The following is a 72,089-nucleotide window of genomic DNA, read 5'->3' as shown; positions in this document are numbered from 1 at the left end:
CTGGTTCACTTTTATAATGATATTCCGAAAAGGCGTCCACCTATAGAACTAAGGCCCACTCCCTTTTAAAACACTCATTAACACCTTTCATTTGATACCCATATTGTACAAACGCATTCTAGAGTCACCCCTGGTCCACGTTTATGGCGATATCCCGAAAAGGCGTCCACCCATAGAACTAAGGCCCACTCCCTTTTAAAACACTCATTAACACCTTTCATTTGATACCCATATTGTACAAACGCATTCTAACCCTGGTCCACTTTTATAACGATATTCCGAAAAGGCGTCCACCTATAGAACTAAGGCCCACTACCTTTTAAAATACTCATTAACACCTTTCATTTGATACCCATATTGTACAAACGCATTCTAGAGTCACCCCTGGTCCACGTTTATGGCGATATCCCGAAAAGGCGTCCACCCATAGAACTAAGGCCCACTCCCTTTTAAAACACTCATTAACACCTTTCATTTGATACCCATATTGTACAAACGCATTCTAGAGTCACCCCTGGTCCACGTTTATGGCGATATCCCGAAAAGGCGTCCACCCATAGAACTAAGGCCTCCCTTTTAAAACACTCATTAACACCTTTCATTTGATACCCATATTGTACAAACGCATTCTAGAGTCAACCCTGGTCCACTTTTATAACGATATTCCGAAAAGGCGTCCACCTATAGAACTAAGGCCCACGCCCTTTTAAAATACTCATTAACACCTTTCATTTGATACCCATATAGTACAAACAAATTCTAGAGTCAGGCCTGGTCCAAATTTATGGCGATATCCCTAAATGGCGTCCATCTATAGAACTATGGCCCACTTCCTCTTAAAATACTCTTTAATACCTTCCATTTGATACACATGTCATACAAACACATTCCAGGGTTACCCTAGGTTCTTTTTACAACATGGTGATTTTCCCTTACTTTGTCTCCACAGCTCTCAACTGAGTATGTAATGTTCGGTTACACCCGAACTTAGCCTTCCTTACTTGTTTTTACTAATAATACACAAACTCGTTCTTAATGCGGTGCATGTTAGAGTAGGCGCTGCGGGGAAGGCGCTATCATACGATGTAGCCTGTCCAGAGAGCCTTTGTGTGCTATGCTTTGTAGTTGAGAAACCTATACCGTGATATCGTACTCGTTGGTTCCTAATAAAAATCGCTTGTCATTGGACTCGAGGCTCCAAACTTTGTTGTCGAAGTAGTTTTTGTGTTTGATATTATTGTAACGAATTTACTTGCAAATCCTCTTATTTGCAATCCTCTGCTAAGTTCGAATCACTAAACTGTTGAATAAATAACTCCAATTTGTAATAATGCAAAATGGCCTTTATTAAAGTACTTCACAATAACACTCAAACTGTGCAACGAATAGCTTGCTTAATAACCAAACTGATTGATAGCTCAAATGAAACTCTACTATTCAAAATAATACTGCTCTTGCTCGCTAGATAGCGTCTTAGTCGAAACTGCTTGACAACTCAATTCAAACTGAATTCCAGCGCCTCTACATCTGCTGCCTTTTATGCTCTATGATTTCAAAGTTCGCATCTTCTAGGCGCTTCCAGAATCTACTAGTCCATCAGCTCTCAAAGTTCTCAGCTGCAACTACAATTGCTCGATTTACAGTTTCTCTTATTGCATACTTTCAGGAGTATCTCAGATATATGCATGTGTTTGTGTATTGATTCTCCGCCGCTCGTATACGTACATGGTACATATATGTAGACGCAATTATTGTTTCGTTTATGTAGATACATAATGATTGATCTATGGATGTGAATTCACGTCACTGCTTAGCATCGGCTTAGAGACGATAGCATCGCTCAGTGCTGCTAACATTCGTTACATTATTATTGGTTATTATTATTGGTTTTAATGAACCTTGCCTATGTTGTGATGAAATGTGTTATAAGTTGTTAAAACTGTTTCCTAAAGAGGACACTTTCTCAATTTAATGCGTTTTGATCTTCCTTTGGGCTTGACTTTTGTTATACCAAATTTACACACTTTGTTATATAAACTTAGCAGTGGCATATCCAGGGGGGGGGTTGTTATTGTGGGAATAGATTCCCCCTTTCGTCGCTCAACTTCTTATTTTACTTCGTAATTTTATTAAAATTATCAATTTTGCTTCTGATTTAGCAAGAAAATACAAGAGAAAATCAAAATCTCTATATAAGTACGTATGCGGGAAGGTAATATTAATGTTTAATTTTGTCATGGAGTATACAGTATTCATGAAATTCCATATCGTCGGTCCCAACGAAGACTATCTCAGTTCGTTATTTGCGTCGAAGACTATCTCAGTTCGTTTTGATTTATGAAAAACTGACACCTTTCGCTTGTTTGCTAATTTTGTATTTTTTTGTTTAATTTTACTAATTTCTGTATTATTTTACTTTATTTTATTTTCGTTTGGTTTATCTTATTTTATTTATTTTTCTTAATAAAATTAATTTAAAAAAAAATACCTAAGTAAATAACACAAAAATAAACAAAATAAAATAATACAAAAATAACTAAAATTAAACTAAATAATACAAAATTAGCAAACAAGCGAGAGGTGTTATTTTTTAAAAAACAAAACGAACTGAGATAGTATTCGACGCAATTCGAACTGAAATAGTCTTCAATGGAATCAACGATATAATCACTTCAACAATTTTCAAATATTTTAAATCAAAAGTGTGTATTAAGAGATGGAGTGTTAAGGAGCGAAGACTAAATTTCATTTCATAACAAACAGAATTAAAGTTTTAAATAAAGCTTTTCAATTTAATTGAAATAAATGAATAATAACACAATTTAATTGAAATAATCCAAGTGTTTCCCTTGAGGTAAACGATATTGCATAAGTATATGGGGTATTCCATCCTATTTCGACCAATTTTGAACCCGACCCCTTTAGAATTGGCTGAAAGTTTTTCTTCTTTTTCTCGCTTACGAAAGACGTTTTTCAGAAGTTTTTCAAATTTTTTCATCCAACTCAAAAAAAGTTATGAATTTTTAAAAAAACACCGTTTTTGTTTTCAAAATGCTATAACTTTTTCAAAAATTGACCGTTTGGGATCTTTTTATACTCAGTTGAGCAGAGCTCACAGAGTATATGAAGTTTGATTGGATAACGGTTGGTTGTACATATATAAAGGAATCGAGATAGATATAGACTTCCATATATCAAAATAATCAGGATCGAAAAAAAATTTGATTGAGCCATGTCCGTCCGTCCGTCCGTCCGTTAACACGATAACTTGAGTAAATTTTGAGGTATCTTGATGAAATTTGGTATGTAGGTTCCTGAGCACTCATCTCAGATCGCTATTTAAAATGAACGATATCGGATTATAACCACGCCCACTTTTTCGATATCGAAAATTTCGAAAAACCGAAAAAGTGCGATAATTCATTACAAAAGACCGATAAAGCGACGAAACTTGGTAGATGAGTTGAACTTATGACGCAAAATAGAAAATTAGTAAAATTTTGGACAATGGGCGTGGCACCGCCCACTTTTAAAAGAAGGTAATTTAAAACTTTTGCAAGCTGTAATTTGGCAGTCGTTGAAGATATCATGATGAAATTTGGCAGGAACGTTACTCTTATTACTATATGTACGCTTAATAAAAATTAGCAAAATCGGAGAAGGACCACGCCCACTTTTAAAAAAATTTTTTTTAAAGTAAAATTTTAACAAAAAATTTAATATCTTTACAGTATATAAGTAAATTATGTCAAGATTCAACTCCAGTAATGATATGGTGCAACAAAATACAAAAATAAAAGAAAATTTAAAAATGGGCGTGGCTCCGCCCGTTTTCATTTAATTTGTCTAGGATACTTTTAACGCCATAAGTCGAACAAAAATTAACCAATCCTTTTGAAATTTGGTAGGGGCATAGATTTTATGGCGTTAACTGTTTTCTGTGAAAATGGGCGAAATCGGTTGATGCCACGCCCAGTTTTTATACACAGTCGTCCGTCTGTCCTTCCGCATGGCCGTTAACACGATAACTTGAGCAAAAATCGATATATCTTTACTAAACTCAGTTCACGTACTTATCTGAAGTCACTTTATCTTGGTATGAAAAATGAACGAAATCCGACTATGACCACGCCCACTTTTTCGATATTGAAAATTACGAAAAATGAAAAAATGCCATAATTCTATACCAAATACGAAAAAAGGGATGAAACATGTTAAGGTAATTGGATTGTTTTATTGACGCGAAATATAACTTTAGAAAAAACTTTATAAAATGGTTGTGACACCTACCATATTAAGTAGAAGAAAATGAAAAAGTTCTGCAGGGCGAAATAAAAAACCCTTAAAATCTTGGCAGGTATTACATATATAAATAAATTAGCGGTATCCAACAGATGACGTTCTGGGTCACCCTGGTCCACATTTTGGTCGATATCTGGAAAACGCCTTCACATATACAACTACCACCACTCCCTTTTAAAACTCTCATTAATACCTTTAATTTGATACCCATATCGTACAAACTCATTCTAGAGTCACCCCTGGTCCACCTTTATGGCGATATTTCGAAAAGGCGAACACCTATAGAACGAAGGCCCACTCCCTTTTAAAAATACTCATTAACACCTTTCATTTGATACCCATATCGTACAAACAAAGTCTAAAGTCACCCCTGGTCCAGAAAGGCCCACTCCCTCTTAAAATACTCATTAACACCTTTCATTTGATACCCATATCGTACAAACGCATTCTAGAGTCACACCTGGTCCATCTTTATGGCGATATCTCGAAAAGGCGTCCACCTATAGAACTAAGGCCCACTCCCTCTTAAAATACTCATTAACTCCTTTCGTTTGATACCCATATTGCACAAACGAATTCTAGAGTCACCCCTGCTCCGCCTTTATGGCGATATCTCGAAAAGGGGTCCACCTATAGAACTAAGCCCCACGCCCTTTTAAAATAATCATTAACACCTTTCATTTGATACCCATATCATACAAACAAATTCTAAAGTCACCCCTGGTCCACCTTTATGGCGATATCTCGAAAAGGCGAACACCTATAAAACGAAGGCCCACTCCCTTTTAAAAATACTCATTAACACCTTTCATTTGATACCCATATCGTACAAAAAAAGTCTAGAGTCACCCCTGGTCCACCTTTATTGCGATACCTCGAAAATGCGTCCACCTATAGAACTAAGGCCCACTCCCTCTTAAAATACTCATTAACTCCTTTCGTTTGATACCCATATTGCACAAACGAATTCTAGAGTCACCCCTGGCCCACCTTTATGGCGATATCTCGAAACGGCGTCCACCTATAGAACTAAGGCCCACTCCCTTTTAAAATACTCATTAACACCTTTCGTTTGATGCCCATATTGTGCAAACAAATTCTAGGGTCACCCCTGGTCCATCTTTACGGCGATATCTCGAAAAGGCATCCATCTATAGAACTTAGGTCCACGCCCTTTTAAAATACTCATTAATACCTTTCATTTGATACCCATATCGTACAAACGCATTCTAGAGTCAACCCTGATCCACCTTTATGGCTATATCCCTAAATGGCGTTCACCTATAGAACTATGGCCCACCCCCTCATAAAATACTCTTTAATGCCTTTCATTTGATACACATGTCATACAAACACATTCCAGGGTTTCCCTCGGTTCATTTTCCTACATGGTTATTTTCCCTTATGTTGTCACCATAGCTCTCAACTGAGTATGTAATGTTCGGTTACACCCGAACTTAACCTTCCTTAATTGTTTTTTTTTAATTTGTTTTTAAATGTACTTTTCGGAAAAAATTCAAAAAAATTGTTAAAGTTTTTTTTTTGTAATTTTTCAGTTTTTCGAAATTTTTCGAATTTCGCCCTTTTTTTTCTCATAAAAAAACTTCAATCAATTCTGCAATCATCCCCACTAAGCCCGGAGTGGGCCGAGAATTTTTTTTTTTTTATTTAATTGAAAAAAAAACTAAAATTTTTTTTGTTTTTTTTTTCCGAAAAGTAAATGTACTAAAACATATTTAAAAAAAAAAAATCCCAAACGGTCAATGTTTGAAAAAGTTATAGCATTTTGAACACAAAAACGGTGTTTTTTTTTTAAATTCATAACTTTTTTTGAGTTGGATGAAAAAATTTGAAAAACTTCTGAAAAACGTCTTTCGTAAGCTAGAAAAAGAAGAAAAACTTTCAGCCAATTCTAAAGGGGTCGGGTTCAAAATTGGTTGAAATGGGATGGATGTATATATGTATATATGTACATGTATATATGTATATGATGGTAAGTATTGCTTATTTATAAAGAAATACACACAGATGGTAAACCTAGTTACTGTGTGTCTTAATTTCTATTTAACTTAAATTGAATTATTGCCCCCCCCCCGGCAAAATCCTGGATGCGCCACTGAAATTAAGTAAGCATATATTTACATTTAACAGTCTGTAAGCAAGTTTTTGTTGATAACTAAATTATAAATGTTATAAATATTAAGGTTCATACACATTATACGACGCGGCATGTAGCGACAAAATATTCTTTGCATGTATTCTTATGGTACCATGCACATCTACCGACAGTCGTACCACACGACACGACCAAGTTCACCAACTAGGCAAAAATGTCGCGAATATTTTGTCGGAACGTGTCGCTACATGTCGCGTCGTATAATGTGCATGAACCTTTATTCTCAGTTTCACCGGAACTTAGATTCCAAGTATGTAATGCTTAACTTTAATTTCACTCGCCAGCGCATACACTACTTATTACATAACGAAGTAAATGTGCTCCACATATATTACGTTTTGCTTTGAAATAAGTACATTTCATCAATACTTTAAAAAACGTTTCAAAAACATTTTACAAATGCCTATGCGCCTTGTGTGACAGCTGTACGAATGTCTATATTTAGATAGCCATGTAATTAGAATACTTATAGATTGCAACATAACTGTATAACTGTAGCAACGGTACATCAAAATGGTTTCCTCTTGTTAGTCTTGACTCAGATGTACGCTTGTCGTATCAAACTTAAATGACAGATTAAGCTTGACAGCATTTGACGTAAAATTTTGATAAAATAAAATGTTGTTATTGTGTCATATATACACATACATACAAACATACCTACTTAGAATGTAGTCTCATACGAGCTAAAAGATTCTTGTTTCTGACTTCAACACTCATCAGGGTAACAATATACAGAATTTTTAATCGCAAATATAAACGAAGCTTTCATTTACTACGAATATCTACAATATAAAAAAAATAAACAAAAATTGTATATGTATGTATAAATGTAATATATACATATATACCTGGTGACAAATATGGTTGCATGCACATATATATTCATAAGAATATAGTTATATATAAATAACACAAAATAAAAAGCCGTATGTACATAGTACATATAAAATAAGCAAAATAGTAAGCTACATACATACATACATACAATTAATAATGGCGTCTCAGATAATGTCGATTCTCGTTGATTGCCCGATGTGGTTAGCGCTTCGATTTTGTGTGCTGACGTTTTTATCAGAACAAATCGAACTTCACTAATACACACTTCAAGGTTGAAAACCAGACTGCAGTTAAGACCAGGAATTTAGTTTCCTACTTGTTACGTATAGTTTCATTGCTATACTAGCGCTTACATGCGGCTTCGTTTGCACGTCGAAAATAAAACATAAAATTATTCCGATATAGCCCCGATATCATCCTTAAAACAATTTCGAAACAGTTCAGAGAATAATCTTGAAACAGTACCCAAACAATATTGAAATGATAGCGCAAGCAACGCGCAATAATCCGGAGAAAAACGCGAAATGATTCATAGATGGTCTCGAAATGATCTCAAAATAATCCATGAACACAAAACAGTTCTAAAGAGAAATGAAGATAGTTCTAAAATCATCCCGAAATCGTCCCGAACGACTCCACAAATAGTCGCGAAATAACGCAGAAAATTATCCAAAAAATATTTCGAAATGGTCCCGGAATAGCTGTGAAAGGGCACAAAATATTTACAAGAAAGTCCTTAAATGATCCAGAAATTATTTCGGAGCGTCCCGAAATAATACAAATATATATTTTGACTAGCAGACCTGGCAGACGTTGTTGTGTCCTAAAGTTGGCCTATCTGCATTTTTTAATAAGCTTTTTCCGTCTAACTCTGCCCTCCCCCACCCCTCTTCACTTTTTCCTGATCCTTTTATTCACTCCTCCTTCCGTCTTTTTCGCTTCATCTATCTCCATATTCGTCTCATTCTATTTCTTTCTCAGTATCCTTCTACTTCTCTCTTTTCTCTTCTCTCACCTTCTTCTCATTCTTCTTCATCCCTTATTGCCTGTCCCAGAGGGTGGTATGTATTTTGTTCCAGTCCCAGTCCCACTCCGAGTCTGAGTCCCGGCCCTAGTTCTAATCCCAGTCCCAGTCCGTCTCTGGTTAACTTCCCGGAAAAAAGTATCGTAAATACTAATATAGGCAAATTTATATACCAAATTTTCAAATTTTGAATTTTTTCTAAAAAAAAATCATAACTCAAGAATGGCTAAACCGATTTGGGATTTCAAAATCAACTAACCATCATCTCTCCTTCCTGTATCTTTCCTAAAAATTTCATGCCAATCTTTCTATCCGTTCTCGAGTTATGGAGTGACAATCAAAATGTACACAGAAGAAGATATGAGCATTTAACTGTCCCTGGTTTCAATCCTCGGACAAAGTAACATTAAAAATTTAGAAAAAAGTTGTCCCTCGGCAGTGATGTGGCAAACGCTCCGAATGTATTCCTGCCATGAAAAGCTTTTCAGTAAAAATTCATATGCCTCGCAGACGCTGTTCGGAGTCGGCATAAAGGACGTAGTACCCGTCCCTCCAATTTGTAGGAAACATCAAAAGGGAGTATACGATGCAAAGCTAGAAGCTCGGCCTAAAATCTCTTCGGAGGTTATCGCGACTTGCATTTATTTATTATTTCACTATCCCAAAAACTACCTTTTTTACAAAATTGTATAGATGAATATCTATATGAAGCATCGACTATACATTGTTAATTTTAAAGTTTGGATGCTTTGATGTCATCCTTCCTAGCTATTTGGCTTGTCGCGCGCCAAATTTCATTTAAATCGGGCTGTCTCCCCGTGGCGTGATTGAGTCATAAAAACAAATGTGGGGACATCCAAACATCAACATATTCACATTTATTATATTAATAAGATGTGCCGAATGAAGTTTTTCGTTCTATTTGGTCCTGTTAAGGACTTTTTCATAAATTTGAAGAGCCAAATTAGCACATTTTTAAAGCTACTAATGACGGCCAAGGAGCCATGAAGGTTTTAAAGAAATTACGGGTTCGACAAACAGTGCAATCGAACCGGGAACACCTGGTAGAGTGCAACCATCCTTTGCACGAGACACACTAGCTAACGCAGCAGTTCCAATCTTTAACTGTACTAAACTTCGTCTATCTAATATTAGCGAAATCAATGACTGCATAGATTTCTAGCGGTACTATGAACTGAGTAAGCACTGAGAAACATATTCTGTCCCGACGAACAAAAATCACGCTCTATAAGTCTCTCATAACACCTGTTCGTACAGCAAGGATCTGAGCAACCAATTGACGCCAGTTTTCGCAAAGCAAGGATGTTCTTACTTTGTGGAGGCGAAGTTTGTAGACTAGAGTACGAAAGACAGGTGTCCCTACCTATCCTGGCGTTAAGGTCGCCAAGATTGATTTTGCTATCATGGCAATAGAATAAATATAAAGTAAACTCAACATTATGGTTTTATAAGAAGCTGCAAATTATTGTTATACATCCAAATTTAAAACAAAATTAAAACAATTGCTGTACTGTTCTGTTTGTTATCATTTCAACTTTCTTATAGTAATAGATTAGGGACTATTTTGAGATCATTTCAAGGTTTTGAATTTTTTTGGGATTATTTTAGATTTTATTTCGAGATCATTTCAGGAAGGTGTTAGGGAACATTTCGGGATTAATTACACGACTATTTCGGGATTATTTTCGGAATTATGTGCCTAGATACTATTTGAGATCGTTATGGGACCATTTTGAAATAATTTCGGGGTCAACCCTTTGCCATTTCGAGATAATAGCCGTGTTTTTTTTTTCTACAAGCATATACGTTCACGTTTGCGCTTAAAAAAACGCTTATCCTCGCTTAGATAATGCTTAGGAGACCCATCTAGCGGCAGTGGTTAAATAACTAGCTACAGAACAGGGTGTACCTAAAATCGGAGACAAAAACCTCTGGTGGCCATAATGTATAACATATAGCTGAATCAGTTGCGATGAATAGTGGACACGCATAGAATACATAGAGTTAGTGTACAGGGTGAAACATAGACACATATTTCAGTTACATCTTAGTATAATGCGTATTGAAATTTAGTAGTAGAAATTTTATGCGCAGCAATTTCAGAGGTGTATTTAAAGTTTGACGCTTAGCAGTCCATATAAAGTTTAAGCGTAAACGTCTATAGATGTAAAAAAAACACAGCTAATGTTGGCAAATTTTTCGGTATCGGTGTGTTATTGGTTTATTAACTGTTCCCGAAGAGTTATCGGTATATTATTTGTGAGTTATTGGCGTATTATCGAATTGTTATCGATTTGTTATCTAAAAAATATCGACTTGAAATTTTTCCGTTTACCAATCGAAATTTTTTCTCTAAAAAATAGATATTTTTCTTTTCTATGTACGCCGTAACAGAATGTGATTAAATTTTTTTCGGTATTCGGTTGTTTTTTGTAAGCTGACTATTTTCTCTATTTTGCATGGAAACCGGTTGTTCTCTGTGAGAAACTGAAACGAGCAGTGTCGGCATTTGACAAATATTTAAAGAGTGGTCATTAAAAACTGTTTTAATTGAAAATATCGTTTCCAGGAACTGTTTCTTACGGTATCTGATAAAAAGGTCCAAGAACTTAAGAACGAAAAGAAACCTGTGGGCTAACCGTAAACAAAAACACCCATTTTTAATTTCAATATACCAGAGTGGCAACGCTGTACATCCAACCAAGCAACAAATTTTATGTTTGCAACAATTTACTACCTACCTTTACCTTTTTATTTGTGATGAGATCAACCAATGTCTGGTTGGCTGACTGTCAATTTAAGCCAATTGTCTGTTAGCCTGGTGATCGGTCGGTTATTCGGTTAGTCAACCCATCTATATGTATGTGTTGTTGGCAAGCTAACAATACTTTTAAATATTATTATGACTTGATATCGTTTCGGTAGTTTGTTGAAGCTAACTTGGTCAGTTGACTCGTTGCTTGCCGGCACGATCGTTGGCTAAGTAGCTGTCTCTGTGGTTATACTGCTGGCTGTCGGGCTGGCAGACTGCCTGTTTGTTAGTCGCTCATTTTGCACAAGTTGAGGCGTTAGGCACATGCCTATGCATACATACCATAAATATATCTTTTCTTCAATTGCCACATTTACTTGATTTGGCTGATCGCTCTTACGGTTTGTTACAATGTTTTTTGTTTTAGTTGATACTGATTTTGTTATGTTGTGTAGCTTTTCTTATCGTATACTTATTATTTTACTTATGCGCCTATGTAGATACATAACTTATTTTTGCTGCTTGTGCTTTATATTGGTATTGTTTTCTTTTTGTTTAATTTTTTGTTGATATTTTATCATTTTTCTGCTTCTTAATGTTAATTTTTCGTTTTATGTAGTGTTTTTTATTTTATTTTTTATTTTAAGTTTTATAGCCGTTAAATCGCAATGTTGGCTGCCGTTGTCAAAGTAGCGACACCGACAGCTCTGGCACATTTTGTGTGGAAGTTTGTGAATGCACTCGCTTTTGCTCGCTCGCCCGCTTGTTTTGTGCTGCTTGACTCTTTGGAGGAGACTGGCACTTACTAGGCGGCTGCGATTTGTGACTGACTGGAGCTGCGCCGTTTTCTTGTTGTGGTGTAGCCATGGCGAGTTTATTGAACTTTGCCGTGTAAGAAAATCATTTAACAACAACTACGAGAAAAACAATAAGAAAATGCGCAAAGCATAATGTAAGCCAAATCAGTTGCATACATACATATGTACATGCAGACGTACTTCTCGTCTTGTTTGTTTTTTGCTTTATCGTGCATACCAGTTTACTTAGCAAAACTTAAGCTTACTTTAAGTGTGGCAATGCGTTAAATTAGCTAAATTTTATTTTACATGATCAGCTTCCATGCGAAATGCGAAAAAAAAGAAATGCTAAAAAGTAATACAAAGAAAAAAATTTGTTTTTGCTATCGAAATAAAATTTAGTTAGCTTACCTGACCGCCTGTGTGCTTAGAAATCGCATTAATGATGAACACATTCAGGTCACTTTCCCCAGAAAAGAAAAGTCGGCGATTTTTCCACTTGAGTGAGAACAATTTTCAAATTTTATATTACAGTTAATTTGAATTTAAATCTGGAAAGTTAAGAATAGCGCTTACCTAATATTCTGAGACAGGAGCTCAATCAGCATTAAAATAGGTTCAATTACTGTATACATATATGTACATATGTATATGCAGGTGTCTATGCTCATCATGTTTTTTCTTAAAGAAAAATAGTGTGTGGAATTGCGATAATGGGTGGGTATCCAACCTCCATCTTTACCCCCACGTTCCTACTGAATGGTCTTGTTGTTTGGTTACTGTGACTCCAGCAAGTGCATCTCAGTAACAACAGAATTGCTTTATGTTAATGACTTAAAAAAATGTATGTACATATGTATATATATATTAGGGCGGGTCAAATTATATGTGGAAAAATGGGGATACAAAAACTTCAGGTGCGCATTCAGTTTCTGAATCTATGGGTCCTACTTAGTAATATTGTCCATGGGACCATAGGTCTGAAATGAATTTCGAGCCTCCCTAATTTTGTTAGAAAATTTTATATCTCAATCCGAATCCGAATTTGACATTTATTTTCATGTATTTTAGTTGTGAGAGCCGCTATTCGGTGCCTTTTGAACAATAAATTTGACCTACCCTACTATGTACGAGGATCGCTTTAGAAGTACCTGTTCATAAACTTCTTTCAATTCGTCTTAATATGAACCTTAATATAAATTGCACACTTATTTTCAACCTTTGCGGCAGTGTATCACTTAATAAAGCTAGAGGTGATCTGACATTTATAAAGCGATAATCTAAAGAATTTATCAAACATTATGTAACTTAAAGCAAGTGTGCTCATGAAATGTGGCTTATAAAGCCTTAAGCTTAGTATCCATATCAAAAGAAAAGAAAAAAAAAGCTCTGGAAAAATTTCGTTTTTCCAGTAGTATCCACCAGGGGAACCCTAGTTTCTACAAGTAAGTCTCATTTTTCCTTTAGCAACGACTTTGTAAAAACACAGTCCATTACTGTTCTTTTTCTCTTGTTGAATGTATTCTCTTTTATTTAAGCGGCTGTTCACTTCGTATATGTAAATTTTGACAAAGGGAAGGCCAAATTTTCTTGGCCACAACTATTTTACTCAAAAGAAAGAACACTCACTTTTTTCTTGAGCGTTTTCTTATAATGTGGATTCCGCGCTTTTCGACATGAAATAACATGAAACAACAACAGCCTTGTCTACATTACAAAAATTATATTTTTTCATCCAAAAGTATTTAGCTACAGGAAGATCAACAATCCACAGAAACAAATTATTCGTACGAAATATGTCCCTTTGGTCGAATGTAATCGATTGTAATACCGTTTGCTTTGAAAGTACGCCATGACGAAGTCAACGCAATTCAAACTTTGAATGCATGGTTTGAAAATATTGTTAGTTACTCAAACGCAGGTAAAGTGAAGTTGTTGTGATCCATACGAAGCCGTTGTATCGTACTTTCTACTAAGTTAGTTTGACCGGATACTTCGATGCGGTTCAATAACTTGGAGCTTCTAGGTTCAAGGCTCGGGTAAAGCATAATCAATCACCTGAGGTAAAGTTTTTCATTAATTTTTCCAAAAGGGGCTTTTCGGCCGATAAATAAAAAGACAAAAGTTTTTGTTTTTTCTTATTCTCCTACGCGTTTCGATGTTTTTTAAAACATCTTCATCAGGGAGTCTCATTTATTCTAGTAAAACATAAAACGTAAAAACAAACATTAAAAAGTTATTAATAATAATAATAATTAATTTTGATAAAATTTAATAGCCTTAAATGTTGCAATTAATTAGATTTGTTGAGCTGAAAGGCCGCGGTATTGAAAAAAAACTTCCTTTTGGTTTGTTTTATATTCATAAATTTAAATTTTAATCGACCACCGTGGTGTGATGGTAGCGTGCTCCGCCTACCACACCGTATGCCCTGGGTTCACACCCCGGGCAAAGCAACATCAAAATTTTAGAAATAAGGTTTTTCAATTAAAAGAAAATTTGTCTAAGCGGGGTCGCCCCTCGACAGCGCTCCGAGTGTATTTCTGCCATGAAAAGCTCTCACTGAAAACTCATCTGCCTTGCAGATGCCGTTTGGAGTCGGCATAAAAAATTTAGGTCCCGTCCGCTCGGAAGCTCGGCCTTAGATCTCTTCAGAGGTTATCGCGCCTTACATATATTTATTTATATATTTTAAATTAAAATTTATGAATATAAAACAAACCAAAAGGAAGTTTTATTTAATACCGCGGCGTTTCAGCTCATAAAATAATAATAATTAATAACTTTTTAATGTTTGTTTTTTCGTTTTATGTTTTATTAGAATAAATCAGACTCCCTGATGAAGATATTATAAAAAACATCAAAACGCGTAGGAGAATAAGAAAAAACAAAAGTTTTTGTCTTTTTATTTATCGGACGAGAGGCCCCTTTTGGAAAAATGAATAAAAATTATACTCTGGCCCAAAATCACTAATAGTAAAGTTTTTATTATTAGCGTCGACTCTCGGCAGTGGTATAGCAAATAGTCCGAGTGTATTTCTGACATGTAAAGCTTATCACCGAAAATGCATCTGCCGGTCGCTTTTAATCTGAATTCCTTTTGAACCGAAGCGTTTTTAGGCATTTGCTAAACATGTTCTAGACAATGTTGCTTCACCACCTTACAGAAGATTTAGACCAAGCTTCTTGTCAAATTTGCTTTATGATACCCTAATTTTACCTTCAAATTGGTAGGAAACATTGTCTCAATGGCAACTCCGGAATTTGCTTTTCATGCAAACATCATAGGGGTTGCCAAACCTCGTGCGCAATGATATCTTACTGGGACTTAAGAGACTGCCAAACATATGTAATTAGTATCTTCCCATTCTCTGATGTTACATCGTGCAGGCAACATATTTCAATTGTTAGATACACATACATTTCCAACACAGTACGATTTTGATATATCGTTTTTGAGGCACACATTGGGGACGAGCTTTTCAAAACCACCTACATATCACAAATATTAACCGATTTTAATCATTTTTGTACAGAAATTTTTGTAATTGAATTCTGAAGAGACACACATCGCCCGATTTTTTAAATTAATTAATTAAAAAAAAAAGAAAAAAAAAACAATTTTGAAAATGTTCTTTAAAAAAATGTTTAAACAAATTAGTTTTGCAAAACGAGTGTCAAATTTCAGATTAGCAATACCTACTATCTCTTAAAGTATATATTATTCTCTTAAGTATTGAGCAAAAATTGTATGTCACGAAAGTGATATATACATAAATACGTATTATAATATAAAGTTCTGCAAAGAATAGGCTATTTTGCAAAAAATTGTTTAATAAACAAATTAATTTGAAGAATCAAGCGATGTGAGTCTCTTCAGAATTCAATTACGAAAATTTCTGTGTAAACATTGTTGCAATCGGTTGATTTTTCGAACCTGTAAGTGGGTTTGAAATTAGTGCTTAATCCCCAATGCGAGGCAGCGTTCCAAAATGCTTTCTAAGATCTACACCTTTTCCAACAGAAAAACACAAATTTTAAATAAGATTGTGAAATTTGCAAAAAGGTTTATTCAGAAAATCGCAATTATCAAAATACATTTATGTTGTTCTGAATTACATTTGAATGAATTTAATTTGTATTTATACTTTTCTGAAATACATTTGTGCTCTTCTGAAATACTTTTGCGCTCTTTTTCTTCTTTTAAGTGCGGTCTTGGTATACAGAGTTTTTGAAATGTAAAGCAAAGCAAAAGTTGAGATGAATTTTCAATTAGAAACAAGTTTTCTTAGCAGTAGTTTGACAAAAACTTCGAGTGTATTTCTGCCATGAAAAGCTTCTCAGTGAAAATTCACCTGTGATGCGAAATTGAAAAGGAGCACGCGCGACGCAAATTGGAAATGCAGCTCGGCCTCGGAGGTAAATCGCGCCAAGTATTTTTAATTTATTTTGTATGATAAGGTCATACTCAAAGTCTGACTCGATTGGTTCTTTTTAAATGGACGCTAATGGGTTTCATGCATCGACACATACATATTATTATTACACTTTGCGACAAAATCAACTTTTTTTCTGGGTATTACACCAAACCCACTTTTTTGTAGAGATTGAGGCTTAAGTAGACAAAGTACTATCTCCGTTTTTCGAACTTAGCCTCCAAAAAATAGATATCGGCTGTCGAAATTTAATTTTTTTTGTTAACGCGTTCAGCAAACTAAAAAAGTAAAAATGTGGTCCGCTCGCTTCCCTTATTTGAAGGGCTGAATTCTTTTTTTGAGAAATTTAGTATAACAGCTGTTATACGAGGTGAGAAGTCAGATAGTCCCGTGATAGTGGCTACTACTTTCATGTCTGAACATACTCTCCACTGGAATTGCTCTCACTGTAGTTTTTCGAAAAAAGAATTCAGCCATTCAAATAAGAGAAAAAGGCGGACCACGGCCATATTTTTACTTTTTTAATTTGCTGAGATAGTATTTTGTCTTCTCAAGCCTCAATCTCTACAAAAAAGTGGGTTTGGTCCATACCCAGCCGGCTGTTGCACATTGTTATATGTATATGTTTTCCGTCGCATTTGCAAGGGCATAATAAAATAATGCAGGTTTAACAACAGGCTTTTTCAAATCCATATGACATCAATACTGTCCATCAATAAAATATATCGAAGATGTCGTTTAACAGTACCACAGGACTTTCATAGCAATCCTCGTATGTAAGTATGTGGAAGCGTATAGAATGTGTTATAAGCAGAATTATGTGCATAAGTACACACACAGCTACCTCTTTATGGATTTTCTTGCATGCCATGTTATGCGCAGTGCATCCACTAAAGTTTTTCAAAGGTTACTCATCTCAACCCATTTCGCCGCTCGTTTACTCTCCTATTACTTCATGGGCTCCAATAGCACGACAGCCAACCTAGAAATTGGTTTAACGGTTGTGCGCTTGTTGGCTGCTCGATTGGATGGCTGGCTGCTCTGTTTGTCCGCTTGTTTCGTTATAGACGCATCGCACCCAGGTCAGCCCAGCAGCCCGGTTACCAGAGTTGCCTTATGCTTTTTTGACGACTTTAGGGGGCTGATTGTAGCGTACAAAATCCACCTTCCATTGGGATTCTGCTAGTGTGTATTTGTAGTTGCATGCAAAGGAGCATAAGATGCCATACCTACATATTTATGCAACAGAATATTTGCAGCTTTATACTTCTAACAGCTAACAAGACTGGTTTTTTTGTTTCTATTTCCTTTTATTTCACAAACTTTTTTTGTTTGTTTAATTTTTCGCCTTTCGTTTACTTTTTTGGTGAATAAAAATTCGCACGAAGCTCGTAACGAGTGCATATTTCTATGTACATACATACATATATATATGTATAACTAAATGCCTACATACATACGCATGCATTTAAAAAATGCACAAGCTTCGGTATATTTGCACGATGACGACTTTGTCCTTTTTCTTCCCTGTTGCTTTATGCTGTTTCGTATTCAATTCAGTTTTTATTAAATTTTTCGTTCACTTATGTACATACATATTCATCACACACAAATCAGTATCTACCCATGTATGATAAATACATTTTTTCATTTCACTTTTGTATCTTTGCTTTAGTTTGCATTTAATTTCGTTCACTTAGCTCAACCTCACCCGCGCACTTCATTTCGCAACACACACGCACACACGCTGTTAACTGCAATTTGTATTGTCTCGAACCGTCATCGATAAGACTAAATAATTCGCTGCGTGTATGTCGGCTGTCAACAAACCAACCAGCCAACCATTCTGTTACTCGTTACTATAAAAGCTGTGCGCCTGGTATCAACCAAACAAGTCGTTGCCAGCAAGCTCAACAACCGACAACGAGTCCAACCAACGGACAAACAACGTTCGTCCCATCGTTTATTGGGTGTTTAAAGTCATATCAGGTGCTGCTGGTTGTGCACAATTGCCATCCTAAACTTCTTTCTCGGACCAAAATACATAAAAAAAAAGTACCAAAATTTAACAAATGATTCAGTACTTTTACTACCTTGTGCGCAATATTGTGATCGTTTTTCAAATAGCTTAGCGACGGTGAACGGGGGACTGGAAACTTCGAACATCTAGTGCACGCATCAAATATCCTCATATTCGCAACAAATTTTAGCCATAGATACGATAATAGAACTACTAAGTGGCGTTGAGATCCACATACATATTTGCATAATCATCATCATTGGCGCTCAACCATCAGTGATTTCGTAACAAGTCACGCCGGCTATCCCTGTTTTGCGAAAACTAACGCCAATTCGGAGCACCACTGGAGGTCAAGTGTTCCACCACCTGCCTCCGCCAACTGAGTGGAGGTCTCCTCTTCCACTGCTTCCGAACTGCATTGAAATTCTATCTTGGCGGGAGCGTCTTCGTCCATACATATAACATGACCTAGCCAGCGAAACCTTTGGACTTTTACTCGCTGTTTTATCTTCATATCTGTGTGAAGCTCATCATTATACCACCGTCGATACCCGCCCTCTGCATCAATTATAAATGTAAGGCGCGATAACCTCCGAAGAGATCTAAGGCCGAGCTTCTCTTCCAATTTGCGTCGTGCTCCTCTTGATTTTCCCTACAAATTGGCCGAACGGGACCTACATGTTTTATGCCGACTCCGAACGGCATCTGGAAGGCAGATGAGTTTTCACTGATAGCTTTTCAATGCAGAAATACACCCGGAGCGCTTGCCAAACACTGCCGAGGGGCGACCCCGCTTAGAAAAATTTTCTTCTGATTGAAAAACCTTATTTCTAAAATTTTGATGTTGCTTTGCCCGGGGTGCGAACCCAGGGCATACGGTGTGGTAGGCGGAGCACGTTACCATCACACCACAGTGGCCGCATCAATGAGAGGTCCATAAATATTCCGGAAAACTTTCTTTCGAACACTAAAAGAGCCATCTCATCTTCTCTCCACACCGTCCATACATAATATACAGGCCTATACAGGCCATACATCAGGACAAGTATGAGCGACTTATAAAGCGTGTTTTTTGTTCGTCGAAAGCGGACTTTACTTTTCAATTGCCTACTCCGGCCTAAGTAGCACTTATTGACCAAAATTATTCTCCGTTTGAGTTCTTAGCTGACATTGTTTTCGCAGTTAATGCTCGTTTCCAGATATACGAAGGTCTTCACAGTCGCGAATCCCTATTCCTTCTTGCATGTCAACAAGTACTCCGTCTTGTCCTCATTTACGGTAGGACCCACTTTTTTACCTCTTTATCTAATCCAGAGAAAGCAGGGCTCACGGTGCGTTTGATAAGGCTAATAATACAAATATTTTCAGCAGTCGCTCTTATAGTAGACTGTGCCGTCACGGTTTAGTTCTGCTGCTAGAATTATCTTCCTGAAGTCTCGTTTGGTTTCGTATGGCTCGGAGAGAGAGGTTCTTCAAGGGGATTCAAGTGGTTGATATGCGCAATACAAAGCTTTATACCTTCAAAGCTTCCGCAACCCAATTGTCAACCTCATCTACGCGAGGGGAATCCTGTTACAAATATGAATGTATCATACACATATTTAGCAGGTGAGGCTCTGGCGACCCCAAGTTCCTCATGGAGCTAGGGGTGGGGCGGGATGGCCTAGTAGGTTTAATGGTTTAATATTTGCTTTGTTTCCCGAACGTACCGGATCTATGTATATCCGGCAAAGGACCATCAACATCGATAGCACTCCCCAAAACCTTCGGGGAGTGCCTTTGTGGTTAATACAACAACAGAGAGGTTCTTAACAATCCTTACGGAGTTGGTGGTTTTGCTCAATACCATTTGGCAGAGCTAACTTTGTAAGGAACTTAAATTCAGACAGCAATCACTTCGTTGACTTTGGGCTTCAGTCTTTGACATAATACCCTAGATAGAACCTTAAATGCGCTACTAAACAGGCTGATTCCGTCGTAATTAGCACAGTTGGTGGGTAAGCGTGGTAGCGATTATCATTTGCTAAAGATATTAGGACAAAAATACTATTTTTAATTCAACCGGCAAATACTAAAAATAGATCTGCAATATTCATAAGTATACCCACGTTAGCACATTCATAGAAAGAACAAAACCAGAAGAAAAACTAAGATGGCAATCCTAATTGACAGGCAACTACATTTTGCTACTATATTCTTGCAATGGTTTGCATGCGAGAAGATAGAACGAATTTTTCGCCTGATGTTTCCATGTTCATGAGAACTGCAGTATACGGATGCACGGACTTGTAATAAATATACATATGGATGGTGGGAGAAGCAGTGCAAGGTGTGGCAAAGTTGGTTTTTTTTTGGTATAAGAAAGTGCACTATGTAGTTTTGTGGCTTAGCAGCGAGCTAATGTGTGCGGAAATTTACGTCATAAGGTGGGTGGTAGGAGCAAAGAAAGCGACAGAGTATTCGTACCCGTACCCTGGGTGTACGATTCGAGGCACTGATTCGAACTTCATGCGATGTGATTATTTAATTTTTTGTTTAAAAAGTTGTATGCCGTTTACATTGCGCATATAAATTTTACTCCTCATCTTAACTGGAATAATAATCCTATGATTTTATTATTTTGCTATGTAATCGCTTCTCCTAAAGGTTAAGATTTAGCAAACGCATATGATTTTAAATCAGAGCAGAAAGAAGGTGATGGCGAGTAAATACTACAAGAAAAGTGGTTATAAACTAATGTATATATGTATCTTCACATGTATATAGGTACATATGTACACGTGTAGATAAACATACAAACATAAATTAAGTTTGCCAAATGCACGTTAACCGGTTTTCAGTCGCCAAAGCTCTTATAATAATACACATTTATTAAAGGCAAAGACAAAAAACTAACGAGTGCCTACGGATGTATATATGTATATATATATATTAGAGCGGGTCAAATTTTTTTCAATACAATATTAAGTAAATTACGTGGTAGGTATCGTGTCCAAAGAATAAACTTTGATAAAAATACACTGCCGTATACAACAGAATTATAGTATTTTACATTGAAATACATTGGCACATAAATTCTAATAATATAAACTGCTAGAGTTAAAAAAAAAAAGATTTTAAAAAATAACATAACATTACTTTTATTTTGAAAAATACGTTAAAATGGTCAATTCTAAGTAACAAATTATTTTTTAAATAAATCACATTAAAATTATAAAAATTGTGTTTTTTTTTGCTTATTACTTCAAAATATAGGTTTTTTTTTTGAAAATTTTTTTTCTTCTAAAACGAATTCGAAAAAAGAAAAACTTTCTAAATGAAAGTTCTTGGAAATATTCTGAACTTATTTTAGCTGTAAAGAAAAAAACATTCTTTCATAAGAAATTTGTTCAAAATGATAATATAGTAGTTAAAAGTTCATTTTAGGCTAATTTCTCATAATATAAGCCTGATATCTCTACTAAAATTCAAAAACACTAGATATTAATACAGATTCTGAAATGTACGTAAAATACCTTTAAACTAAGCCCAATATGATATTTTTCCTATAATTCTATCAAAAGCTATGAAGATTTTTTGGCCAAACCATAAATTCATGTGGCAAAATATCTATTTTGCAAAAGTCGGGACCTTGAAATTGGACTTACAGCTATGGTGTCTTCAAAAATTTTTCTTAGAATCATCCTGATAGAAAAAATCCATCCATAGAATTTGACCCACTCTAATATACATATGTATGTAGATATGTGCCTCCATACTGATGTAGATATGTATAATGTTCGAATTTAGGTACATAATTATAAGCACACATGTATATATGTAATTAACAGCTTAACAATAAATGAGTGTACATATGTATGTACATTAAGGTAGTCTTCAAAAATTAAACGAACGATATTTCTAGTCGCACCGCTTCAAACACTTACCCATCTGCATCAAGACCAAAAGTTACATGTTTTACTTACCTTTGGTTATTGTATTCTCAATTTTATGTATTAGATAAAAAACAACTTTCTTTTGAGTCTAACTGAACCCTGTGTGACACCCCATAGCCGTCTCCAATCGTGCTAAAATTTATGCAATATATCTTTAATCAAACTAAACCACGATGGTACAATCTACTATAAGAGTGCACAATTGCTGGCGTATGCCCTAACATACGCGCCATAGATCTGGATTCGATAAAGAGGCAAACAGTTGGTCTTGAAGTAAATGAGAACAACTCGAAGTACTTGCTGTCATTCACATTACTGTTGACTCTGTGAACCACCTTTAAGAGCGAATTGAAAATAGCTCTTGCTAACAAGTGCTTCTTTATACAGAGTGGGCAATCGAAAAGTACTGTCGTCTCTCGACGAATAAAAATCACGCTCTAAAAATCGTTTATCATACCTGTCCTGATCAGTGTTGCCAGGTGATGAAAAAAAAGAAGCTAGATTGGCAAAAAAAAGGTTAGAAAAAGCTAAATTTAGAAAAAAAAGCAGCTAAAAAAGGCCAGAAATTTTTTTGGTTAATTCATAAAATTTTTTGTATATTTTAGTTTAAACATTTGAAAATAAAAACTTATAAACATAACTTCTTGTTTGAAAACATATCAGGCACATTTTCCTTGACTAGCACATGGAATTACTTTATATGATTGCATATGTGTATATAAAAAAAAATATTACAAACTAATTATTTATATAAAATATTCCCCGTCTGAAGAATCAGAAGAGCTTAGGTCTGCGTATAAAGTTTCGCTATTTACCACAGATATGAGATCATCGGTAATTTCAAAATCATTACAACATTTAGAAAGGCGTTTTAACGAGCATCTAATATTAAGCAGCGCATTAAACATTTTAATTTTTAGTTTGTTCCTTAATTTAGTTTTCAGAATTTTCATGCCACTAAAAATTCTTTCAACCTCCGCGTTACTGAGTGGTAATACTAAAAAACTAAATATGAATTAGACAAGTTCTAAAAAAGGAGGTTCGTTTAATGCATTTTTATGTTCTCGTACTTCCGACCAAAATTCCATGGTGGAGTGTACATTTTTCCATTGTATAGTTATAAGTTTTCGCCACTGCAGCTCTATTAATGCTATTTGACTTGAAGTATAACTACACTTCTCTTTTTCAAAGTAAGAAAATACATCTGGCTTTGAAACTTTCAACGAATTTTCAGCAGAAAAAGAATTAATCTTTTGTAGAGAACTCATATTATTAGGTATTAGGTGTTCACAGGAACTATTGAAATTATTTTATTTTAGAAATTATTAAATATACATTCGGAGTAAAAAAGGCTAGAAAAAAGTCACGAAGCTAAACCCAAAATTTCGAGGCTAAAGGTAAAAACAAAAGGCTAAATCTAGCCTCGAAAAGGCTAACCTGGCAACACTGGTCCTGATGGATGGCTCGGTATCATGGATGGTGGCGAAAGAATATGCGATGACTATTGAAGTGCTCGAAAAAAAAAAGTTCTCCTGAAGATGTATCTATGGTCCGGTCCGTGATGCCGACGCCGAGTATCTAAGGAGGTATAATGATGTGCTCTATGAGCTTAACGCAGATATGAAGATAGTGCAATGAATACAAATCTAAAACCTTCTCTGGCTATGTCATGCGGATGGAGGAAGGCGATAAGGTCGAGAAAGTATTTCAATTAACACCGCCATTTGGAAGCAGAGGAAGGAAGAGACCGTCACTGAGCTGGGAGAGGCAGGTGGGTGAAGACTTGACACCTATTGGTACTCCCAATTGACACCAGTTATCGCGAAACAGGGATGGCTAGTGTTACTTGTTACGAAATGGCCAACATCGCTTAAGTGATCCAGTTAAAAAAGTATTAGGGTGTATGTATTTCCACTGTGTGATTGAAGTAGGTTTCGGATGTATGTAAATTCGATTACAGATGTAGAATATTATTACAGCTAGAGCATCGGGAATCCGCAGCCGAGATTGAAGTGATTTTCCATTAAGCTGCCAATACGAATTGAACCCAACACCTTCGGTGTGGTAGGCGGAGTATTCTACCAACCCACCGCGGCGGCCGCACTTATACATATAAAAACAAATAAAGATGTCTAAGTTCGGGTGTACCGAACATTATATACTCAGCGTAAGCTTCAATTGTACATTTCATTTCAGATAAATAACTTTTCTACATAACACGTGGCACCGCCCGTTTAAAAAAATGTCTCCCATTTCCTCTTACAATGAAACTTGATAAATGAAATATCATTGATTCAAAACTATTTTTTGCTAGGTTGTAGCTTATTGTTCTAGTCTACGACCCTTTTAAACTTGTTTTATATTTAAGTTGCAGTGGTCTTTAACCGATCCCGTCCATTTTTACTAGACATACTTTCTGCTATAAGGAAAATCTGTGTACCCAATTTTATTACGATTCGTTAAATTTTCTTCGAGTTATGGCTCCCGAAACATAGAAAATTGGTTAGGCATAAAAGGGGCGGTGCCACGCCCATTTTTTAAATTTGAAGTTTTTCCTATTTATTGTTATAAATCCACTTGGGGAAATGAAATACCATTGATATAAAGCTCTTTTTTGCAAAGATATAGCTTATTTTATTCGTCCACGACCCTTTAAAAATCTTCTATATAAAAGTGGGCGTGGTCCTTAACGGATTTCGTAAATTTTTCTTCAAAGCATTCCTTATAGTAAATCCTTGTCGGATTTTGTTACGATAGGTTTAACGATTTTTGATTTATGATTAATAATATTTGTAAAATTGATTTTATCACAAGTGGGCCCCACGCCTATTTAAAAAAAAAATTTTTTCTTCAAATTTCAAAGTCTCAATATCAGTCCACACGTGAAATTTCAACATTCTAGGTGTATTATTTTCTAAATAATCAAGTTTTATGTGTTTTCCATAATGTTATATATATGTATAATAAGTGGGCGTGATTATCATCCGATTTCGCTCATTTTCAATACCAATCTATTCTGGGTCCAGATAAGCTCGTGTACCAAATTTGGTGAAGATACGTATCTCAATATTTACTCAAGTTATCGTGTTAACGGACAGACGGACGGACATAGCTCAATCAATTTTTTTTTCGACACTGATGATTTTGATATATGGAAGTCTATATCTATCTCGATTCCATTATACCTGTACAACCAGCCGTTATCCAATCAAAGTTAATATACTCTGGGTGCAAAGCACGCTGAGTATAAAAATATCGACTAACGAATTTTCGAGTAAAATACCTTGGTAATTCTTTACTTTAGCTCACAACTGCTAAAACTCGTACAAAAATATTGGGAGTGGTGTCAAACGAATAGTAATATTTGCGCAAAACATCTTCCTGCGTTAGCGGTCTTCGGCCGCGCTTATAAAAATTTACCCTGACCGGTCCACCAATGGGGTGTGATCCAAATTAAATCCGTGCAAAATCCTTTTGTACACAACAATTTTTTCCTGTGTACAACAACCACATGAAAATTGCCAGATATTTGCAGTTAATCTCTGGACAGTATAAAATTTTCAATTTCCGCTTTCGGATTCGTTGTCCTGGGTCCAAAGCGCGTCTTTTCAAACCTTTCCCAATATTTTTTGACGAGTTTTTGCAGTTGTGATCTAAAGTGAAGAATTAGCAATACATTTTTTTTTGGTATTAGCAATACAATTTTTTTGTTCATTTGATACGCGCACCCGAATAGTATCGTTAGTAACCCGGATCTCGCACAGGCAAGCTCAAATTCCGGTGCCTCCAGGGGATATCCGGAATGTTGGCAGCCTTTGTATGAATAACATTCAATAGCGATATCTACATACATACATGTAGTACTGATGTAGTAAAAATTTATGTATGTATCTATAGATGCCTATACAAGTAATCTAATTTTGTGCTCGGCTTCATATATGTATGTATGTTTACACATATATGTATGTTCATGCAGATGTACATACTATGTACAATGACAACGAAAATAAGAACAAACATCCGTTAATAAATACATAAATTTTTTATATAAATATTCGGCAAATAACTCAGATCATTCCAAGTCGAATATGAATATGTAGCAGCTGCAATAACGACGTCAACGTCAACGCCGGTGCTTATATCGACTTCAGCGCCTATTTCATTGTAGCCATTCTATAGCAGCACATTCTCTAAACTAACCCAAACAAAGCAAACATTTTTAAGTTCAGTCGGTTAGTTGATTATTTTCGCTATGGTCGGTCGTTTATTGTGCGCCAGTCAACGAGTACGTTTTGCTAATTTCACCTTGGTACGCCTTGTCGTCAACGACAACAGACTTTACGTCGATCGTCGTGTCATATAAGCAGACTGTTAAACTGCCAATTACTTTGTTATATATGCATACATACATGTGTATTATACCATACAGTTGATAATGTATGTATGAATGTAAGTTTGTATTCTTGTATGTGCAGTTACTAAGTGCAAGATATTGAGACAATGTATAATCATACAAACAACAGCGACGCACAGCGCAACGCAACCAATTGAAAAAAAAGAAGAACCAAAAGCACAACAAAGCAAGCATAAGCAAAGGTACCCGAGTATCTTGACTGCGTTTGTATCTGTCAGTTTCGTTAGCACAGAGCGTTCATCGTGACGTGTTTAAAATCATTCAGATAATCGTTCAAAATATTTAGCAAAGAAAATTGAAAACAATGACAAAATAAAAGAGAAAAAACATAAAGGAATAAAAAAGATTTAAGTGAAAATCAAATAATTTACGGCAAGTCGTAAACAGCAGCAAATTACAAGCCGTTAATGTGAGATGAAAAGAGGTTATTTATATGTTAAATTTAATATATGCATGTGTGTATGCAGTGAAATTAAAAAATAGATACTTCAAATGTACTCGCATGGGTGAAAAGTAAACTAGAAGAAATAGTGAATGTTGTTTTTTTATTATTATTTTTTGATAAAAAATTTAAACGAATAGTGCAAACCAAAGTCATCACTAAATAGAGATAGGCGAGATAACAGCTGAACGAGTGAAAGAAAAACAGACGAGTGAAAAAAAATGTGTATGCATTCGGGAATGTGAGTGATGGAGAGCGTGAGTAAAATAAGCTGATTGATATCGTTATTAGGGCATAACACCCCATATATGTACATATGTATATTTACATATGTAGTTAAAGCATAAAAAAAAACTGCACCGTAAGAAAACAGTGCCAGTGTAAATAATACCACCGCACACAAGTGATACAATATTTAAATGGAAATTGATCGTTTCAAATTTAAATTTCTAGTTTTTCGGTAAATCTTTAACCTTCTGTAGACACACTGGGTTGTGAGTCACCCCACAAAATGTTTGCTGGGTTGTTGTTTGCTTATTTTTAACATCTGGAAATATACCGTTAGCTGTATTTTAGCAACTCAGATTTTAAGGCGGTGACACAATGACATTTTTCATATAGATGCGTTCAACACAAGCTTATGCATTCCAATAACATCGCCACAATCAACCAAGATGTTGCATTTGAAAATATGAAGGAACTTCAGACTTGGCAATTGAAATTTATTACGCCTTGTCCACTCACATACAAAATTTCGCGAAGCACTGTCGTAAACATTCTCCCTATACAACAAAAATATTTGCTAACATATTTTGTGTCGTATTCGTATTGTTATATTGCAGTTTTTTAATTGTGAAAAATGTTAGAAAATTTACCAACCAGTGGGAAACATAATTTCACTTGCAAAGTGTGCTAACACTCTTAGCAAAAGCAAATGTCAAATTCTTCTTCTTATGATTTGCTTGGAACAAAATTGGGGAGTTGGCTACTTTTCAATATCAGATGGCGCCAGTCTCGCTCATTCTACCATTCTCCATAAAAATACGTGCAATCTACTCATAATGCATAAGCATGTGTTAAACTCATCTACATGAAAAACTGCTTATGTGTCGGAGCTATTACTCTTCGAATTCAGGCAGTTAGTCGTCAAAAGTTGTTGAGCACCAAATTTATTTAGATCTAAACATGTGAGTGGGTGAAATTTACCACAGTGTGTAGTTCGCGTACTTTTTTCCATAAGGTGAATTTTTATCCTTTTTCAATTCCATTTTTATAAGGAAAGATTTTATTTTAGATCAATAATGGCAATGTGGTCTAGAAGTCGTCCTCTAAACGAAATCGAGGTGGAACGTTTGTTATATGAGCGTTAAAAGAGCGCTTAGAGTCTACGCATATTAGATGAAGCCTGCTACCAATGCGCGGGAGAAGATTGAATACATTTTATAACTTCAAATTGTCTTACTTGTTAGAGTGTTTAGCTAAGCTAAGTAAACTTACTAATTTTTATGAGTTCGCTATTCTTTCGTATATTTACTTATTTATTTTGCGCCAAATTACATAGTTTTTTGAAGTCCAAGATAGTTTCCTGATATTGTTTTTTTCTTTAGAACGCAAAACCTATTTCTGATAGAAATCTTCTTTAGTCAATAAAAACCAAGTATGTTATTATATTATTTGGTGTCCTTCAATTAATTAAATTAAACAATTCATTTTAGATTTATTTTATCTAAATTCTTACAAAGAAAAAAAAATGGAAATAAAAACTTTAACTCTGTTTGTGGAAACATGTTAATGAATTGGGGTGAAACTTACCCCAGTATGTCGTTTACGTAAAAAAAAGGTGTGTCTAACGAAGGTTAAGACAGCATGACATTCTTAATATAATGACAAAAAAATCATGCAAACTACAACAGCCACATGCAATTTTTCAACTTCTATTGCAAATATCTCTTGCCAAAAGCAAATATATACCTAATTACCTCTGTCGCATTCGCCATCCTGCGTCTGGGTGTCATGCTGTCGAAAATGAACAGTTTTTCGACGGAAGAGTGAAAGCTTTTTGAAAAACTTGTTTCTCCGAGAATCTGTTCCGACAGAGCTATTAAGTTTTGTCACGACAATTTTGTTAAACCGAACTTTGTCAGCGTCATTGTCCTCCAATTGTCGATTTTGTCAGTGTCCATTTTCAAAGTAGTAATTGCGTATGGGTTTGTTTGAAACAACAAAACTGTCGGCAATAGATTTCTCCCGTGTAACTTTTAAGAAAAAACGACAATGGTCACCTTTCGCATACTTATGAAACAGACACCTGATGAGTAGTGTCTTGAAAATTACATGTTTTATATGAAGATCTCCTGGTCACAACGTTTGAAAGAAGTTACATAAATTATCTCAAGTTTGTCTAATTCATAACAGGGTGTTATTATTTTTCCTGAGCTTATTACTTGAATATGTCCGTTAGAGCGTTTAAAAAATATGCTTTGTTTTTTTCTTTCTTTGGAACCACACTTTAAGTCTTGTTTAGATGCCAAAATATTTCAATATGGAATCATATGGGAGGCAACAATAGATTGATATCAGCGGTTTGAATTCAACGCGCTAGAACAATAATCAACCTGATGACTAGTGTTGTGCAACTTTGAAAGTCTAAAAAAGCACCATTGAAAAATGCTTCAAACATTTCCACGGAATTTCAAACAACCGGAATATCTTATCAAACACAATTAACAAATCAAAAATTAAGGAACAAAAGTATTTATTTATCGTAAGAAAATTTAAAATTTTATAAATATGGATCTGCGAGAATGCAAAAAGACACTTTATGTGCTCTTTAGTGCGGTTAGAGGAGCTTGAGTGCCAAATATTACAGAGTAAATACTTGAATTTTCCATTTGAGAGCTTATTATATTTCTAGTTCTCTTTAGAATTAGGTCTATCCTGACCTATCGTATTAACACAAACCAGTTATTAGTTAACTGTTAGTCATAATTTAGCAGTGTTATCGATTAAATTTAGTACGAGCCATTAACCGCAACTGTCATATTTTTTTTATTTCCGATAACACCAGTGTGAAAATAAGATATTTGAAAAAAAAAAAACACACTTGACTAAACTGCCCGCAAATAATTACAGCTTCTGAGTTCAAAAGATAACTTGACGTTCTGTAAAAGGGGCCTTGTTATTTTATTAAATATTTTTTTTTTTTTTATAAAAAATCAGATAAAGTAAATTGTGCTTTTGATTAACTTTTGCACCGCTATACTAAGCAAAGATTAAAATAAATAAATAAGCAAATGCAAGGCGCGATGTACGTCCGAAGAGAATTTAGACTGAGCTTCTTTTCCAATTTGCTTCGTGCTCTTTTAATTTTTCCTACAGATTGGCGAGACGGGACCTACATATTTTACGCCAACTCCGAGCGGCATCTGCAACTTTTCACTGAAAAGCTTTTCAAATCACTGCCAAGGGGTGGCCCCGCTTAGAAAAACTTGTTTCTAATTGAAAAAACTTGTTTCTGAATTTTTGAAGTTTCTTTGCTCGCGCATTTATCTTCGGTGTTGTAGGTGCAACACGCTACCACAACACCAAGTTGCATAACTCCGTATTTATTGGTTCTAACATTTAAAAAATTTTACTAAGAGTAAACTTTAATATATGTATCATACCAAAATCTGTGGTTATGTTTTGGTTAGAGCCTTTTTGAATTAAACTAACGTTATACATATCCCAGCTTTTTTGTTAAAGTGTTAAACTCCTTACAACAATATTTCGACAGATTTTCCCGTTGCAATAACATATCCCGTCATATATTTATGTATGTATATAGGTAGTACCCCTGCAAAAATCGCGAGTACTCTATGCATGCATGGACCAAGCGAGTTGTCCAAAATTAACCACAATTCATACAAAAAATATGGTACAATTCACATTGTGTTGTCCTAGGACTGGACCATACACTCCAGCTTAGCATTATCTCAGAGTAATCCATGGAGTAATCCAGTATGACACAAGTGGGCCGCATGATCCAACGATGTTTGCAGGGACATCCTAACCTATACGAGTTAAGATGTGAGAAATCAAAGTTTCTCTACCTTGGCATTTGAACAAAGATTTTGTGTGCGGTTCCGACGAAAAACATTTATTTTTTAAAATACCCTAATTATGTATTAATATCTATACTTAAGGGCCCATTACTGATACTTGGCTTGACTTGGCGTAAATTTGGCAAATTAGCCACGATTATACTCTACTTAGCGCATACAATCTGGCATCATAATCAGCAGTTTTCCAGCTGTCATTTTATTGTGAGATATTTGTTACAAAAAGTGGTGGTTTTTAAACAAAGTTAATTTTGAGTACTACAATTAATTTATGAGTGTAAAAATTGTTTAAAACAATTAGTAAATGTCAATTTGTATGATAAAATGTCGAAACTGAAATGGAAACAAACAAATGGCATCTCAAAATGTAAACGTCACTTAGAACTTACATAGAAAATCAAAATTCAACAGACTTCTAAGTCAAGTTAAGTGTTGCTAAGTTTTGAGTAATCAGTAACATGCAATCTTCATTTAACAGAACTGTAAGTGACAGTTCTCAAGTCAAGTCAAGTCTATGCTAAGTATGTATGAGTAATGGGCCCTTTAGTCAGCCACAGCTAAACATTCCAATAACTTCGTTTGCTATCACATACGTAGTACCTATCACAATATGATGATGGCAAAAATGTCGTCGGTTGGATTTATATGGAACGCAATTTAATGCTATTATTTGCTCTCATGCGCCAAACATTAAAAGGAAAAAATACATAAATAAAAAATATTTATTTGGAAGTCAGCATCTCAATTTGGTTGCCACCTCCACTTCGTTTTCGCTCATTTACTTGAGCGCTCCATTGAGGAATCGAATAAAATTGAACAAAATAGAACATGAAACGAAAAATTCGCTAATATAACGTAGTGTTGTTGTACATACCTAAATATATATATTTATATGGCTGTATGAATCAATTCGTATAAAGCACAAACAATTAAACTAAGAAATACCAACATTGCAGAGCCAATTATTTCGTTTGATTTGAATGCTCTGGTCAGTCATCTTCGTGTGCCCCAACAAATCAACAACACACCAGCGGCGATATACGCAATGTGGCGCTTGTATTTTGTGTGTATAGTGAATAATTTATAAAACAGTAAAAAAGAAACAACAAAACAAAAGCATAGAAAAGAGCAAAAAAACTTGTCGGAAAAACGAGTCTATGTGCAGTGTTAAAAATTTATCTTAAATACTAATACCTAAACAAAGTTAAACAGCAATAAAAACTCGGAACAGCTGTAAACAAACATGGCAACGAATAAATAAAGAAAAATGTCAAAAATAAACAATACATAACAAGAATCAAAACACAAAAACGAAGAGTATATTTGCTTGTTTTGTCTGCTGGGTGAACTCACTCTTATATGCCGAGTGATTGCGCACTCGTTTGTTTACAAAACATACAAAAAAAAACAGCATATCTGTGTGCTTACATTTTTTTCTTGCGGAGTGCAGTCGTGTAGTAGTTGACTAACACCAACAAAACAAGCAGCTGTTTCGTGCCGGTTGGTTCGTTTTTTGTGCCTATTAGCAAACAGCTGATTTCGCTTCATCTCTCTGGCGCACGCTCTACAAACTGATGCAACAGCAGCAACAATAGTAGATAGTGTTAATATGTACGTAAAATAAAAGCGTATGTATTTATTGTTGCATTTTCGTTGCATTGCCTTGCATGTCGTCTAATTGTGCGCCTATGTTGCCCGCTGGGTCGGGCTTTATCGGTATCGGCACGGGTATTATCCCTGGTGGTAGCAGTAGTAGCGGCAGCGTTGCTGGTACTTTCACATTTTTACGAAATACATCAAACACAACTACAGTACAGCCTATGTTAACTGAAATGGTAGTAGCGGCAGCAGTCGTAGCAGAACAGAAACAACAACAATTACAACTTCAACGTTCCAATGCAAATTTGATAACTACGAATTCAAAGTCAACCAATGCAACGTCACGCGGTAAGCGTCGCTGCATGAGTACGAGTATGCCGGCACAACAATTCATCAATACAACAACGCTAACCGCAACGACTGTGAATAAACGTAATCGTAAACTGTTAACAACAACAGTGGCAGGAGCACCAGCAGCAAGAACAACATCAACAGCAGAGAGAGTGAGTGTTTTTACCTGAGTGACTTCCGTTTCGTATTTACCACTGATTACTGTTCTAGTTTTATTCTATTTTTTATTTTGTTACGTTGCTTCTGTTAAAGTAGGCGTTGAAGAGCATACATGTTTGACGCCTGCTTTTCTTTGTTTGATGTGTTCCCTGTTTCATTTTCAGTTATTTTGTAAAATGTTGTGGACCGTGTTAAATTTTATGTTTCCACTCTTTCACAGCGCAATTGAGTTCTCTTAAATTTAATCGTTAACTCGCACGTGTTCGTGTTTTTTCCGGTTCAACTTGTTTTTACATTATTTTCCGCTCCCCACTTAATTTTTTTTATGTATACCTGCTTGTTTTAGTATATTTCTTTGATGAAATGTAGAGCAATGCGAATGCCACAGACAGTCAATTTGAAAAATTGGATTAAATCGTTAAAGTCAGATTTGCGGTTGTGGGATGTGTTTCTCACGCTGTTGTAGTATATTTGCCACTTTCGTTTCGGCTTGTGGTTAACAATTGATGGTGCCGACTGGGTAAATACATACATTATAATGATTTTTGTAGGTGTTAAGTGCAATGTATGTGGCAAGCTGTGTATGTATTTGCTTTTTTTGACTGTTGGATGTAAAGACGGTGGGGATCGTAAAGAAGAGTTCAAACTGTTAATTATTTTACGTAGTGATACATAAACTAGTAATATTGTTTTGACAATTTAACGAGCACTGATTAGAAAGAATTTCATAATGACTTTCAAAAAGCTTCATTTCAAGTATCAAGCCTGGGTGGGTGGACTCCACTTTTTAAATCTTTTGTTTTCATGAAAATTCTTTTACGTGGACAATTTGTATACATATGTTTTTTTATCAAATAATAGAGAGCTAAATTCTTATTAATTTTCTATATTTTGAGAGAAAATTTCGCAGTTTTTGTAATGAAACCATACGAACTAGAGATATACGCCGCCGATAAACGCCGCCGCCGCCGCCGAATGTCAAAAATATCGGCGTGGCGGCGCGGCGTCCGGCGCGTTACTATATTTTCTACTCGTTTAAGACTGTTTAGGCCATTTATTGTTCATGTCGAAAATTGGTCGGATATGGTCGAAACTAATTGCGAAATTTAACTCTTTCTAACTGTTCAAAAGTTATTTAAAAAAACAGGCGCTTTCGATGTCAGCTTAACACGGACTTTGCATCACCCAATTCACCAAGTTATTAAACCAAAGCACTAAAAGAAAAGTTATATAATACATTTTTATGATCACTTTGCATATTTTTTTTTTTCAAAAAATTAATAATGAGCAATGAATTCAAATAAAATGACCCAAGGCGAACATGTTTTCAAATTGTCCTCAAGTTGTTAAATAAAGGAAATCACCCAAAAAAGTGCCGATTTAAAAAAAAAATAATTATATTGCGATTAGCTGGAAGAATAAGTAATCAGTCATGCAAAATCCTTTAGTAGGTTCTAGGGGCATAAGCACTCCTTTGAAATTATTCTTACCTCATACTTAAGTTGAGGATATACATATGTACTTATGAGAAGGGTTTGAAAAATCAGTAAGTCTTGCATTCAAACATCTGTTGTTTATTTGCGAAACTATACAATAGCGTCTGAAATGTTAATTTTGATTTTCACACTTCATCCTTCAACACCCAAGTCTCCCGGTTTGACATTTCCTAAAGTTGGCGGCCCTATTCAAAACTAGTCCCTTGGAGTTAATCACATTGATTATAACCTATCATAAAAAAAAAAAAAAAAAAAATTATAGCCTATCAACCAAGTTTAAATATCACCTACACGTTACGGCTCCTTTTAGAATTGTGAATACGTAGCCACATATATCTACCAGGTGAGGCTTTGTCCTTCGCAAGAACATTCAAAGTGGTGAAGCAAAAGCTTTCCCAAGACAGTGGAACTAATGACCATGTGTGATACTACCCTAACGTAGTGGACAGTCGAACTTGTTTGAAAACTGAAGCTACGCGGTCATCCATAATGAGCTCCTATATCGTTAGGCCGGAAAACAGTAGTTAACATCTTTCAACTTAAAATCCGTAGACTGTCATTCTAAATTTTATTTACCGAATACTATTGAAACCAATGTTGTGAACACAAACGTCTGCAATCTTTGGTCTACATTTTAAAAATTTTATCCAGGGTCCTTGTAAAAGTTTAATTATATAGATGCGCCGAGGATTATACGATTTTCACCCATGAGTTACGCAATGACATCCACATTGATTTCCTTAAATACATTAAACAAAACCTTTCCTAAATATAATTTTTTTAAATAGAAAAATCAAGCTTTTAAAGTAAGAACGCCGGCGCGCCGCCTACGCCGCCGCCGCCGATAAAGTGATCGGCGTAAACCTCTAATACGAACCAATCTAATTTCACATATAAACTTAAAAGGTCGCATTTTCGTTTAATGAAATAATTAGTTTTTTCCTTTTCACTTGCTTCATTAACGAACATTTGTTAAGGCCTAAAAATTAAAATATAAAGCTGTAAACACTGGGTCGGGTCGATTTGTATGGACGAAAGTTAGCCGATATCGCGCCATCGATTTTTCGATAGGATTTCGGCTTCAAAGAAAAAGTTCCACTCCGCATACCCAAAAAAATAATTTTCGAGCCTGCGAAAAAAATGGCGAAAGGGTCAATTTTTAGACCAAAACCCAAAAAATAATTTTTTTTTCAAAAAACTGTTATCGCCAACGTTTTTACAACGTTTTTTTTGAAAAAAAAAAAATATCGATGGCGCGATATCGGTTCATACATCCGACCCAGTCTAGTAAACACAATGAAAAGAAGCTCCGTAATTAATTACATACCCGAACGTGTCAACAATGTAAGCGAAGAGCGAAATTTACTCGACCTAATTTTGCGATAAAAGATTGATTTCTATCGTCGCCGCCGGGCGATGACGACAAACATGGCAAGGGTTGCTGCTGTTTACTTTTTCTATAAAGTATAAAAAGAGAAAACATAATATCAAAAAAAAAGGATTTGTTTTTTTTTTACATATAATTCTTAATTTTACTGCTAAAACGTTCAAAAAAATTGGGAAAGATATCGAAAAATGTGGTTCGGTATCATTCTTAATAGACCGACTATAGATTAATATCAAGGATGCTCAACAAACGAAACAAAGGCTGTGATAGCAAACTTTAAATTAAAGTTTAACAATGAAATTCGAAGAATTTGTATTTTGAATAGAAGATTGCGTTCAATTGGCGCTTTAATGAAGAAAACTTGACTAATTATTTCATTAAGCCTCTGTGTGAAATTGGCAAAAAAATCGTTTCGGTAAAATACAAAAGTTCGAGAAAATTTCAAGAATTTTATTTGGAGTTCTATGAAAGCTGACTTTACTGAATATCTATCGCTGCGCTCACATACCATGTAGGTGGGCGCGGAATAGTTTTCCGAAGCATAAAAATGCATTTGGGTAACTTCGACTGAATGTTGGACTTACATATATAACAAACACTCAATATAAATATTTGAGCATGAGTCATATTAAAGCTCGAGTTGATAGCTGGAATACTTTTGATCAAGGTATGAAACTGATTCAAATAACTTTCCGGTATCATTTTTGTAATCTGTTTCGGTTTCGGATTGAGAATACAAATACAAACACAGATTTGTAGACAGAATAATTTTTATTAAACAATGTATGTACGTGGGTACATATTAAGAAAACTTGATAAGGCTATGCTAGGCCGAATAAGACCTAGATTTAACTAATTTGGTCTGATAGGCTCAAGCTGAGTTACATAGTTGGCTAAATTTTCATAACACTATTAGTGAAAAAGTCTCACTAAAAAATTTGGCACTAGAAAAAATGGGTTAGAAAGAGCTAAATTTCCGCAAGAAAATTTTCCGTTGCAAAAGAGCTAAAAGTATATGTATATTTTTCAATGTAGTTTTCACATTTATTTCAAATCAAACTTGAACAAAGTTATAAAAAAGGTACAGTAAGCTAAAATTTTTTTAACTGTTGTTTTGCAATTTGGCGGTAAGGTATCGTTAAAAAGTGAGCAGTATTTTTCACACTGCTGCGATGACGGCACGTCTATAGGTTCGCCAAAAATACGCCTTGCCAAAATGTTGGCCGATGAAATTTAATTTAAATTTTTTCCAATTTTTTTATTCAATTTTTAACGTTCTACGAGTGTACGAATCACCGTTAAAATACACGTGTGCAATATTCAAGTTTATGTTGGGACGAATATGTATGAAAGGCCTTAGTCTTCAAAATCTATGCTTTCGTCCTCTGAAGATGAATTATTATTATCGCTACACTCATAAATAATTTTTGTGTTCATTAATTTTAATAGATCGTTGTTTATTTCAAAGTCATGATAGCATTTATTGAGACGTTTAAGACCATTAAATTCATTTTGTTTCTGTGTTTGGTTTTATTCATGATAGCATTTATTGAGACGTTTAAGACCATTAAATTCATTTTGTTTCTGTGTTTGGTTTTATTCAAACTCATGTTTGAAAACGTTCTTTCAACTTCAGCATTATTTAGTGGCAGCACAAGAAATGTAAGCACAAAATCGACAAGCTTTTGGAAAAAAACTTAAAGTTGAAGTCACATTTTTCCAATTTTGGAGATAGATATTTTTCCACTGCATTTGTAATCTCGTTATTTCATCAGTGCTATACCTGTTTTTTTTTTTTTATTTGTGAAATATGAAAACATTTGATGTTTTACAATTCTCAATGTGTTTTCAATCGAGCAGAAATCTATTTTCTATATTGTGCGTAAGCGTTGCCTTAACTGCTCTATTAATTTAATTATGAAGTCGCGACATGTATTAGGTATAATTCTTTCAATGAATCCGTCTATAAGTTTATCTTCTTTTTTAATTCGTACGGTATAATTAAAATAAGGTACGGGAGACGAAAATTTATTATAATCTGTGCTATGCTTTTGCACAAGCTGGAAAGCAAATGTACAACCTCATGACACAGTTTATCGATTAAAGTTGTTGAGTACCGAGTTGCCACATCATACATAACGAAACGAATAAAATAAAATGCGAAAAACACATAAAACGCTTTACAAATTTCACTATACGTATTACCGAAATAGATTTGGAGCCAAAAAAGTGCAAACATTTTAAAGAGGGCCTAAAAAAGAGCTAGGGGCTAAACCGGAATTTTTGGAGCTAAACGCAGGAAAATAGGGCTAAGTCTGGCTCCAAAAGCACCAAAATGGCAACACTGGTACCTGCTAGTCCCAGGTTTAAAACTTTACAGATGAAAAACAAACAATAAAGCTTAAAAAATGTGAAATACATACAAGAAAGCGTAAAAAATATCCATAAAAACAAAAGAAGTAAAAAAACTACAGAGCTCTGGAGAGATGATAACTGAGCGAAGCAATGTTACTAATCAATTTTGATGGATATGTGCGAGCACCTTCTGTCTTGTTATGAGAGCTGTTAGCGGGCGTCTGCATATAATGTACATACAGATAAGAATGTTAAACGTCTGTTGGTGGTGTGAGCATTTGTATATATGTTTGGAATTGATTTGCGAGAGCGCATATCACAATCGTCTCTCTGTAAATGTATGTACATATATGTTACGATTCAGTGTTTTGTACGGGGAATGAAAATGAAAACTTGCGTGACGTGACGTTTCTCGACCTTGACTCATCGGCATGAACTGCTAAACTGGTATGAAACGATTTGATGAGGATGTGATCTGATATCACCAATTTGAAGTTAATAAGTGTTGCCATATTCGTTAGGAGAACTTTATGTTAAAGAAAATAGTTTTTTTTGGTGGTTTTAAACCCCTCCGTATCTATTTGCTGGCAGTGCAATGTATAATAGCAACTTTCAGCTAAATTACTTTCTATAAAAGAGATTATTTGTTTATGTGTTACGGAGCCATTAACACTCGTACCTACTCGTAGTTGAGGTACACTGAACGATTAGTTTTTTGGTTGATTTGTTGGCATCACGTGCTTCGGCTAGACCGTTTGGTCTATATATATACATATATGTATGTATGTATGTAAATATTTATGTATATATCTACTCAGCGTTTTCTTGTGGTGCTGCCGTTTTGATTGGGTATTATAACCCCAAACTTCACACTTTTTGCAAGGCGCAGAATTTATTTGAAGATAAAGATTAGGGTTGCCAGATTTTTATTTCGGATTCCCGGGACAAACCTCAAATTTGAGCCAAATTCCCGGTATTTTTTAAAATTTCCCGGGACATTTGAAAAATAAGAAACACCTATGTATTTTTATGTGTTGCTCATTCCGCGAAATAATTTTTAAAGAGAATTAAACTTTTTAAACTCATTTATTTATAACAAAAATTTTTTGAAACAGGCTAACAATTAATACGTTTACTGTGTTTAATTTGAATTCAATATTCTATGGATTCATTTTCCAAACGTTATTTTAAAACTCAACACTTGCCTTGCAAAATGAATATTTAGGTGCGCGAAATGTCAAACATTTAATTCGAATTCAATATTCTATGGATTCATTTTCCAAACGTTATTTTAAAACACAACACTTGCCTTGCAAAATGATTATTTAGGTGTGCGAAATGTCAAACATTGACAATGTTCGGAACCACAGTACCCTCCAAAAACGCTCCATGTCATCTGACTAGTAATTTACGGTCATTGTGCCCGGTCATTGTAGTAGTCATATTCGTAGTAACATTTGCATGGGCGAGAGTAGATTTTTCACCAACTTTTCTGTTTCGTTCCTATTAATGTGATCGTACCGTGTGGCTGTGTGCATTTTTGGTCACACGATTTTCGCGTAGGGGTGAATTTTTCTTCTTTACAGAGTTGCATGCAATATGCTAATGAGCTGAATACAATCGAAGCCGCAAATATAGCCATGTTTCGTAGCAGATTATAATTTATTAATTTTCATATTGTGAAAATGCCGGGACATACCATTTCCCGCGGGACACTTTAAAATTTGTGAAAAATACGGGATGTCCCGGCCAATACGGGACATTTGGCAACGTAATAAAGATATTAATTGCTGTTATGTATGTTTGTAGATCAGAACATAGGTAAATTACAATAGTAAATTATTATCGAAGAAATTTATTAGCAACAAAGTTCCCAAAAAGTAGTAGGTAAGTCAAATTCACTGCCTAAAAAAAGAACTTTTTATCCGTTATAAAGATAATCTGTTATCGCTCAGCGGTCGACTATTTACTGCGATCGGCTTTTGCACTTGGTGGATAAAGATATTTACAGGATATTCTAGACGTTGGTGTAACTGTTTGAAGTGGGAGACTGAAAAGAAGCTGCTCATGGACTTCATTAGGACCATTATATGTATGTATGTATATTAGATTGGGTTGATTTATTAACCGATATCGCGCCATCGATTTTTCGATAGAATTTGGGCTCAGGAAAAAAGTTCCACTACGCATACCCAAAAAAATAATAATCGAGCCTGCGAAATTTAATTTTTTTTACTTTTTTTCGACTTTGATTTTTAAGGTTTTTTTTTCATGACTTACTAAAAAAAATTTCATTTGATTGTAAAATTTTCATGTATACCCTGTCCGACCTAAACATGTCCGCTTAAAACGTTGTTTAAAAAAAAAATATTTTGTTATGCAAATTTTTTTAGTACTGGAAAAAACCTTAAAAATCAAAGTCGAAAAAAGTAAAAAAATGAAATTTCGCAGGCTTGAAAATTATTATTTTTTGGGTATGCGCAGTGGAGATTTTTTTTTCTGAGCCCAAATTCTATCGAAAAATCGATGGCGCGATATCGGTTAACTTTCGTCCATACAAATCGACCCACCGTAATGTACATATCGCCTATGTATTTGGTTGGGTAAAAATTTACAACAGGGATCGACTGCTAATACGCCTCCAACAATGTCGGGAGAACTATCAAAAGATGCGTCTAGACCTCGGTAAAAATAATAATCCGAAGGCAGAATATAAAAACTTTGGCTCTGTCAAGAGATGTTTTAGTTAAAATTTTAGATGTGGTTGTGGTAGTTTTTGAATATCAAAACGCGTTTTTTGATACGTCTGATGACATTGTACGTGTATTAGCAGTCGATCCCTTTTCTAAATTGTACCTTTGGTTATATGCTCGAAAAAAAAAAAAATTTATTTACCTTTCATTGATACCTACAATTGACCTACCCTAATATAGTTAAAATGAACGTGCGTACCTACAGTATACCTACATATGTATGTAGTCATACTCATGTCCACATATCTATGTTATTGTCCTCTGCTGTGCATATAAAAACTACTTATCTATGTACATATCTATAATTAAACTTACCTCTAATTGGAGTCACCTTAAATTAATTTATGTAAATGCAAACCACACCAACTGCCAACCAAACATTTTTTGTAGGTATATATGTAGCAAGGGTTATCTACACACATTTATATATAAATATTTAATAAAATCGTCCGACCTTTCATAAAAGTTAATAAGAGGAAACTCAACTTAAAAATACGACTACTCACCACCAATACCCTAGATTGCGGTGTTAGGTAGTTGAAAAGATTGAGATTAATTGTTTTTCCAATGTATTTGCAAACAAAGCAAATAGCCGCACAGATGAGCAGCAGTGAGCTAACGCCAGCTACTCAAAACCTTTCGTATTTGCGAAAATGTGGAAATATGCTTGTGTTTTTGCAGTCTCTGTTGGCATAACAGTTATTTATGTATATACATTTATAACACTCATTCAAGAAGCCTGTCACTTAAAGGCTTTGGTTTGCTAACCCAAAAGTTGATACATATTTCATTACATTGTTAGGTATGGTAATTTTCCCCAATTAGCTAACTCAAAAATGGTTTGTTGTATTTAAAACATACTGTAAATTGGTGAATATGTCATATCGTCATAATATATATCTGTGTGTTTGTTTTGTGCCGGTCATAGGTTTATCTCTTTTTGGCAAGAGAGTGCCAACAGCAAATTACCGAAACTACTCGTGCTCAAAATATACTATATCTGATTTGTCTTACTCATGCCTCGCAGTAATAAATAAAGTGTTGACAGCTCTGTTGTTGGGGGAAAAATAATAAGCTTAGCAAACTATTGTGGCGGTCCACACAAAAATGTAATATTTTCAAAATTTAATATTCCAAAATATTGCACTAAAGTATTCTACACGTTTTCAGTAAAAAGCTTAAATTTTAAGAAAAATAAGTAGTAAGTCTTCTGAATTTCTCACAACTGTTTTAATTAAGCTAAAATAATTTTAAAAAAATCTAACTTTGTGAATCTCTAAACACCGATTGTGACTAAAAACTTGTGTAGAGGACCTACCAACACTTTTGTTATGATAAATTTTTTTTTCTGTAAATTTTTATATTGTTCAGAACAATCAAAACTAACGTTGTTTTAGTGGTTTAGCTAGACCTTTGGATTTTGCTTGTTTTCCCAAAATTGTTAATACCGATACTGCTGCCCTTCTTTTTAATAAGCTAGAAACGATGATATCCTCCTTCCAATATTCAATATATTTTTGTCCCTCAATCTTTTTGAAAACTCCTTTTAGGATCACAATTAAGGCCATGAAGTGGATAAAAAGAATTTCAAAAATTAATCAATTATTAAAATAGAGTAAACGTTTGTTCAAAGCAAGTAAACCTATTCAATGATTCATCTGGAACAAAATTTTCGTACGATTAGTGATAAACAACTCATTTGGAAATTTTGCTTTTACATTACTTTTGTCTAAGTTTTATTTATGTTTTCCGTCCGAACATTGCGTTTTATGGTTCGTCTGGAACATGAGGCAATGTGAAGTCAGTAGTACAACAACCAAAAATTGACGGCCGTCATAATCTGGTCATAAATTTTAAAGTAGTTGGGGGTAAATTTTTTGGTACTGCTTTGCTAATTTTTTACTACTTTATTAATGCAAAATTAGGATCAGATTAAGAGGCCAACCTAATAAGAACGCACTGCGGCAGTTTTCTGTAATTTCTGATGCACATACAAATTGTATGAGAGCAATCGAAATGGGTTTAGTGTGGTCGTTAAACAAACTTCTGATAACTCTACGGACTCATTCAGTCTATGTGGGGTCTTTATGAACCGGCTAGTTCAACCTAACCTAACCGAAATTGTATTGACTGCGTAAAAAGCCAACTCGTTTTCCAATTTTTGTTCTGCGTGACATTTCGGTTTGACGTTTCCAAACATGTTTTACATTGTCGCAACGCATGCAGGCGATTTTATTAGAGTGGCATGTAGAATGGTGAGAGTTAGCCTTAGATAAGAGCAAGTTCAGGAAGAGTGAGACAAATGGTAAAATTTAATAAAGAATGAAAGGGATAAGGAAATTAAGTAGGTCGATTAGGGTCAACAGGAAAGCGCATAGTGCTAATAAAGTGCGTTTTGCACTGCACCGAACGGTAATTATTTTTTGATGTACATATTTGAAATTTTTTAAATTTCCAAAAAATAAATCAACGGTTTTTTTTTATTTGACGCAAGAAGTCTTACAAAAAGGAGGAAACTGCCAAGTTCACTATATTTTTTTTAATATATTGATAGAAGCACTCCTTTCTTGTGGACGGCCATGACTTTTTTAAGGCTCTGTGCAATCATGATTGCAATTTCCAAACAAAAGGAAATATAAAAAATACAGGTATGCTAGCAATTGAAAAATTTGAAATTTTGTCAGAACGGTTATGTCTCGACAAGTATTTTATTAACGTTTATTAATAGCAGAGCTTCTCAACTCATATACACTTGTAGCACATTTGTTTGTGTTTTGCCCTGAATCATAGGCACAGATTCAAATTCACACTTTGAATATAAAAAAAAATTTTCATAGCACTCCCATATGCCCTCACATATAATTTCGAATCATATAAAAATGCTCGAATTTCTTATGAAAGTGCCAAGAAAAAGCACTGCCGTATGAAGTTTAGGCACTTGTATATGATGAAAAAAATTTACACTAACAATTTGACAACTAAAAATTATTCAAAAATATTATAACACTGAAAAAAAAAATTTTATCAAAATTGATTTATAAATAAAACTAAAACAGATAATTGACCGTGGAGCTGTAATATATGGGACATATGACCAAGCATATAAGCAAAAGTGTGCCAAAACAAGCGGAGCCTATTCTAACTTCATATGATATTAGTTAATTACCCTCAAGGGAAGTCAGTAACTAGTAATGCAAAATTCTGGTTCAGAACTAGACCTAGAATGCCGAAGAGGTATTAGTTAGTTAAATAATAATTGGTTAATAGCTAGATTTTCAGTTTTAAAATGGACATTAAAACTGCTACCAGCTTTAACGAGCTGCGACTACATATGAGTATGCCACTTTCTCAACACTAATCCACCAGTACGTAACTATGGAAAAAGTACCAAAAAGAATGTATATAGTTAGGAACTAGGTAAAAGTTAATGCAGCGGGGACAATTTTCACCGCCTAGGACATCGCCATATTAAATTCGCCAGTTGAAAACATGTAAAAGAGATAAATGGCGAACTATTAGTGGTTCAGAATGCAGTAGAAATGCACTTATTTTTAACTAGAGACTCTCCTTACGGTGTAGTTTCTGTGACATTTTATTTCAATTCGGTATATATATTTTTTTTGGTTATGAGCATATATGTACTACTCCTATATTGATAATAGAAAATGCTCGCAATGTGTTTTGAATTCGAAATCAAAACAAGACAGCCTATAAAATTTTTGTGATTGTAGCAGCATAAGTGTGGCAAGAAAAAAATTAAATTTAGGTACATTCGACTACTGAATACAAAAAAAAAAAACGTTTAAACAGCAATATATCGGCACTCTGATGTTTGGGAATGTACCTAGCCTTTTGTAGCATTATAGGAGTATTGCATATATGGTTATGGGGAATTTTTTGACTGGAAGTGGGGGGAACCGTTAAGTAATTATGCCTATCATTTACTTGTTAAACATTTTATTAAATTCAAGTGGTATTTCAGCACCTCAGTAATCTCTGTTGCTAATATATGTATGTAAATTTGAACACAAATTTAAAGCAAACCACGCGGAGCCCTCTAATTAAGCATTTCAAAAGTTTTCAAATTCAATTTCCAATGCAACATTCGCGGAAATTCACTTTTAGTATAATTATTGAAAACCAAATTCCGACGATATATGTATATAGAATATGTTCTCACAAAAATTGAAGCTAGAGGTCAATATAATTTTTCACTATCAGAATTAAATTTATTGGCTCTTGTATGTGTGTGATATAACCATTGACGTAATATTTTAAGCAAATATTTTGTAGGTTGAAACCAAAGTTTCAACTTTTTCCGACTTCAAAAAATTGAAATTCTTTAAATACAAACAAAGTTTCAGTGCACAAACAATTTTGTACATGTTTTGTGATTTGCACTTCCATATAAAAAATTTTGAGCAGCACTGATTAATAGAGTGAACGGCCCTTAATTAACAAAAAGGCCCTAAATGCGAATAAGAGGCAACACATTTTCTGTTGTATATTTTCTCCGGTACATGCACATTGACAAATTGGAGAGCACTACTCACGCTATGTATGAAATTTTTCTTCCATCCTTTGCACACTATCATCGTTGGATCGGTCGGTTGTGTGCGGAGTGAATGAAAAACGTCGGCTTTAAATTAAAGTAATTTGCATTCAGAAAAATGACGAAACTGATAAAATAAAGAAAAAATAATAAATGTTGGGTGGAGTGTTACACTTAAAACCTCTACAGAAATTAATTTATCATAACTAATCAGTTAAATAGAAGTTATTAATTAAAAATTAAAGAGGTGTGTGAAAAAGGAAATTTATTTCACTTTTTCGGCAATGGCTGCCAAAGACGAAACAACAACAGCAATACTGCAAACGCACAGCAACAACGATGACGAAGTGAAAAACGAATAATCGAGTAACTTGACAGACTCGTTACATTTTGAAGCAACGATTTGAATGAACTCGTTTAAGACGAAGCGAGACGTGAAGAAAAAACTGAATCATAAGCAAAGAATTTTTTTTCGCTCAAAGTCAGAGCAAATAAGTTTTTGTAGTCTGTCAAAATACATAATTACACGGTGCTTTTAGTTAATAGTTATTTTCAAAGTGTTGCTCAAATATCAAGTTAAATGTATTATTAAATATTTGCGTAAATAAACAAAAAAAAAATTGTTATTCTGATATTGCTTTAGTAATAGGCTATTTGGAATTTTTGTGAAAATTCGCCAAAAGTAGTAGCCCGAAGCGTGGTGATAATCACAAAAAACCAAAATTTCGTGGAAGAAAATTAAAAACGAAAACTCAAAGAGAGCAACGAAATGCGGCATTTAAAAAAGGTGACAAGAATACAAACGTACAAGATGGCAAATTAGTGTTCGTATTTGTATAAATAAACAAAATGTAGTTTTAAAATGTATACGTAATTAATTTAGATAAATTAATGTCGCTTTTGGTAGGCGATTTGCGTAGTACTTGCATATATTTTTTTCGCAAATATACCTAGTTGGAGAAACAAGTAGTGCAAAGCAATTGGCAACTTTCTTGGGCTGGCTTGTTGGTTCACGAGAGTATTCGTCGACGGTAGCCATTTTTGTTTCTGCACTGCTTTGACATTTTTCTTTTTTTGCATTGGTATATTCGCTCGTTGATTGTACATGTGTTCGTTGATTTGTCGCCGATTCGCTAGCTTGCAAAGTTTTCAATTATGCTCGTTACTTCGTAAACGTCGTCGTCATTGTTAATAATTTTTTTTACGTATTGTGTTGTAAATTGTGTTCTGCCAGCTGCTGTATTAGTCGTCTGGTTAATGTTGAACGATTATGCTTATTATTTTGTTATCGTTATTAAAACAGCCCGTGCACTAAATCGATTGGTCTTAAAAAGACAGGAACAGACTGAAGTAGTAAAGAAAATAGTTTGTCATCACTGATAAAAAATAGTAAAAGTAGTATTATATTAAAGAAATAATTAACTGATTTGATTATGATGGTGCCTGCAAAAATGGGCATGACTTCAGCATTATTTGCTAAATGTGAGTGCTGATTTATGTATTTTTATAACGAAAAACTCGACTGCTAATACATTTCCAAAAATATCGGGAGATGTTTCAAAAGACGTCAAACGACGCGTATTGACCTCAATGAAAATGGAAAAGAAATGTATCTATGTTTGCCAAAACTCTATGGATCGGGCTCCCGATTTTTGACCCTCGGAGTCATTTTGTGGTTTGGTTAAAAATATCTTTCGATAGGTCGAAACGCGTCATTTGCCACCATTCCCGCTACTTTTGAACGCGTATTAGCTGCCGACCGCTGCTCTAGACATACCATTTTTAATTATGATACTGAAGTAAATTGTTGTTAAAAACCTCTAAACTTTTCCTTAGAATTGGATCAGATCCACCTTGGTCTGGTTGAGAGTTAAAGAAACATACATAAGTGGAGGGTTCGGGGGTAGGGTGGAGCTAGGCAAAATCTAGAAACCTCCGAAAGATAAATATTAAGTTTTGGCATCTAGGAGGAGCCTTTTACCAAATCCTATATATAATTTTTATCAAAGTGTGGTGCACTCATGAAGAATCCATATTTGAATGGGGTCCATGTTTGGGATCGAAATTTAATCCGTGCAAAACATATTTGTATGTATGTATCTCTTTCTATACAATTTTTTTTCTGTGTTCAACAAAACTACAAAAGCCAAATGAAAACTTCCAATTTATCTGTTTTGTTTTGTTGTTTTTCAGAAAGGATGGATAATGTCTGTATATCGAACCAATTTTCTGAAGAAAGAAAAATGACACCGATGATGGCGCAATGTCGAGACCGGTTTGTCTTCATACCAAATTTGGCTAGAGATTACAGAAATCGATCCAACATACATCGAAACTTTAAAATTCAACTACAAATATCCTTATAAATTTCAAATTTCTTTTCCACTTTCAGATTATTGTTGACGAGATCAAAATTCGTCGTTTGACACCTCTCCCGACACCTTTGTCATATTTGGCTCTTACCACTTTCAGCAATTTTTCCGCTATTTAGATTGGTTTTAGTCATGATGATATTAATATTCAGCTGTTCTCATCCCGGTGACTTTCCCTTATTCTGACAAGTTCGGCATGCATAATTTAGAGGCTTGTCTATCATACAGAACTGCCTTTGATTTCTCCTACAATCGTAGTATATTTTACTATACGTTTAGAAAAATAACTATATAAGCCGTTACTAGAATTGTTTAGCCAAAAAGATTAGCGTAACTTTGTATTCCCTAATAGAATAGAATATAGACAAAATTTTGAAGAAAACTAATTTATTTGAAGAATTTGTACGAAAAATAATCCAAATTTATTACTTTTGAAATACACGTAAATACTTGGCATCACCTTTATTATTACTTCATGGGTTTTAGTGTTATCCAGAAATTAATATCATGCGTTTCTTGAAAACACTCAACGCTTTCCTTTATATGAATGTTGTTCTCTTTTACATATTTTTTTTTTGTAGGCAGTATACATAGTTTATTTTATCAAAATTTTTTTAAATCATAGATATCTAATGCTTGCGCATTTTCTATCTGCTTTTCTCTTTTACAGATGTCCGCCGGGGCTCAACTGCAGGTGGCACCACAGACAGCTTCGTCTATAAGTCATCTTCAGACACAGCAACATCATTTTGGGACAGCACATAATAATCCGCATCAACAGTCACAGCAGCAACAACAAATATTAACACAGCAGCAACAAATAACACAGACACAACAACAGCTGCAGCAACAGTTGCAGCACCAGCATATTACGCATCACACGGTACAGCAACAGCAACAACAACAAACACAACAGCAAGTACATACTCAGCAGCAGCCACAAACGTTGCATACACTAGCAAATCATCATCATCACCAGCAACAGCAGCAGCAGCAATCACAGCAACTTTCACAACCTCCCCATTCACACACGCAACAACTTTTGCATCAACAGCAACAACAGTTGATACAACAAACACATAGTGCGCTATCTGCGCCGTTGCAACAAACAACTGGGTTGCAGCACGCAAATACCGCTGGTCATAGCAGTAATCCAGATTCGAATATGAGTACAGGTTCTTCACATAGCGAAAAAGATATTGCCGATATGTTAGGGTCAACAGGCATTCCCAATCAAATTAGTTTACTCTCAAATAACGGTGCCCCGGGGGCTATGATGAGCAGCAGTGGTTTGGGTCAACAGGATGTTGTGGGAATGATGAGCGGTGGCTCAGGCGTTAACAGTAATCCACAGCAACAAGTGCAGCATACCAACATGGTTGGTCGTATAGAAAAACCACCGAGAACACCAACCGAGCGCAAACGTAAAAGGAAAATACCACACACTGAAGACAGTGGCGGCGGTGGAGCAAGTAGTGGTGGAACTGGGGGTAATGCTGGCAATGCGACAATTTTGGGTGCTGCTAAAGCATCCAAGTCTTCTAGCTTGATCAGCACTGCACAACAATTAAACAAAGCCAATTTATCATTAAATATAGGTACAACAACTGATCGTTGTAATTTACCCGGAGGTAAGAATGCAAGATTATTACAACATAGTAGCATGGATAGCAAGAAAATCAACGATTACTTCAACAAGCATAGCGTAGCAAATAGTGGAGCTACTAATAGCCCAATGCGTCAGCATACAGGGGGTTCAAAAAGTCCATCTGCTGGTGGTGTGGGGCAACTATCGCAACAAACGGCACAGCAACAAGTGCAGACTGCAGGTAACGCCGTTGGAGGCGGCGGTGGCAGCAGTACTGGAGCTTATGCCATGTATCCACCTAGTCCCCAGCAACTGAATACAGGAGGCGTACAAACACCTACATCACAAGCGGCAACAGAATTTCATCATTATAGCAATGTTGCGGTTAATAATGCAGCAAAACAGCAAAGGCAACAACCACAAACTTCCAATGCTATGGTTCCTCCTCAGTCGGCAATAGTCGGAGTGTTGGCAGGCAGTATGGGTAGTTTAGGTGCAAATGTAGTCGGTGGATCACAACAACCCCCTATGGGACCAACACCGCAACAACATATTCCGGCAACGTCAGTAGTCACATCTGCGCAACAGACGCTTACCAGTGGAGTAACCTCGCAACAGCTGGCCGCAGTACAGCTTAACTCTCTGCAGCATGCCGGTATGATGCCGGGTACCATGGGTGGCATGCAAGCACCACTAGCACCTCCGGTACCACAACCGCCCAGCACTATAACGAAGGGCACTCAAACGGATCTCTCCTTTCTTGAAATAAAGGAGCGTGACACTGAGATCGAATCGAGCAAGTCGAAACTCGACGAGATGACAAGACTGTCCGATGAGCAAAAATGCCAGATAATTGCTCATCAGAAGCTGATCGACCAGCATAAGTCGCAAATCGCCAAGTGTATTGACGTAGTAAAAAAACTACTTAAAGAAAAGAGTAGCATCGAAAAGAAAGAAGCGCGACAAAAATGTATGCAAAATCGACTTCGTCTGGGTCAATTTGTAACACAGCGCGTTGGCGCGACATTCCAGGAAAATTGGACAGATGGTTATGCTTTCCAAGAACTAAGTCGGCGTCAAGAAGAAATAACGGCCGAGCGTGAAGAGATCGATCGTCAAAAGAAACAATTGATGAAGAAGCGACCTGCGGAGTCAGGACGTAAACGTAACGCTAATAGCAACAATAATCAACAACAAAATTCGAATTCAAACGATTCGACTAATGTGGCTGGTTGTGATCGTTTGACGAGTGGTGGTGATAGCGGTATTGGTTCGACGGGTGGAGGCGTGGGTGGAGGTGGTGGTAGTGGACGTGGACTATCGCGCTCCAATTCCACTCAGGCTGGACAAACGCAACTTTTACATAACGGCGGTGGTAGTGGTGTTGGCGGTAGTAGCGGTGTTGGTGATCGTCTCTCTGATAGAGGTGGTGGCGGCAGTAGTGGCGCAGGTCGTGGCGATAATAGTGGTGGCGGTGATGCAACGTTCCTTAAACCCGATCCCGTCTCGGGTGCATATACAGCGCAAGAGTACTATGAGTACGACGAAATATTGAAATTGCGACAGAATGCGCTTAAGAAAGAAGACGCTGATTTGCAATTAGAAATGGAAAAGTTGGAGCGCGAGCGAAACCTTCATATACGTGAACTGAAACGAATTCTGAATGAAGATCAGGTAAAATATTGCTGTAATATATTTATAATGGTCATACTCATTATTTTGTGCTACCTTTTATTAGTCTCGCTTCAACAATCATCCAGTGCTAAATAACCGATACTTGCTGTTAATGTTGCTCGGCAAAGGTGGTTTTTCCGAAGTGCACAAAGCATTTGATCTTAAAGAGCAACGGTATGTGGCGTGTAAGGTGCATCAACTGAATAAGGACTGGAAGGAGGACAAAAAAGCTAACTACATTAAGTGGGTTTATAAAACAAAGCAATTTTTTCATTTTTCATTTATTAATCGGTACATTTTTTAGACACGCTTTACGAGAATATAATATTCACAAGGCGTTGGATCATCCACGTGTAGTCAAGCTTTACGATGTATTCGAAATAGATGCCAATTCCTTTTGCACAGTCCTGGAATATTGTGATGGTCATGACTTAGATTTCTATTTGAAACAGCATAAAACTATACCTGAGCGCGAAGCGCGCTCAATTATTATGCAGGTATAACATAAATAAAAAAAATAAAAATTTATAATATCCTTGCAATGCTTATATATCATAATTAATTCGCTTTTATTATCGTAGGTTGTATCAGCTTTGAAATATTTGAATGAGATTAAACCACCAGTAATACATTACGATCTAAAACCGGGCAATATATTATTGACTGAAGGCAATGTGTGTGGTGAGATTAAAATTACCGATTTTGGTTTATCTAAAGTAATGGATGATGAGAATTACAATCCAGATCATGGCATGGACCTAACATCACAAGGAGCAGGAACCTATTGGTGAGTATGTGAGGGGCAATACACAAAATCCACACGGTTTTACAGAAAACGGGGGAATAATGTTCAAATGTTCCATAAAAAGGCCATGAATAGGCAGATATAAAATATTTAGTTTTGTGATATTTCTATGATGTTATGTGGAAGAATGGGTTTTTATTTATTTATTTATTTATCAGTCCACAAATTAAACAATTATACAGACCAAATATACAGACACTTAATTTAAAGATATAACGTACGATATAAATAACATATGCGGTCATCAATTTTAAAAGAATATTTAAACAGTATTTAATTAAACGCTTGACAATTTCAATTCAAAACTAAGAAGTATACAGAAGTTAAAAAGTTTTAAAGAATTCTTATAAGAATATCAAAAAGACCTCACACAACGTACTGATGAACGAGCTATTTACCTAGTAGGGGGCACACGTGGATTTATGAAATTGACAACAATGGAGCCAATTAATAGTAGACAAAATTTATACAGAATAGAATTTACACGTAAAAAATTTTAGTACTTACTTAATTGGCGCTTAACCGTCTAAACGGTTATGGCCGTCCAACAAGGCGCGCCAGTCGCTCCTTCGCTCCGCCAACCGGCGCCAATTGGTCACACCAAGGGAGTTTAAATCGTTTTCCACCTGGTCCTTCCAACGGAGTGGGGGCCGCCCTCTACTTCTGCTTCCATAGGCGGGTTCCGATAGAAACACTTTCTTGGCCGGAGCATCATCTTTCATTCGCATAACATGGCCTAGCCAGCGCAGCCGCTGCGTTTTAATTCGCTGGACTATGTTGATGTCTGCGTATAGCTCGTACAGCTCATCATTAAATCTTCTTCGGTACTCGCCATCGCCAACGCGTAGAGGTCCATAAATCTTTCGAAGAACTTTTCTCTCGAACACTCCCAAAGCCGCTTCATCTGCTGTTGTCATGGTCCATGCTTCTGCCCCATATAGCAGGACGGGTACGATAAGTGACTTGTAGAGTATGATTTTCGTTCGCCGAGAGAGGACTTTACTTTTCAATTGCCTACCTAGTCCAAAGTAGCATTTATTGGCAAGATTGATTCTTCGCTGGATTTCAGTGCTGATGTTGTTGCTAATGTTGATGCTGGTTCCCAAATAAACGAAGTCTTTTACTATTTCGAAATTATGGCTGCCAACAGTAGCGTGGTTGCCAAGGCGCATATGCGCTGACTCTTTGCTCGATGACAGCAGGTACTTCGTTTTGTCCTCATTCACCATTCATCATTTGTTTTGCAAACAAGTTTCAAGTAACTGGTACTTTCACATTAGGGAGAGAAATGAAATGCTAGCCAAACAGCTCCTATTGAATATCCACAAACCTGGGCATCCCAACAAACATCTGATTGATGAGCCAACACCGTCCAGGGGCTTAAGGAGTAATCTCCGTATGAGGAAATACGGCACCTGAGAACACAGCCGTATGAAGCCAAAAAACACAAGCAGGACCTCAGTGAACTCCACAAACAGGCGTCGGACCTCTATGCCAGGAATTGCCCGGTGAATCCTGTACTCAAAGAACAAATCCCTAAACTTGCAGAAGGGGAACGCACACTCCCTAGGGAAACGCGATTCACTCTAGCTCAACTTTGATCTGGATACTGTAACAGGTTAAACTCTTACCTATCCAGAATCAACCCCGACATACAAAGCATATGTCCACATGACACCAACCATCTCTTCAACTGCATTGTGGAACCAACGACTCTAACACCCCTCTCATTATGGTCCACCTCTGTTGAAACAGCAAGTTTCCTTGGGCTCCCGTTCGAGGATATTGATGACAATTTTTTGATCGGTCGCGGGGCGAAGCACTGCTACAACCACTGGTACTTTAATATTTGAAACAGAGGGTTGAACAGTATTATCACGGTTTAGCGTTCATTGCTTCATTTCAAATTACAATTTTTAGGGTAGTTAGAAGGTATTTTTTAATACCAAGAAACGAGTAATATTTACTTATTACATTTTTAGTTTCTCTCTATTTCTACTTTCCAATTTGATTGATTTTATTTATACGATTTTGAAATTGGTTTATAGCGGTTTTGGCATATTATTTAACAAAGTTACAATTTCCGGCTAAATGGCAGCCAACGTAGGAAAGTAGTTATTATTGCTCAGGTCGCCGGCATTTTTTCGGAGCTTGAACTCTGTCTACTCTGCGGTTTTTATCCTGACTTGGAATCATTCCGCGCTAAAAAATGAACAAAAATATTAATAGCACAAAGCAAATACCACCTTCACCAACAAAAAGCATAACTTTAACACATGATTACATACAGAGTATGTACTGTGAAAAAGAATAAAATATGCAACGAAGACAATTGGGATAAGTTTACAATAACTAAGGCATGACACCCCCAAGGCCTTCGGAGAGTTACCTGAGCGCTACAACAACAACAACAGCAACTAAGTCATGGCGTAGATGACTGCGTTTGTAACACTTCAACCATCGTAGGAGAGGGGTTCGCTTCCAGTCCCGGGAAAAAGAGCTTTGAAGAGATTTATAGAGTATAATGAAAACAGCTTGCGCATTGTCCGGCCTGATGTCACGTTAATTAAATTTTTTCCAAATTAAAAAAAAACTAATAATGTTGAACTCCGTTTTCTATTTCCACATCTACAGGTATCTCCCGCCCGAGTGTTTTGTTGTTGGGAAAAATCCGCCAAAAATTTCATCGAAAGTTGATGTTTGGAGTGTCGGTGTTATTTTCTACCAGTGTCTCTATGGTAAAAAGCCATTTGGTCACAACCAATCGCAAGCCACTATCCTTGAAGAGAATACAATTCTCAAAGCGACAGAGGTACAGTTCTCCAATAAACCAACTGTATCCAATGAAGCAAAGGTAGGTTTTCTATAAATCAATTACCAATTAAAATCAAATGTAATAAAATATCTATGCATACATTTTTGTAGAGCTTCATACGCGGTTGTTTAGCTTATCGTAAAGAAGATCGTATGGATGTGTTTGCATTAGCGCGCCATGAATATATACAACCGCCAATGCCTAAACATGGACGTGGTCAGTCGCAGCTGACGCAACAACAACAGCAACAACAACAACAGCAGCAACAACAGCAACAGCAGCAACAGTCGACTACATCACAGGCGAATTCCGCTGGTCAAACATCCTTTTCGGCGGGTATGTTTGGTAATTTGAATCAATCAAGTTCGTCCTAGCTCCAGACGAAACGTAACTCTAATTCCTAATTGCTGATGCTGATTGCGACCAACAACAATAATAATAACAACAATAGTAGTAGTAATAGTTTCAACAACATCAATAGCATAAAAAATTATAGTAGCAAAAGTTATACAAATAATTTAAACTACAGCAACAGCAATAACAATCAAAACAGTTATCACTACAATTACAATTGTAATAATAGTGATTGCAATCAAACTAATATTGTTAAAAAAACAACAGCTGCGCCACCACTACCAATGTTGGGCAATCTTTTTAATTCTGTAGAAACAACAACAATGTGGGAAAAAACGCAAATTTCTATATATGCACACGGAAAGGCAGCTGAAACACCAAGAGCAACTTCTACAACAGTAAATGCACCAACAGATTCCGCTGACAATAACAATAGCATTAATATTCAGCCGTCGCTACGAATAAAAAGAAAACGACAACGCATTGGTGCTGCTACTGGCAAAGATCGAAGCCAGGGGAATCACGGGCGCCATAACGTCAGCAGCTTCAACACCATGCCAAGTCGTCAACTAAAAACGCCTTTGTCAAGAAACAAACATAACCATCAGCATCAGCACTGCCGTAAACAAGACTTGTAAAGAAACAAGAAAGAAAATACATACCTACACAAACCAATAAAAAGAATAAATTTGGTGCTGATGAAAATTGCATATAAAAACTGTTGCTGCTTGTACTCTCTTTCTTATATTCAAATGCTTGCGACTCAAGACAGCGCTATACAGAGAGTATACAAAATTAATTGACAACATAACTTTCACTAAAAAGAAAGTCAATGACAGTTAATTTATATAGAAGAAAATGAAAATAAATGTGATAATGTATATACTTTTGCAAATGCATAATATTGGATTAGCAACGTTGCTGTGTACTTGAAATCCATTAAAAGCTATGGAACTACAACATTTTAAAGACAAATCGAATACATTCAATTATTCGCCTAAAAATGTGCAACACATATAATGATAAATCTGTATCAATTATTTGATTACACGTTTTTGTGCGTATCTTTTAAAGTATTTTATGATTTGTAGAAATTGTTGCTAAAATGAATTTCAACATGACAGACGACGGTTGATTGCTTACACTGCGTTTATTGATGAATATGAAATGCACGTTTGCAGCTTACAACATGTGGATGTGTGAGTGTGCGTGCGTTGGCTGGCAGCACCAACAAAGATTAGCTACGAAAATAGATTGAAATAACTGTTGCATAAATTACATTAATTGAATGCTTTTCATTACAAAATATGCATGTTTATTGCGGTTTATTCTCATTTTGTTATAATATTTTAACTGGAAAAGAAAAAAGCCTTAAAATGCCTTTGAAATATTAATCGGTATGCATCTTTGTTTTAAATTATTAGCTTATTAAGTTAATACATTTTTTTATTCTAAATTACAAATAAGTTCCAAATGTTGTACAGTAAGTTTACGGTGCGCGAACGCAGAACAATTTTGCGTATATAACTCGTGTATTAATTTACGACAAAATCTCTTATGCTCATTTCCAAGTTGACAATTTTCGTTGATACGAAATGTGTGAAAATAGTTTTTTAATTTTACCAAATGTATTTTAGAAAGGGCAAGGGGTTTATAGCATGGCCAAAATATAATTCAGATAATTCAAATATCAATTGTACATTTGAAAATGAGAATGAAATTGATAAAATGGCTATATTCCACTGATATCGAATACCACATTGATGAACTGTGAACATTGAGTATATACAACCACATGTACGCTGCAAATGCATGGATACACACATACGCACTGTGTATCACTTTATACAAATATTTGATTATATTCATACCCAACAAACATTTCGCTTAGAGAACGATTACAAAACGATCGAAGATAGAAGGTAAGAGAACGATTTGCGAAACTCTCGACAGCAATATCATTTTCGATAAAGAAGTGACTTTGTTCTCCGTATCGAGAAAAGGGTTAGAACGCCAATCGAATCCCAATATCGAGTTCTAATTGGTTTCTAAAGTCATTTTTAAATTGGAGCCCATTAAATTGAATTATTTAAAATAAATCAATTTCCATTGTTTTATTATTTTAAATACTTTTAACGGGTTATAGGCTTATATACCTAATATGAGTATAATTCAAAGGCTTGTTCTAATTAATCAAAACCTAACTTAAACAAAATTTTCGCGTTCATTTGGGGTATAGATGAGAACACATTTTCTTGATAATGGCAGACAAATAGCGTGTAGACAGTTTGCTCACTTTCCCTCTCATATGAACTTTAAAATGTATCTGCCCTAAAAATACAAAATTTGTATGCAAACCATTTTTTATTGGATGGATAAACTTTTTTATAAAATTTCATGTTATTTTATTTAATTATTACAAATAAAAAACTCATTTTGCAACTACCAAGTATAACACGTTCAGAAAATTACAATTCAAGTTCAGAAATTCCAATTTAAATTCAGAAATTTCCAATTCAAGTTCAGAAATTCCCAATTCAAGTTCAGAATTTTCAATTCAAGTTCAGAAAATTTGTCGGGTATTTTTTTCCATCCAATGGAAATAAATATATGTAAGATGGTATCTATGTGTTAAGGAAGCATTGGACATCTTAACTCGTTTAAATCAATTTTGCGAGATAGCGAAGAAAAAAACTTTGTCATAAGAAGCTATTGCAATGCCATCCAGCTATATTCTTAGTGTCACAACCATTGATCAGCACTGAGTATGACAGCAGTGATGACGACAATATGACCACTCAAACAGTCAACGGAGCGTCCACACTCCCGGAAGTAACGTATAGGTACTGTCTGCATAGATCTTGGCGCCATATGTCAAAATATCTCACCTTATCCGCCATCATCATCATTCATCATGAATTGGCACTTAATTGCGATTTTGGCAGTTTCGTCACAAATTATGCTAACTTTCCCTGTTTCGCGGTAACTGACGGCGATTGGGAGCACCTTGAGAGGTCAAGTCTTCCTCCACCTTCGCAACTCTGTGGAGGTCTCTCCCTTCGACTGCTTCCAAACTGCTGTTTCGACTGAAGTACTTTTTTGGCCGTAGCGTCATCATGCGCTTGTTGGAAAGAATTATCCTCCATTTGATTTCAAGGTTCGGGATGTACACACCTTGAAGAAAACTTGGGGTACACTATACCCAAGCCACCATTTTAGCAACATGGTCAACGAAGCATCAACACTTCCGCAAGTAACATATAAGTATAAAATTTATTAAAATAATTTTTGAAAATTAACACCCTACTTATAAATTTTTGAATTCGAACTGTAATTTTCTGAACTTGAAATGTAATTTTCTGAACTTGAAATGAAAATTCTGAACTTGAATTGTAATTTTCTGAACTTGAATTGTAGTTTTCTGAATTTAAATTGAAATTTCTGAACTTGAATTGGAAAATCTGAACTTGAATTGTAAATTTCTGAATTTAAATTGGAAATTCTGAACTTGAATTGTAATTTTCTGAACTCAAACTGGAAAAGGTGTAGTGTTTCTCAAATCGAACTCTAACCTTGTTCTCTAATGTAATTATCGATTAGAGATGCATTATAGTACTACATTAGAATTCTAATGTAAAATCACAATATTTCTCTAACGTTAGAAACTGTGTTTTCTTGGTAATAACAGTATACAATTTTAGACAGCATGTATTACAGTTGTAAAGTCTAAAAGATCGTTTAGTACGTAAATTATCTAATGGTGTAAAAATAGCACACATACACACTCATACAAAATATGCAAGTAAACAGCATAAATGCAATAAAGGCATCAACAGCAGTAATAGCGCCAGCAGCAAAATCACGAAATAAAAAAAAACTCATTTGAAAAAAAAAATAATAATAATAATAAACAAGTAATCGCACGCAAATTTAGGATTATTTCTATTTAGAATTAACTCGTACATACATACAATATAAATACATATACATATATAAATATAAAGAAATTCACATATATGTAAGCATAAGATTGTAATGAGATATACATATATTTAAATATAAATGGGAAGAGAGAGTGAGAATGTAGAAAGGAGTTAAAAACCTAAAGCAAAGTATGCAAATAATGCAAACGTAAAGATGAATTATCCGTAAGTATAAATGTAGAATTTGTGAAAGCTTAGCGAAGCGCAGAAAAAGAATGCTCTAGATATGATAAAAACAAAATATATATGTAAATGTTTGGCTAGTAAATTCAGCCAGCGAGAGCGGGCATAATGTGATGTGCGGTTACGTAACACTCAGAGATAGAACTCTTTGAGTGGAGGCCCTCATCCAAATTTAATTATTATTTTTATTAATATTAAAAACAATTAACTAAAAAAAGCAGAAAGTATTGTATGCTCTGAGACACAATGTAAAGATTGTGGAAGATAGAGAGGAAATAATAGTTACAAATAAATAAATTACAATTTATATAAAGCTAAAATTATTTAAAACAATACAAAATATTAAAATGCAAACAAATTAAAACTCAACTACCATTATAAATATTAATAAAAAAAAACAAAAACAAGCAACAAGAAAGTGTATAGTTTTAGTTTTTAATTATATTATTATTATTATTATTATATAATAGTTTATTAAATTAAACAATTGAATAAAAAACTAAAAAAAAAACAAAAACAAACAAAATATAAGCAGATGTTAGAATTATATTATTAGTATGCAAGTATGTATGTAATAAAGAAGAAGTATAGATGAAGATGGTGAGAAAAAAAATAAACTTAACTATAAATGTATAATATAAAAAAAACAAAAAAAAAAAAAAAACAAGCAAGCGTTATAATTGAATCAAAATCGTCGGGTAACCAAATACACACAACCAAGGTCTTACTGTTTGCTATGAACGCGTTCATATGTAGGAGGGTCTTTGTTAGCGTAGATGCATTGGTGCTGCTTTGCTGGTATTGATGATTTGCACGACATTAGAAGCTAGTACCGTACCACCACTGCTACAACAACACCGACAACAACAGTACCGTACCACAGCTTTAGCATGAGCATTTATACGGGTTTGCCCTTTAGAATTTTTCAAAGCTCCACTCACAGCTAGCTTAGATCTTCCAACATGCACATGTTTTAATAGATATGAGCGCTAGGGATTTAAAAAAGTAATGAAATTTGACGACCTATCCACACATTTTCTTTCACCAAGGCCAAAAGTAATTATTCAGCGGTTTTGTACAGGAATTATTATATTTTTTAACATATATTAGGCACGTGTGCTGTATGATGCACAGCAATGTGTTCGCTACTTCCCAACCTACAAACCTGAAAGCTTAAGTATGATCCTTTTTCTTACTTTTTTTGTTTCTTTTTATGACATATTTGTATGCAGTATATATCTCTACATATTTAACTGATATCCTATCCTTAATGAACTTGTTTTCACACTTGCATTCGATGTTGGTGGTGGTTTTATTTAGCGATGATTATTCTTGTTTTTGTTACTGTTTGAGTCGCCCTATTTAAGGTGATTTATGTTTTATCATTGTTGTAGCGTGGAACCAGTAAATTTTTTGTTAGAGAAGTTGTGATGTTAGTGTTTTTAAGTGGTTTTTTTTTTTTTTTTTTTTTTGTTTTTGAAGCTACATGATAAGGTTTCCAAAAAAAATTTATGCGGGCCTATTCTAGATTTCGATTCCGACGAATTTATTCGGAATCGAAATGGATTGGTGTTCTGAATATCGATTCCGACCAGACTTGGTCGATTTGAAAAGTTTTGTCTCTGAGCAGTCGGAATCGAAAGTAATTAGCATATTAAGCACATATAATTACATTATTTTTCCCACCAATAAGTTTTATTAAATTATTCATTTTATTTGGAAGATTTATAACAACTTTTTGCTGGACTATTTGTTTATTTAATATGACATCTTAATTTGAAAATTCCTATAAAAAATTTTACAAAGCTAAACAAAGCGATTCTGGTCGAAAGAAAATCGACGTGTTCTCAATTTCGATCGATCGATTTTCATGCACAGTTGCATCTCTTGCCTCTGCATTTCCGAAAACCATTGGTGCTTGCATTTTGTTCAAATTTTTGCACAATTTTAATTTAACTAAACCAAAATAAATAAAAACAGCTGTTTCGCTTGATTATCGACTCGAAATGAAAACGATTCGAAATCGACTTCGAATCGATTTGTTTCAATCGGAATTGAGAACACCAAAAAGAAATCGACTCGGAATCAGCCTCGTTTTACTTTTAAAAAGGAGTCGGAATTCAGGGGTGGCTTTCCATAATTCGATAGTCGACACTCGTTAGTTCGATACTTTAATTCGATATCGAACGCTCGACGACACAGTTTTGTTTTACGTATTTCAATTTGAGTACATTTTTCTCGTGTATCAAAAAGTGTTTCGATATTATATTGGAATCATCAAAATAATTTCAATAGGGAAAAGCGTTTGTTTGCTGACTCCTTAGCTTAAAATTATTCGTCAAATAATCGCTAAAGCATTAAAAAATCTAGCTTACGAAAAGCAATTCGACACCTAAGGTGCTATCGAACAGATTATATCGAACGTTCGATACGACGCGACGAGATTTTGTGTTACGGAACGCAAAAACGATTATTTGATACTCGTTTTTGTTCGATATCGAATTACGGAAAGCCACCCCAGAACAGACCTGTTTAAAAAAAGTGTATATAATATAAAAAAATACTTACCTCCGAAGAGATTTTTCAGCCGAGCTCTTCTCTTCCAGTTTGCGTCGTGTTCCTTTTTTAATTTTTCCTACAAATTGGCGGGACGGCACTTTCGTTTTTTATGCGGACGTCGAACGGAAATCAGCAAAGTAGATGCATTTTCACTAAAAAGCTTTTCATGGCAGAAATACACTAGCTAAAACTAAATTGCTAAATCACTGCCGAGGGCGACTCCGCTTCCCAATTGTCAACCTCACCTTCGAGCGGCGAATCCCGTTTCACTAGCAGGCAAGGCTCTGGCGACCACAAGCTCCCATCGTACAACGGCGGTTGCCTATACTTTTAGATTAATTACCACACATATTTTTTATGAGTTAAATTTTAACAAAAGTTCGTTGAAAGAAATGGTCATAATAAATTGATATTTTATTGGAATCCGAGAAAAATCGCGGAAACAGCCGATTGTGCTTCCTATCGTTGTCGATCCGTGATCGTGTTTTAAGATTCGCACTTGGTATTGCAGGCCTGATATCTATCTTGTTGTCAATATCGAAGACACTGGGGAAACGCCCCGGCTCTTTTCTCTGTAACTCGATCCGAAAACTCAAATTACACACATTAAAATCTGAAAGAAATTTCTTTCGAATCGAGATACATGGTACGGTTTCTGCGCTCTCATTTTACCACAATTCTATCGACTTGGCAGTCATCAGCATAGCTTCTGTAAACTGCATAGCATCACTACTCCGCTAAGTTCCATTAATTGCAGGTTTTTATCAAGAAACAGCTCACCATAGGACAAAACTAGCTGAACACAGTGAATCAAGGTTCTTACCTTTTCCTAGTCCTAAAATTGTACAGCGAATTGCTTGAAAGGTCGGCAGGCATCAACATAGCTCCTGAATGAAATATCTACGTCAAGAGCGTACGTTCCGGTAACACAGCACCATTTAGGTACTAGCCCGACCATCTCGGCAACGATGTATATGGCCACGTTAAACCTTCCAAGAGGAACCTGGGGTCGCCAGAGCTTCGGCTGGTAATGAAACATGATTCGACACAGGTAGGTGAAGTTGACAATTGGGTTGGAGAAGCTATATGTTGCGCTGGCAACCCCTTAAGAGGGTTGCGCTACACAGCCCCTTGAATCAATTTGGTATTTTAGTCGCCTCTTACGACAGGCATATTCTAAGCCCGTTAACCCGCTGGGGATGTACATTCAGGTCGATGGCTTTACCGACAGTCAGTTACTCAAACATATTGGGCGTTACGTTCGATAATAATTTTACCTGCTATGCACATGTAACCGCTTTCTTTCAAGTCTTTCGAAGGCAGCACTTACTCAAACCGGTGAACTTTGTAGTTCTGTCAAAACACTGCGCTAAGAACTGCAACGAGATATCTCCGTATGGCACCTTAGACCTGGGCACCAACAAGACAACTGATTGATGCGGCTCTGCCTCCAGGAAAATAAAGGAGCATATCTGTAAGCACTATAAAGAGATTCCTCGTACAAGAACTCAGGCGTTAAACAGCCAATTCTTGTAGTAGTCACTGTGACTCAACATCAAACCAGCTGGTGTGTCGAAATAGCCAGTTTCCTCGGACTTTCCTTAGCGGATATCGATGACAATTTGGGGATGAGGCGCAGCACTGCTACTAGCCTAACGACCAAACTCAGCCTATCCGGTGAAGTGCCAATTAATGATGATGTCATATTTTATGTATTCTTGGATGAAATCATTCAGCAACCTGTCAAAGCGCCGACCAGATTTAACCGTAAAGGATGAAAGCTACAATTCCATAAGCATGCTTGCAGGTTTTGAAGCCTTTTATGTCATTTTCCAGTCGTGTAAACGAAATAGCTGAGAAATAGGGTGAAAATCTAGAACGCCCGAGAGGCTAGTTGTGGAGTTCTGACAAAAACGGGTATCTCAATAGAACATGTTTTTATAATTCAAAAACATTTCATCGAATGTGTTCACATAATGGTGTGACGAATATTCACATCACTAAATAAATGCACAACAACAAAAGCAAGTTACATAAACACATTAATCATCATGTACACCAGGGTTAACCAAAGTAAAAAGTGTGGCTGTATTAGTGAGAGCGCGATGATCGTACGAATCACTTGATGCACGATTGACTCGTCTATTAGCAAGCAACGAGGCAACATCGTATGCAATAATTATGTTTGTTTATTCGCAAGATTACGAAACTTCGCGCATAAATAGCATAGTCGTACGCAAACAAGCGACACCATCAATAGATGTTGCTACTCTGCTTGTTGAGCGGCAACTAAAGACGAAAGAGCATAACAAATACGTGTGAAGTGGCGCCAATAATTATTCAACTAAATCTTTATCCCTGATGTACACACATACATACAAGCAGCAGAGAGATACTCACAAACGCATGTCATCATCAGCCGAAGTAGTACTCACATATACACACGCATATGGTTACACACCAGGTAGAGGATTCTAAAAGGGGAAACGTCTAGGCATTTGGACAAGGCAACAGAGAGTATAAAAGCAGAGCAAGCTGAGTAGTCAGTAATCAGTTTGAATTAAACACGCAATTGGTTGTGAAATATAAGTGTTATTGTGAAGTACTTTCAAATTAGTCTAATAAAGACCATTTTGCATTATTGAATATTTTTGTCGGGAAAGGTACCAAAAGTCAAAGCATTTCTAACTTTCACCCCAAGGCTGATAATAAAAATGTTACTTCTGTTAGGAGCTTTGTGCAAAAAGCATTTGCACATTATGTTGTGGTTCTTTTATTTTTCATATAAAAAATGTATAGTTTTTCTATCATGATTTAAAATGAATGTAATGTAATTATTTTATGACCTTAATGATTAGTTATCAGACTTAAAGTTTAAATTTATGGGGTTTCGAGTCGAAAAATATGTTAAATATTGGATGCCCTAGTGCATATGACTGTAAGTGCTATCAAAAACAGAGGGTATGCTGTCAAAAACTTTCCACAAAACCTAAGTAGGTATTATGAATGTGAGGGAGAGGGAGATTTCTCTACCATTTCATAGGAGTTTTTTCACTAGTTAAATTAAAGGGAATGCATCAAAATAGTTAAAGGAAATTGTTCTTTTAAGAAAGAACACTTATTTGTACAAACTTGTGCTAAAATATGTATTTACATTCTACCCCAATATTCTCACTGTAAATACAACAACAACAACAACAACCACAATATTTATTTTAAGTCGAAAAGTATATCATAAGCAACGGTAGAGCTCTTGGTATACATATTTGATGCAGCCATCCAGAAATTGTGCAAGGATTTTTTAATAAGGCTTAAATAGATTTTGGCATATGAAGAAGTAGGAATTCAACTCAACTTGGCCGCCAGAAAATTGCTTTGCTGAACGAAAGCCGGCAACTCCGGCAGATTTGTGTTATGCGGCCGTCTTCTTCTTATGTTCCGCTGTTGATGTTGCTGTGGCACCAATTCATTATTAATTTCAGTGAATACCACATGAAATGCAATTAATACTGTGCATTGTTTTTATTTTATTTTTTTAATTTCCAACAAATTTGCAACAATAATTAAACTTTTCAATCTTTTAAACAAAATAAGAAATGTGCAACGAAATTTCAATTGACAAAACAGCTGACTTCGAAAATTCGACATTCCTGTTCCCCAATTATTGTTCTCCCTAGGAGAACAGAATTGGAGGAATTTTTCCGCGGGAATAAAAAAATCCGCGAGAACAAAATTCCGCGAGAATATTTAGAATTGGTCTGAATACTTACCTATTCTTACTAATAAAGTAACTAAAATGATTAATGACTTTGAATAAGATGAAGATGAGTCTTAAAGACATTGAAATCAAACTTGCCGATGTCACGGTTTTTTATAATTTATATGGTATTGATAATGAACTGGAATTGTGGTAGAGGGCTTGCCAAAATCAGGGACCAACAGATCGTGTATGTGCCTTCGAGAAGACAGCATTCCATCCAAAAATAAGAGAAGCACTTGAAATTCTGCTTGCAATGCCCTGCACAACCGCAACTGTGGAAGGCTCCTTCAGCACTCTAAGGAAATAAATAAATTTTTTTTAAATATACTTATTGTGTTTTATTTGTTTATTTATTTATTTGTGCAAATTGGTAGCGGAAAATGATACGGCGTTAAAAGATCTAATTTTAGATGAATTTACAATAAATCCGCGAAGAATTATACTTAGGAAGTTTTCTAATACTCAGAGAATGAGTAAAGCAATTTAAAATACATCTCTGTAACTAAATAAAGTATGTGGAAAAATACAATTTTTTTGAACGAAACTCACTTGGGGGATCACATTTCTAAAGTAATTACACCTTGTACTGACTATTAAATTAATCTATCTAATTCAACAAAATTTTGAATTACAAAATCCTAGACATGGTAGATATTTTAGGGAGCTCTAAATTAAATTTTAACGGACTGCTAGAGCCCACAGCTGGGTCTATAAAGCAGGCTTCGCTTTTACCTAGACGTGATTACTCTTTATACTAATAAATACGCTATATATGAATCTGAAATTAAAAAAAAAAATTGGGCGCCCCCTTTGTGAAAGGCTCGATACGCCCTTGGTTACGTCATTGTGGATTAGACATGTTGATATCTTCAGCATTGATGTCAAAATAACCAATAGAACCGATCACCTGATTTTTATAGTGACTATTGTTGTCTCATTCCGATCGGATGCATCGCCAAATTGAAAATCTTGTCAAAACGCTGAGAGGTAGCCATATGGAACATCCTGTCAGGCACTTGACACTTGTTTTGGCCGCAAAGAAAATGTTCCTTTTGCACTGTAATAATTTTTTAGTACCTATGGCTAACAAGATGTTGATTAAAATAAACAATAATATACTTTTTTGCATAAATTTGCAAAAAATATTAGCTCGACACTGCAAATCTGGTCTTAAGCTTTTCTTCACGAGCTGTGTTTACGCGCGAACAGTTGAAACGTATTATGCGGCAGTTATTCACGAACGTACGTACCAAAAACCTGTCAGCCGACACGACCTATCTTATGAGTGCAATGTAAACGAAAACTCACCGACGTGCAACGCCCGTACGTACGTAGCCCGGAACGTAGAAATCAAAACAATTTTGATTTTTTCCGTAAGAACGTGCCAGCTGATCGCTCTCTCACTAGACAGAGTTGCCTAATAAACTTTTGTGCGCTAATTTTTGACCGTTTGCAGTTTTATGCAAAAACACCTAATTAAAGTTTGAAAAATTGTGAAAATAATTCGAAATAATTATGTAAAAGTGCTGATTATAAATATGTAATATATTTATATTTATTTAATATTAATTCCAGCCTTGTACAACATCAAAAATTAAATTGGAAAAAGTTGTTGTTTCCATAAGCATGCATGCAAAATGGTCAATGGCTTATCTGTAAACAATACACACACAAATATGTTATGTACATGTACACAAACGCACACATTGATTCATACGGGCTTGAGGGTTCGGTCAAACGTGTTTCGTACGACAAACGTCCGTACGTACGGCACACGTCGGTGGGTAATTGCCGCTTTAGTCTTTCAAAGGAGCAAGGTGAAACGTGTTAGTATTCTACGCGAATAAGTGAAACGTGCTAATTTTCCACTCGAACAGTTGAAACGTGTTAGTATTACTCCCGAGCAAGTGAAACGTGTTGGTATTCGCGCGAACAAGTGAAACGTGTTAGCATTACTCCCGAGCAAGTGAAACGTGTTGGTATTCGCGCGAACATGTGAAACGAGCTAGTTTTCCACTCGAACAATTGAAAGGTGTTTTCAACGCGCACAACTGAAAAGTGTTAGTCCTTCATGGGACCGATCATATAAAATAAACAATTTAAACCCGCGTTTTATTTCATTTCAAGTGCACGCTTTTCTTTCAGTTTGCTTGTACCACCATTTCAAAGCGGTAAGTTGCATTTTACATCTTCGTTTTATTTGCGCCTAAAACTATGCTACCAGATTATTATACACTCATGGACATATAAATGTTACGTGGTGACAACAGTGATGCCATTACAGCGGATTTGCTCTTATTTTCGGGATTTTTCTGTAAAAAAAGTTGACAAAAGAGTGGAGAGATTCCCGTATGCGATCAGAACGGATAATTGTGATTAAACAAAAAAAGATGCACAAAATATACAAAATTTCGTTACTTAATTTCGCAACTCTTATTTTTGTTATTACAAAATACTTATTGTTGAAATTTATGGACAAAAAAGTAGATCCATCAAAAGACGAATTAACTTTATTATAAAAAAATGTGATTTGAGAGCTGTCAAATTATATAAATTTTTTTTAAAATCACAAAATAACTTTTTTGGAATTGAATTTCATAATAAGGCCCCAGGCCTATTCGATTTTCGAATCGGGTTTGAATACCTCCGGGATTGGTTTTTTGTTGCTCTATTAACCATACTGATTTTTTTTTATTTACGAAAGTGTCTTTTTGGATAAACAAATAAAGGTAATGGACCAAATGTCCATGTAAGCTTGAGAGTGGCAATTCCGAAGTATTTACAGAAGTATAGTCCTCATTCGATGAACAAGGATTTGTTATTCTCTCATCTTATGGACATGCTCTGAATCATGGACGCTACCGAAATAAGATTATTTCTATCGAATTTGTCAGCAGAGTAAGGGCGATGTCGTTGCCAGTATAATATTGTAACGAATTCAGGGAAATTCCCCTTATTTGAAACCTTCTGCTAATGTTCGAATCGCTAAACTGTTGAATAAATCACTCCAATATTCAGTATTGCAAACTGATCTTTATTTAGATTACTTTGGGAGTAGTTCTCCACAACCAATGGCGTGTTTAAATCAAAACTGATTCGTTATTACTCAGCTGGCGCTGCTTTTATACCCTCACTTTCTTCGTTCACCCATTTCTCCTAAAGTCTAGTCATTTCGCGAACAGTTGTAGCTCATGCTTGGTTAGTTAGCTATATATGTACATGTATATCTGTAGTCCACGCCTCTCCCATAGCCATATGCGCGTGTATGTGTGAGTAACTACTTCGGCTGATGACTACATATTTGTGTGTGTGAGATATTTCTTCATCGCCTTCTACATAAGAGTGGCTGCTTTATTGTTGTTGTGCATTTAGTGATGCTAATATTCGTCACAATATTAAACATTTTTTCCAATGATTTCTTTTTAGTGCTGCTAGAGTGCGACAGTATTTTGCAGGATATGAGTCTGGATATATCATTAGGTAGGGCTGACTGTCATGGGAGTAATTTAATTTTAGCTGCCAGCTATGAGGCATACTTTTCAGGGGATATGTCTTATTTAAATCATTTTTGATATAACGATACAAAATCTCAAAGGTTGCTACAGAAGATTTGTCAGTCACAAGGAAATTGTGAGAGGGGGTTGTAATCACCGGCATGGCACTATCCGGAAGAATTTGCTTTATCTTGCATATCAAGTACTTCTGCCAACTTGTTTATAATGTTCTTGGTTAAAGACGGCTCGCATAGTGGCAGTGGTCAACACAGAACCATCTACGACTGTGAGGGACACATTCATGAAGAGCATTTCCTGTTAATGTGATAGTTCTGCGTTATATTACAATTTTACTGACCTCTATCGCGTACTTCCAAATGACTCATTTGAAAGCGTTTACATTGGCCTCATTCGCATTGCGCTTAACCTTTCCCGCAAGACTCGACTACGAGGACACCAATCCATCGTAAAAAATGCACTGACGCAAGTAGAATTGTCAGTTTGGCTTTAAACAACTAGTGGAAACTCCTATTTATAATTATGATACAACACTAAGATTATCATACGTCGTTTAACCACTGTGTTCTTGCCGGGCTTCTCTTAATAAGAAAATGTCAAAAGCGTGTTTGGATCGGATGTGTGCATTACATTTGCAGGCCGAATGCGATGAAATGCGCTCAAATTAGTCATTTCGGAAATGCAATTTGTATGAGGAAATGCGTCGCATTTGCAATTTTTTGCCCAACATAACGGATTTGGTGGAGTGTAAAGGGCCAATTAACGGTGACTTATCCATAACCAGATAAAACAGCTGATAGAACCAACTTTAGGAACTCAATGTAATCGATTAATGGTGCCATACCATAACGCTAAAGCCATAACCATACCATAGCCAACCAATTGGTTTTTGGTTTTTCGCCATATGCATAACCTAAAAATATTTGAGTTGGAGAATTTATTAACTTTTTGTAGATTTTAGTTATTGTTTTGGATACGTTTTGACTAAGAGACTTATTTTTTGTGGTATATGTTTGTAATTTTTTGCGATTTCTTAATTTTTATGAAAATTTCACGATTTTTAGGTTAAGGCACCAATAACTTATGCAAATTTGATATAGATAAGTGAAAATATGGTTATGACTATGGCGTTAGGGTTAAGAAAGTTTAATTGGCCCTTAAATGTGATATAAGTTTTGGGGCAGCGCGATTTTCTGTCCAACCCGATATTAACTAAAATGAGCTAATTTTTTTTTTCCCCAAAATATATTATTATGCTGAAAACAAAAATTAGCTCTCAGGCTGAACTGGTCGGTCCAGGGGATCTCACATAGACTGAATGAGTCCGTAGTGTTCAAATTAGATCTTAGCTCCCCATTGGAATATATAGCACAGTCAATTTTGAAAGTATATTTATAGGTTGTTTGAAATTGGAACGTGAAATCATTCCCTACAACGGGCAAATGAACCGTTACTCTTGGAAATTCTTTGTTCCTTGTTGATTTTTCGACAGGGTAAGAATTGGAAATATTTTAAAACGATTTTCCGTCAGCTCTTGTAAAGTTTTGCTAAGAGATAAGCCGGTTTCCGCATTGTGCCGCCTTCTGTGTTCAATTGCTTTCAGTTGTGATCGTGCTGGATGTTGATTTTCGTCATATTCGAATGCCACATGAACCAGATACGGATAGAGATTTAACATGCAAATGCAACAACAATGTGAACCATAGGGATCACATTGTTGTTGCATTTCCCTGCAAAAATGCGAGTAGTCTAGGATGAGTCCGGGCGAGTCACAAACGAGTGTGCGACTAATGCCAGTTTTGTCTCTTTGTATGCGTTGAACTGTTCCCTTTCGTTTGAGCATGTCCTATGAAGAGACTAATTGTACCCATTTATACCCGAAAGGAATCGATAGGACCAATTCCCTTTGTACCCGTATGGGAATTGTATGAAGACTAGTCCTTTTCGCTTCAATAAGGACTAATAGGGAACAATCGCATTTTTCATGGCAGAAACACAATAGAAGCCGTTTCCAAGCCACCAAATCTATTTGACGTAAGTTGTTAAGTGCTAGTTATTTAGGTTGGGTATAAGGTTCCACATTTTTCTTAAATAATTCGATTCAATCACCGGTAATCTTTTTTATTTTATTCGTTGCCGTTTTTTTTTTAATATTTCTTACAATGGGCTACATAGATTTCAAACTGACTAATCCCAACTGTACCCGAAAGTGACTAAAGGGGATGAATTATGACCAAATGTAAACAAAAGAGCTCAATCGGAGACCAATCTCTTTAGGGATCAATTCCACGATATTTTGCATGGTTGCATGTTAAATCTCTATCCGTATCTAGTTCATGTGTCATTGGAACACGAGGTTTGTGTGTTTGTGCTCGCGTATGATACCTTCGCGTTCCAATGAATAGTGATCCAGATACCGATAAAAATATAACATGCAAATGCAACAACAAATTGATCCATATGGAAATGCAACAACAAATTGATCATTGGAACGCAACATACCTGTGTCTTGTGTTTAGTGATCACATGTGGTGCAAAGCTGGATGTTCTGTAGGAACACTGCTAATATGTAC

General features: G+C 35.4%; 1 protein-coding gene across 1 annotated transcript; it reads left to right on the top strand.

Annotated features, from left to right (window-relative positions):
- Positions 1 to 26,778: 26,778 nt before the first annotated feature.
- Positions 26,779 to 60,352, top strand: Tlk (Tousled-like kinase). The gene is made up of 8 exons (XM_067784639.1): positions 26,779 to 27,416; positions 31,857 to 33,361; positions 48,954 to 51,545; positions 51,610 to 51,788; positions 51,850 to 52,042; positions 52,127 to 52,332; positions 54,985 to 55,204; positions 55,276 to 60,352. The coding sequence occupies exons 2-8, from the start codon at positions 32,927 to 32,929 to the stop codon at positions 55,537 to 55,539; spliced, it is 4,089 nt and encodes a 1,362-aa protein (XP_067640740.1). The 5' UTR covers positions 26,779 to 27,416; positions 31,857 to 32,926; the 3' UTR covers positions 55,540 to 60,352.
- The last annotated feature ends 11,737 nt before the right edge of the window (positions 60,353 to 72,089 follow it).

This window comes from Eurosta solidaginis, chromosome 4 (assembly GCF_040869045.1).
Source record: "Eurosta solidaginis isolate ZX-2024a chromosome 4, ASM4086904v1, whole genome shotgun sequence".
Taxonomy (NCBI): Eukaryota; Metazoa; Arthropoda; class Insecta; order Diptera; family Tephritidae; genus Eurosta; species Eurosta solidaginis.
The sequence above is the reverse complement of the archived record's forward strand: the minus strand, read 5'-3'. Positions and strand labels throughout refer to the sequence as shown.

Coding starts and splice junctions, on each gene's coding strand:
- Tlk (XM_067784639.1), top strand. CDS start 32,927: ATGTCGTCTAATTGTGCGCCTATGTTGCCCGCTGGGTCGGGCTTTATC. Junction 51,789..51,849: donor AAAAAAGCTAACTACATTAA/GTGGGTTTATAA, acceptor TACATTTTTTAG/ACACGCTTTACGAGAATATA. Junction 52,043..52,126: donor CGCGCTCAATTATTATGCAG/GTATAACATAAA, acceptor TTATTATCGTAG/GTTGTATCAGCTTTGAAATA.